At 41.4% G+C, this 72,089-nt stretch overlaps 1 protein-coding gene across 2 annotated transcripts; it reads left to right on the forward strand.

The window, feature by feature from the left end:
• The first annotated feature begins 7,275 nt into the window (after positions 1-7,275).
• SLC30A8 (solute carrier family 30 member 8) lies at positions 7,276-40,123 on the forward strand. 2 transcript variants are annotated; one of them, XM_066372495.1, is made up of 8 exons: positions 7,276-7,497; positions 12,525-12,724; positions 23,384-23,530; positions 25,975-26,128; positions 29,844-29,994; positions 32,020-32,125; positions 37,859-37,993; positions 39,330-40,123. In XM_066372495.1, exons 1-8 carry the CDS (start codon positions 7,427-7,429, stop codon positions 39,473-39,475), a joined length of 1,110 nt encoding a protein of 369 aa, XP_066228592.1. In that variant the 5' UTR covers positions 7,276-7,426; the 3' UTR covers positions 39,476-40,123. The 2 variants fall into 2 exon arrangements, with proteins under 2 accessions (XP_066228592.1, XP_066228593.1); XM_066372496.1 differs by having other exon boundaries at positions 39,333-40,123.
• Positions 40,124-72,089: the final 31,966 nt, after the last annotated feature.

A 72,089-nucleotide genomic window follows, 5' to 3' on the forward strand; every position in this document is an offset into this window, starting at 1 on the left:
GCTGCAGGAGGGGAAAGGAGAAAGAGAGAGAGAGAGAAGAGGAAGGGGTGGAGAAGCAGATGGTTGCTCTTTTGTGTGTCTTGACCAGGAATCAAACCTGTGAATTGAACCCATGGCTTCCACATGCTGGGCCAATGTTCTACTGCTGAGCCAACCAGCCAGGGCCAAGACAGTCTTAAAATTGATTTATTCCCTGAATCTTAAGTGAGATAGGAGGATTTATTATCTACCTCCTTGAATTTTAAAGATTTTATGCTGTGTATATATGCTACTTTTTAAATTAAAAATATATTGAAAATATTTATTTAGGTGGTATTTATCTTGTGGTACATTTTATTTATTTTATCCCTACATGACCTCTCAATATCTAATGTACTTAACAATATTAAACCTTGAGAAGTGTGCTGTTACCTTTGAAGGATGAAGGGTATTACTTTGACTTATGAGTCTTATGAAGTGGCTGAATACTGTCATTCAAATTTTCTGGTTAGGAAATCAGGGCAGAAAGAAGCAGACTTACTCATCGATGCACTGGAAATCAGAAAAAGGGACAGAATCAGAACTTGCAGTCCCCACCCCCCAATTTACCAAGCGGCTACATTTAGCATGACAGCATGATCACTTAAGCAGTCAAATCAGTTAAAATGATGGTTGGGTTGGATTCAAATGTCAAATAAGCTAGCCTTGAGGCGAAATACCCTCAGAGGTGAGTTTAATATAGAAGAATAGCATATTGTCTAAGCCATTGGGTAAAATTAAATAATCACATCTACCCAGCAAAGGGTTAGAATTAGTAGTAAATGACCGTGTGGATTAGAAAGGAATACTCACAGGCCTGTAATCTGTCCAGTCAACAGTGGAAAGGATCTATTTGAGCTGACAATGAATCCAATGTATTTAAACCTGAGGGATAATCAGTAAACCTCACTTTAGCTGGGGCCTGATCTTTATTTAAAAGTTAAGAAGAGATGACTACCTAGATTAAAAAGAACTATTTCTTAGTTGCTGACAGTAGCATCTTTAATAATGAGAATTCTAAGAAGTGATGGAGACCGTATTTATTGGGTCATTATAATAATCACAGAATCAATTTCCCCTTTTGTTTCCATCAATAGAAAATGGCTAAGGGGCATCTGAGTTTACAATTTATCAACCTTCTTTAAAACTAACGTGTGACTAGGAAGTGCAGGTTATGCCAAATCCTATTGTTACCAAATTCTACCCACAGCTGTTCATACAGTTTTGTCCTATGGATTTCTTTTCTTTTCTTTTCTTTTCTTTTTTCTTTTCTTCTCTTCTCTTTTCTTTCTTTTTCTTTTTCTTTTTTTGCATACACAACACTTAAAATAGGAGGACATCATCGTTGTCTGTGTCTCGGATATTATTTTTGTAGCAATTTAATCTGAACATTTATAATGTTTAAAATAAAACTTTTATTCTATGAATCATAAAGTATCACCCTTCTGGTAAAGGCACTGAAGGGTCAAGGGGAAATTATCCTTATTTTCAATAGTGTGTTATGCGTTCATCATTATAATTAAATAAGTATTTTTTCTTCTTTTTTGGAGTTAGTTGACTGGGAGGGACATGGATGCTTCCACCACATCACTGACCCATATCTGGGTGGTAAGAGTAGAAAGGTTAGGGAACCAGAAGCTAAGACCATACCCCCCTTGTTTGTGTTGGATACAAATCAAAGAACTAATTCATCCCCTGTTGGTGGGGGTGAGATTTGCTACAATTGGATTAGCAGCATTTAAAAATGCAGACTCACTGGAATCGAATTCATTAATACCAAGAGAAGGGATGAATTAGCTGCAATGCCTCGTGGCTGTGCTTCCAAGCAGAAAACCCAGCTGCCGTCCCTTGATGCATTTTGGGTTTGACATGAAAAGCGATGGCTCCGCCTTGCAGGGGAAAGCTTGTGGGCGGCTTTTGTCTTGTCTCCTGGACTGTCTCCTGAGAGGCACAGTCTTGTCAGTCTCGAATCAAATAAATCCAGGCTTCGGGATTTAGGGGAGAAGATGAGTATGCCTCGGCTCCCTTGGCGTTCATCTGGGGACCTGCTGTGAAAATCCATCTCCTAAGAGGAATTATGGGTCCCTCAAGGCCTTTCACTAAAGGAAAGTAAATTGCTTGGAGGAAAATTAAATGGTGGCATTGCAGATAATGGTGGTGGCATTGCAGACAATGACAGGAAGGCTCATTTTCTAGATCTAGGAACTCAGTGCTGTAGTTTTTGGTGATGTTCTGTACATTTGAAGATAAAGAAAATGGAATATTTGAAAGTAGGTTTTTGTCTCTTTTATTCCAGTGCCTTAAAATCAGGTTTAGGTTCTTAGAACCTTCTCTTGCTTGCCAATGTAAGTAAAATAAAGAAGAGAGACACACAGTTGTGAAAATGGGAAGCCATCAGAACACTGCTTTGGAGTTCGCCAGACGTAGGCAAACCTATCTAGCTCACAGGGTGCATTTAAGGGTTACTTAGTTTAGGTTTGCAGAGTGTGTGGAAAAGTGTGGGATGTGGGGACGAATCAGTCAAATATACACTTCATAAACATTTTAACCGCCTAGCCCTAATACTTCCCCCTACGGGAAAACTGCTAGTTTAGTTTTGTATTATTTATTTGCATCTATCAGGCTTACTAAAATATTTCTTCTATTGTTTTAGTATCAATATTTTATCAAGTATTTTTTTTTAACAAATACAAACTATTTGCACTGGGACATTTTTACTGTTTAATCTTTTTAAAAATCAAAATGGCAAAACAAAGAGTTATAGAGTACCAATTTCTCAAAAAGAAAATAAAATGCAGATGACTTGCATTCCATTTTCAAGTAACGTGTGAACTATCAGGGAACTTTAAGTTTTATACATGTTGACTTCAGATTAAAATGAAATTTCCTAACATGCTCTAAAATACAATCCAATTAAATTTCAATGTTTTGTTTTCAAGTTCCTGGATGGAACTTTGGAAAAACCTCACACTGTAGGGATAACCATAAAACCACCGTCCTAAGGAAATGCTACCCAACTTAGAAGTAATATCTCTGTAGCCTGTGTGGGAATACATAAATCCAGAATATTCAGCAGGTGATTATACTGTTTGAGTTTGCATGTCCTCTTCTGTTGTGTCAATGACGAGGGCACATTTTAAATGGCACGCTACTGCTAAGCAGTTAGCATGAAACAGGCACAAATCTACTCTTTCAGAAAGTTGAGCGCAAAGAGTTTGAGGGATCTGCCTATGTCCTACGGCCGATGGCAGGTTAACATCCCAATTCTTCTTTCCAATAACCTCTCCTTTCTTGTTGAATTCTTCCATCCACGGGTAATTCTTTTTTTTTTTTTTTTTTTTTTTTTTCTGAAGCTGGAAATGGGGAGAGACAGTCAGACAGACTCCCGCATGCGCCCGACTGGGATCCACCTGGCACGCCCACCAGGGGGCGACGCTCTGCCCACCAGGGGGCGATGCTCTGCCCCTCCGGGGCGTCGCTTTGCTGCGACCAGAGCCACTCTAGTGCCTGGGGCAGAGGCCAAGGAGCCATCCCCAGCGCCCGGGCCATCTTTGCTCCAATGGAGCCTCCGCTGCGGGAGGGAAGAGAGAGACAGAGAGGAAGGAGAGGGGGAGGGGTGGAGAAGCAGATGGCCCTTCTCCTGTGTGCCCTGGCCGAGAATCAAACCCGGGACCTCTGCACGCCAGGCCGACGCTCTACCACTGAGCCAACCGGCCAGGGCCCATCCACGGGTAATTCTTAGTCTTCTGCTAAGACTGGGGCCAGTTTCTCCGGGACAGCCAAGACATCTTACCTAGACAACGCTAAATTCGTAGCAGCTCACTTGAACATAAAAGGGATAATATGCCGGGTAACTGTGCTAAGAACTTTTATACATACTATCTTTCTTACTCTTCAAAGAACTCTCTAAGATGGAGTCTGTTAATGCTCCCATTTTATAGATGAGAAACTGAAAGCCACAGAGGTCAGGAAACCTTGATCAAGGTCACAAGTGTAAGAGAGTGGTCAAACCAGAAACTCAGACTAAGTCTAATTGGAAAGCCCATGCATTAAGCCACCTTACTGTACTGCTTGCCTTTCCACACAAACAGGAAAGAGCCAAACTGGATGAAAAATCCACATTATTTACAAACAAGCACATTTGTTTGTCCTTTTTAAAGAATAGTTAGATGCAAACAATGGCAACAGGAAGTATTTCTGAAATATGAGTTTAAATTTTGTGAATGCAAATCATGAGAACTCAGTACTTTAATGTCTAGGGAGGATCGAATGATTTTGCATAAAACACATATCCTTTCTGCAAGTGAAATATCAAACAAGGTGTAAGACACCTGTGTAAATGATTGTTGCCCAAGTCTGAGCTCCTGTTTGTAAAATCTTAGTAAGGCAGCATTGCCGACAATGGGTAGCACTGGAGAGCCCAGCTAGTTCTTGGTTGTGTCAGTGATGAGCTGTTCTTGTGGCTGACAGAATATTTATTCTCAGAGGTAACTGTTATAAATTGCATTTTGCCCCTTCAGTTGTTACAAGCTTCTGATGGAGAGTGGGCGGAGAGGACAACCTGTAATTCAGGATGGTTTTGAAGCTGGTTGCCTAGGAAACTGAGATGAGCAGTATAATGCCCACCCAAACAGACTGGCAACAAGAGAGGGGATGGATGTGCTTTTGTGATCTGTGTTGCTTTCCAAATACAAATTGTGTCACTCTTGTGGAGTCTGATTAGGGCCAATGACCCTTGATTGGCAGTGCAATGCCAAAAGTGGCCAGAGGTGAGTCAGGGAGGAGGAGAGATTTTTCATCAACCTTGTGCTGACAGTGCACTGCAGAGAGGTGGATGATGGTGCAGTTAGAATGAGTTTGTAGGAGGAGAAGATGATTAACAGATGAATATTTTACATAATGGAACACGCAGGCAGTTCTTGTTCATAAATGATCTACATCTGCATTTACTGCAGCAAAACCTCCTTTTTGTAACATAAGAGTTTCGTTTACCAGCCTCCCTATGCCCTGCTATTATACGACTCACGTCAGAAGCTCTGGTTTATGGTAAAGCAGTTATCTTGAAGGGTTGCACTTGAAAATTTACAAACCTTTGATGAAAATAGTACCTAATTCCCCAATACTTTAAAAATATGCACACTTTTCCTTTTTAAACGTATCATATATGTACACACACACGTATATATTTATAGGTGTGTAGACATGTATGCATATATATTTAAGTCCAATCATATGAGATTGCTTATGGTAGGCCTTACTGGGCCCTAAAAATGGCAATTTTATATAGTTCAACTCACAAATAAATAAGAGATGTGATAGAGTACATCTTATTGGTGCTGTATTTTCTTGTCTTTTTAGTAGGGATCCCGTTCCCTCCTCCCATCTTTGTCTTACCCGACCCCATGTCAGTCTTCCCTGACCTTTCCAATCTATGGTCCCTCCATTCTTGCTTCAATAGGCAACTCACTTTCACAACATTGTACGGATCTCCGTACTCATAGAATCACAAGCAGATAGAAATATTTCTGTGCATCCACATACACACTAGTGATACAACTCTTTCTATGGAATCTCAAACTTCCAGATTATTTGTTTCCTGTTGATATTTATAGCCAAATAGTCTCTTTCCTCCATCTGAGGCTTGTTTATCTTCTCTTCTTTGTACTTATCCTTCATGGATTTCAACCCAATTTTAAGTCGTCTCCTCACTTTTTGACATTTGTTCACTTGAATTCATTTTCTCTCAGATGTGCTAGAAATTACTCAGAAATGACTCAAGCTGTAAAATGTGGCAATGTGTCGCATGGCTGGATTAGTCATTCTTTTCTGGTTTTCTACTTTTGTAGTATAAAGAATTAGTTTATGTCTATTGTATTAGTTTATGTTTATTTATTTATTTTTTAATTTTTTATTTATTCATTTTAGAGAGGAGAGGGAGAGAGAGAGACAGAGAGAGAGAGACAGAGAGAGAGAAGGGGGAGGAGCTGGAAGCATCAACTCCCATATGTGCCTTGACCAGGCAAGCCCAGGGTTTCGAACTGGCGACCTCAGCATTTCTAGGTCGTCGCTTTATCCACTGCGCCACCACAGGTCAGGCAGTTTATGTTTATTTTATTAGGTTGTTTATTTTATTAGGTTCCCGTCTCTACTCATCAAGACGGGAAAGTCGTCAGGATGCTGGGCCACTGGGCTATACCGGAAGTACAGCACCCAGAGTTTCCTCACTAGGAAGTGAGTGTTGAAGAAGAAAGGACTCAGGTTTACACCCTCTTTACCACTTGGCACTGCCCACCCTGCAGGCATCTGTGCAGGCCTTGGACGGTCTTTGCCCATGCACAAATGCCTGCTGGTTGACCAGGTTTTTGCCCTTGGACTATCCCATCTTTTCCTGTCTGGAAAGGAAAGTGCTTTGTAATGAGATCAAAGGTAAATCCCTGGGAGTTTGTGGTGGAAGGTCTCTGGGATCAGCTCGGAAAACCCCATTGTTAAGAGTTGTGATTCATTTGCTGATAGGGCTTCCTTGGGAGAGTCTTTCATCCTCAGCAAATGGTGCCCTGGCCAGGGAGGGCACAGATCATTCTGGCTGCTATAAGGATAAGGGCTGTCATTTATTTAGAAGCTGAGTTTGCCCTCCTCCTGCCCGTCAAATGGATTTCAAAGCTGCTGCACCAGGAACTGTTTCAGACTACAGACTTCAGTGACTGATGACCCATGTCCTCTGTTCAGTAGTGAAATCCCAAAGTGGTCTTAGGAGAAGGGTAGTAAATTCTGACAGCTGCTTAGAGGTCATCTTAGAACTAAATGTCAGGAAAAATGCTTTTAGACTGAAAGAGAGAAAGAGAGAGAGAGAGAGAGAGAGAGAGAGAGAGAGAGAGAGACCTCCCCATTGCCCCTGAAACAAAGGAAAGGAAAAGAAAAAATAATGCGATTATTGTACAGAAGGTTAGCTGTTTGCAGATCACTCAGGTGTGCTCTGAAGACCAATCCTCTATATCAGCATTTAGAAGGAAAGCCCGAGCTCCTGTGCCTCTTAGAAAGCACAGTGGAATCAGGGAGCACGGGTGCATGCACACACACACACACACACTCACACACACACAGATACACACACACACACACACACACACACTTCATATGATCCTGCCTGGAGGTCTCTTTCTAGTACAGGAGTTTGTGTGGGTGAGAGAATGAGGCCAGGTGATATTTCAAGGAGGCTGTCATTTTAGCAGATCTACTAAGAACACTGATGTAGGAGGCTTGTAATATTAAGTCCCAGAAGTCTTTGGAAAGTGTGTGAATAACTGTAATGCTGCTTCGCTTCCAAAACCGGACAGTGAATTAAACAGCAGCAGCAACAATAATAACAAGACTAACTACAGCATCAGCAGAAGCCCTCGTCTTGGCCACCATGGAGTTTCTTGAAAGAACTTATCTTGTGAATGACAAAGCCACCAAGATGTATGCCTTCACGCTAGACAGGTAACAGACATTTGTTTCTGCTTCACAGTTTTCTGTCTTCAATACTCAGTAAATCCCTAGATCCCACAGCTTCAAAATTGGAAACTTGGGCCGTGCAACTTGGGGCATTTTGTAAAATTTTATAAACTGTTGTCTGACTTGGATAATTCATATGCAATGCTCTACATAGTGGATTTGATTTCTAAATATCCTAAGAGAATGAAGAACACACTTAATGAATGTATTTTCATCTATAGATTTCCTTCCAGAAAATAGACATATACAATCTAATGTGTCTACCTTTCTTTCTCTCAATTATTTCTACTTTTAAAATAGATAGTAAATTGTATTAAATTATGGTTAGAAAGAATAAGGCTTTTCAACTATGTGACAAAATTGTGGTTACATTGATCTTAAAATTATTTGCTATTTTCTTACTCATATAATACCATTATCAGACATACATACTTATAATAAAAATATCCAAGTTTAATATAATCAATTACAAAATAGCATATGTGTCATTCTGGGGTCCTTCAATGAAAATATCTCAGAAGAAACCTAGATCTTAGCTGGACTATGGCAGTCAGAGAAAGCTTTTCAGGAGCGATAAATGGAGAACTGAAAAATAAAGGGGAATTACAGCAAGGTTAGAGAAACCTTACACAGGAAGTTGGGTTAGTAAACGCTTTTCAGATGAGACAATTGTCCGATAAAGACAGACATGTAAGAACAAGAGTTGTGTGCGTCATAGAATTCAATCCAAGTGGAGAGCAAAGAGAAACACACTCAATACATAGAGATGAATGAATGAAAATCCAAAATAAATTCATTTTAGGAACAGAACTTAAGAAAATACTTATCCATTAATAATATGTGTAATTTTTTTTTCATGGAACCAAATTAATATTCCAAATAAGGGCAACATTATGTTTGTTAGAATCAAATATCTGAGTAACTGCAAAGAAAAACTTTCTCCCTTTGGATATTTATAACTTTTCTTTGAAGACATATGACAAAGAATTGAGCACATCTATTATCTCACCTTATTAGAATTATTTTTCTCAGAAAGTAATATTAGATGTGATTTATTGAGATCATAAACAATAAAGCCTCATTTAGGTCAGGCAGAAATTTTTACAACAAATTATTAACACTATGGACACTATTACTAGAGCATCTCTACATTATTGAAATAACAGCATTCCCCTTCTCATTAAAACAGATCACTAGCGCTTTGTTATGCACATAAAACTGGCCATTTATGTATAGTTATAGGGTCTCATTTGCCCCATAAGTGGGTATAGCTTGCAGGACATGCTGATGAAAACACTGCCCAACTTGTTTTTATTTTCTTTTCAAATAAAAACAATTAAACCTGGAAGAGACTATTCATCCTGGTCCCACATCTTACCAGTTAGGAAGCTGTTTCTCCCCTTTTGTGCCCTTTGATGCTATAGTAAACCTCTTCTCTCTGGTCTGTGGTGCCTGCTCTTCAGAGCCTCAACCGTACGAGACTGTGTGGGGATCTGGGGGGATTTATTCTTTGGCAACATACTTACATTTAATTTTTCTATGCAGCATAGCATTTGCTTTTTAGAACTTCCTTTTAAAAACTCATGGAGTGAATATGATCTTTCAGCTCAAGAGCCTGTACTGTATCTAGATTCTAGAGACACTCAGATCACTTTGTTCTAATGAGATGATGGGGAATGTATTTCAACTTGGGTTTTTAACTTCTTTAGAATCATAGATTCTTTTGGGGGCCCTGTGAGGACTGTGGACTCTTATCCACCCCCATAAAACACACACACACACACACACACACACACACACACACACACACACACACACACACGAACATTGTGCATCCAATGTCAATGGACCCTCTGAAGCCCACTTTTGGATGTCTGACTTAGTGCTTCAAACTCAATCTTAGCTCAAAGTACTGCCGTATTGGTCAATCTGAGTTCTACAGAAAGCAGTATTTAAAAGTCTAAATTGGCCAGGGTCCTTGCATTTATTCCCTTGTGGCACTGGCCACAGGCTGTGCCCTCGTGGGATACTGGCCTTTTAAACTGCTCCAGGATAAGCTCTCTCTCCTGGTCATTTACCACCTGGTTTCTCCCTGGCCAGGAGATTCACAAAAAAATATAAAGTAAAGCTTCACATAATCGCAGTAAACCAGTGGTCATATAAATTGTGCTGAATCAACTGGCAACTCTGTCTTCCTCCTGCTGCCTTCTCAGCACAAGGAAAGGGGGAACCACTTCCATGATTCCTTACCAGTTTTCAGGGTCCTCTGACCTGATGACCATTGGTGACCCACACTACTACATTATATGGCTGTTTATTATCAGGGTATATATTCACATTACAAAGGCAAAAATGTATAGATACAAATACTTCATGTGTCTCTTGCCAAATGGTTCTTTTTCCAAAATGAAGATTATTTGGAACTGTTCAAAATCCTGAGTGCTATTAACATCATTTAGAACAAACATTCTGAGGTCAATTTGGCAATACACATCAAGTCCTTAAAAATATAGATGTTCCTTGACCAAGTGGTTTCCTATCTAGGATTACATTTTAAGGAGATAATAATAACTTGAGCAAAGATTAACTATAAGAATATGACTCACAGTGGTGCTTATCTATCTGAACAAATAATTGAAAAAAATGAATTATCCAATAATATGAAATAAGTTCATTATTTTGTGGTATATCTATATTAAATATAATCTCTATATGTTAAAAATAATGATGTAGAATATTTAATAAATTAAAAAAAATGTTAACAGTATACAGCTAAGATTTATGTTCTAAAGCTGTATCTTTGATAGGAACCTATGGTGACACTGTCATTTCATCCACAGTCCATTCCGATTCATCCCCACGGATGTGCAGCCATGTGACTTAGGTAGCATTTACCCTGTTCTCAGCTCTAGGCATCAGCATGGCTGGGTTTAGCCGATCTTCTGACTGAAACAAAGTCTGAGCCAATCAGCCCATCCATGTTCCTCTGACTAGAAGGTTTGGTCCTCATTCAGCCCAATCAGTATGCAACTCAGGATTCTTGTAGCAGTTGGAAATGGGGACACTCTAGCATCCTGTTTAAGAGAAAGCAAGCATGTAGCCCTGATTACCCTGGGCAAACATTCCACTACCATGAGGAAAAACAGCCTGAGGTTGAAGCATAGTGAGAACTGCAAAGCAGTGGATTGGGAGCCCTGCTACATCAACCAGAAGCCTGATACCTCCAGACATTGTTAGCTGCAGAACCAATAATCCCCACTTATTAATTGACCTAGCATGAGCTTTGTTTTCTGTACTTGCAATAAAAAATATTCTAATTTATATGGTTGCCAATTATGCATTAAAGAGTATGTCTGTAGATTAAAAATCTAAACAACAATAAGCCCATAATCATTGTTTCTTGCAGGTAAGATTATCAGTGATTTTACCCTCTGCCTTGTGCTTTTCTGTAATTGCAGGTTTTCTATAATGAATATATTATTTTATTCAGAAAAAAACAAATGTAATGATAATTAGAGTCATAATCAAAATCATCATCTAAGCCAAAGCCTGCAGACCTTTAATTCCAGATGGCGATAAGACAAATTAAATAGCTCTTCAACTGGAAGCTAATTTATTTCTGTTTTTATACCTTTCAAAGCCATGAATACAAAGTTCTCAATTCTAAGAATCTTATTAATGCCTTGTAATAAGTTTGTTTTAAGAAAAATTAAATCTGATTAACTCAAGATCTGTGAACATCAACATTTGGATCAGTAAAGGTTGGTTTTAGAGGCACCAAAGTTCATGTAGGGAAGCAAAGTGGGAAAAACAGTAGTCTTAGCATCCCTGCTCTGCTGTTTCCTAACTGTTTGACCTCAGGCAGTAACTTAACCTCTCTGAACCTTAATTATTCAGCTGAGAAATTATGAGGTTGGACTAAATGTTATCTACAATCTTTCCATCTATGAAATTCTATAATTCTACAAATGGCTCTAAATAATAATTTTATGTAAGCAGAACTGATATGTGCGGCTTCCTAGAGGAAGAATAAGTAGTAAGTTCCAACTTCCATGACAACTTCCACGGATTGGTAAAGATTGTCTGCAATGCTGTGTTAAGAAGGTTATGCTTTCACTTATATGTGGGATCTAATGGACAAAATCAACTGATGAACAAAATAGAAACAGAGGCATGGATGCATGAAACAGACTGACAGCTGTCCGAGGGGAGTGGGGGGAGGTGGCTAGATGAAAGAAGGGGAAGGGAGTAGCCAACACACACACACACACACACACACACACACACACACAACAGTGTGGTGTGGCGACAGCCAAAGGGAAAGTGGGTGGGTGCTAGGTGGAGGTGGGCCAAGAGGGGGGATGGGGATGGAAGAAGACTTTGCTTTGGGGTGGAGGGTGCACAATACAGCATGGAGAATAACGTTTTATTGAGTTATACACTCAAAACCTGTGTGGTTTTGCAAACCAATGCCATCCCAATAAATTCAGTTAATAATTAAAAAAGAAAGCTTCTGTGAGTCTATATGGACGCATCAGGAAAAAGTGCTGTGGCCTATTAACAATGTTGCAGAAGAAAGTGAGAGTGAGGGCATGTAATGACGGGTGTCCCCACCACCAGGCTGGCTCATCTGCACATACCTAACACTGTTACCACTCCCTTTTCCGCTCTGTGGCACAGTGTCCAATTCTTTTCAAAGTAAAGTGTCTGGGAAGAAACTGCATCAAAGTGCCTCTGCTGCCTTTCTCCTAGTCTTCCGACATCTCTTCATCACTGGTGGTAGAGACTGAATAAGAGTTTGATTGAACAAAATAAAAACTTTTAGTGCTTGAGACTTCAGATAGAAATTCCTTGCTTGTTCCTTGCACTTGATATTTCTTGCAGAAGGAGCTATGAATTATAACTTCCTAGTTAGGTAGCAAATGCCCTGCTGGTGGCTCAAAGAACGGGTAAGGCCGTCAGTGGTGTTTGCAACCATGTTCATTTCTTGCTTCTGTCAAACTCATCCCTAGTGTGGCCTCCCAGCAGAGACCCGTGACTAAGGATCGATGTGCTGGAGAGAAGGCAGCGGAGCTGGAGTCAGGAGCCATCTATCACTGTCATGGCAATGCCAAGGCCGCAGAGAACAGGGCAGACGAGCAAGCTGCCGCCAAGTGGAAACTCCGCACTGCTTCGGGGGTATGCTTCGTGTTCATGATTGGAGAGGTGGTGGGTGAGTATTTCTCAGGAAGACTTCTCTGACTCAACAAGCAAGCATAGCCCCACATCATCACGGGAGGGTCACCGAGCTTCTTCTTTTAAAGTAAGAGTTAATATTGTCTGTAAGTATGAGAGAACCATTGGCTTATTGTAGATAAGTTGGAAAATAGAAGGAAACAAAATTAAATTCATCACTATCCTACATTTGAGTGATAACCTCCAATAAAATTAGAAAGTATCTTTGTATGATATATTTTCTGTTCATAGCTAAGTTTTTTTAAACAACTGAAAGTATTCTGAATGCTTTTGACCATGCCATCAAATACTCTTTAAAAACATTTTATGCCTGAACAATATACACTACACTGTGATTTAAATAACCATCTCACTATTGTTAGAAATTTAGGGATTTTTTCTCCCTGATATGAACAATGCTGCAATGAAAAATAACACTCTGCCTACCTTTCTGGTTAATGACTTCAAAGAGAGTCCTAGAAACGGTTGAAGGGCATGATTATTTTGATTACTTCTTGATGCATATTGCTAACCTACTATCAAGAAAGCTTAAAACAAGCCATATGTCTGCCAGGTCTACATGAGAATTTAGCTCAAAACTTTACCAGAACTTATTTTAATATTTTAAAAATCTTTGTTAATGTATAAATGAGTGTGCTTGAACATTCATGACTGCTAGGATACTTTTTGCATGCTTATTAGTGATCTGTATTTTCCTGCAAATTCATTTCCTGCTTTCCTCTTTAAAATAATTTTTAAAATTTTATTTATTGAGTTTTAGAGAGGAAAGTAGAGAGAGAGAGAGAGAGAGAGAGAGAGAGAGAGAGAGAGAGAGATTTGTTGTTCCATTTATTCATGCACTCATTGGTTGATTCTTGTATGTGTCCAGACCGGGGCTCGAACCTATAACCTTGGTGTATCGGGATGATGCTCTAACCAACTGAGCTGCCCAGCCAGGGTCTTTTGCCTCTTAGTGTTTCTTTCTTAAATACAGTAATTTGTAATTCTCTATATAGATCTCTGGGAGCTCCTTACATATTAGGATATTAAACTTTTGTTATATTTGTAAGAAGTACTTTTTCACTTTGTGGTTTACTTTTCAATTTTTGTTTAAACTTTGCTTTGACTCAGAGAAGTTTTAAGTGTCATATAAATAATTGTAACAAACATTTCATTTTTAGCTGATTTTGTTACTACTCTTTCACTATTTTAGAGCTTACTAAGCCTTTCCCAGCTACCGAGAAGATAAATCCCATTTTGTTGTTCAGGTTTTTGCATTTAGTTTTAAATCAATGTAAATTTAGATACATTTCAAGGATTGAAAATTCTTTTTCTAAAGAGCTAACACAATTTTCAGTATTGTTTATGAAATAATTATTTTCTCCATTGATTTTTCTTTTTTTGTGTGTGTGAGAGAGACAGAAAGAGGAACAATTAGGGACAGACAGGAAGGGAGAGAGATGAGAAGCATCAGTTCTTTGTTGTGGCACCTTAGTTGTCCATTGATTGCTTTCTCATAGTGCCTTGACCAGGGGGCTACAGCTGAGCCAGTGACCCCTTGCTCAACCCAGTGACCTTGGGCTCAAGCTAGATACCTTGGGCTTCAAGCTAGCCACCTTTGGGCTCAAGCCAGGGACCATGGGGTCATGTTTGTGATCTCACGCTCAAGCTGGCAACCCTGTGCTCAAGCTGGTGAGCTTGTACTCAAGCCAGCAACCTCAGGGTTTTGAACCTGGGTCCTCTGTATCCCAGGCTGATGCTTTATCCACTGCACCACTGCCTGGTCAGGCTTTTCCATTGATTTTTGATATTTCTTTTTACCATTTATCAAATTTTTTAAGCAATAGGACTTGGTTCTAAGGTATTTCATGATCCCTGTTACTGGTCTCTGTCAGTGGTAACATTTAATTAATGCCAATTTATATCTTATAATATCTCTTGTTCTTTCCTTATTATCCCATGTTTAACAAACAAACAAAGAAAGGTAAAGGTGACTTATTTCAGCTTATTGTTTTAATTAAACATGAGAATCATTTTGTTTGGTTCCCTCCAGAATCTAATTATAATTATATTGGTATATAAATTCTTTTGGGAGCACAAAATCTCTTTAAAATACTCAATTTTTTCTCCAGGAATACGATATGTTTCTCCATTCACCTCAATACTTTACATCTCTTATCAAAGTTTTGTGGTTTTTGTTTGTTTACTTATTTGTTTTAACACAGAAACAGCCTATTTCTTGCTAGACTTATTGATCGCTATTTTATGGGCATGGTTTACTCTTTCCAGAGGTGAGTAGGGTCTTCCTTTCCTCTTTTCTAGATAATTAGGTTTTTATTCTGAAAAGTTGCCATTTTGTATACTCATTTTGTACTCAACAGTGCATTTGAAATATTATTATTTTAAATGTACCTCTGTTCCTCTCTCACCCACCCCCCATCTCTGGAGACAACTCTATCTTGTGCAAAAACCATATTTCTCCTCATTTTCAATAGTTATACCTCATTTATGTTTTTCATTATTTGTATCATGTTAAATAATATCTGATGCTAAATTAAATTTTATGTTAAACTATTTAACTGTGAAATAAAATGTTTTCTGAGGGGTTAAGTATTTTTATTATCTTTTTTTTTTCTTTTTTTTTTTTTTTCTTTTTTTTCTGAAGCTGGAAACAGGGAGAGACAGTCAGACAGACTCCCGCATGCGCCCGACCGGGATCCACCCGGCACGCCCACCAGGGGCGAAGCTCTGCCCACCAGGGGGTGATGCTCTGCCCATCCTGGGCGTCGCCATGTTGCAACCAGAGCCACTCCAGCGCCTGAGGCAGAGGCCACAGAGCCATCCCCAGCGCCCGGGCCATCTTTGCTCCAATGGAGCCTTGGCTGCAGGAGGGGAAGAGAGAGACAGAGAGGAAGGAGAGGGAGAGGGGTGGAGAGGCAAATGGGTGCCTCTCCTGTGTGCCCTGGCCGGGAATCGAACCCGGGTCCTCCGCACGCTAGGCCGACGCTCTACCGCTGAGCCAACCGGCCAGGGCCAATTTTTTTTTTATTATCTTAATGAAGTATTCTCCTTGTCCTAATTGTTTAATGATTAACCAAAAGTCAAGGATGAGTGTTGACATGTAACAAATATGATTTATTTTAAATTTATTTTGTTAAAAACAATTTTACCCATTATTGATGTGTGTTATATTTGGAGATTTCCTTTTATAACATGATCTTTGTAATTCTGGCATTATGATGTTAATAACTGAATATTTATTTAATGCTTACTATGTGCCAGGAGCTGTGATGATGAATGCTTCCCATTGTATTACCTCACTTAACCCTGTTGAAATCCCTGAGAGGTAGTCCTATTGTTAACTGCACTTGACAGACGAGATATCTGAAGCACCAAGAGTCAAGTGCTGTACTTCAGTAACACACCTGCAGGGGTCAGGCAGTCTGAATTTCAGGACTCGGGATCTTAGGCTCTCACTAGGGTACTTCTCAAATGGACTGTGCTGAACCCTTCTTTTAATGCATTGCTCCAATCTAAGCCTCTCATATTTTTATTAGGCTTTTTATACATTTTTGATAATGGAAACTTAATTTTAGTTTTCTCTTTTGAAGCTATTTTTCTAAGTTTTTTGGGTGTTTTTTTTTTTTTTTTTTGTATTTTTCTGAAGTTGGAAACGAGGAGGCAGTCAGACAGACTCCCACATGCGCCCGACCGGGATCCACCCGGCATGCCCACCAGGGGGCGATGCTCTGCCCCTCTGGGGCATTACCCTGTTGCATCCAGGGCCATTCTAGCGCCTGAGGCAGAGGCCATGGAGCCATCCTCAGCGCCCGGGCCAACTTTGCTCCAATAGAGCCTTGGCTGCAGGAGGGGAAGAGAGAGACAGAGAGGAAGGAGAGGGAGAGGGGTGGAGAAGCAGATGGGCGCTTCTCCTGTGTGTCCTGGCCGGGAATCGAACCCGGGACTCCTGCACGCCAGGCCGATGCTCTACCACTGAGCTAACCAGCCAGGGCCTTTTCTAAGTTTTTGAATCAATTACACACAGAAAAATGAAACCTTAGTTGTTTTTTTTTGTACTTTTCCAAAGTTAGAGGCAATAAGGCAGTCAGACAGATTCCCGCATGTGCCCGATGGGGATTCACCTGGCATGCTCACCAGGGGGCGATGCTCTGCCCATCTGGGCCATTGCTTTGTTGCAACTGGAGCCATTCTAGCTCCTGAAGCGGAGGCCATGGAGCCATCCTCAGCTCCTGGGCCAATTTTGCTCAAATGGAGCCTTGGCTGAGGAAGGGGAAGAGAGAAAGAAAGGAGAGGGGGAAAGGTGGAGAAGCTGATAGGTGTTTCTCCTGTGTGCCTTGACCAGGAATTGAACCCAGGACTTCCACATGCCAGGCCGATGCTCTACCACTGAGCCAACAGGCCAGGGCCAAACATTTAGTTTTAATAATACCTTTTTTAAAAAACAAAAATTAAACAATATATATAACATTATAATCATCTCTTTCTTTTAAGAATTCCCTGATATGCCTGACCTGTGGTGGTGCAGTGGATAAAACATCGACCTGGAAATGCTGAGGTCGCTGGTTTGAAACCCTGGGCTTGCCTGGTCAAGGCACATATGGGAGTTGATGCTTCCAGCTCCTCCCCCCCCTTCTCTCTCTCTCTGTCTCTCTCTCTCCCTCTCTCTGTCCTCTCTAAAAATGAATAAATAAATTAAAAAAAAATAGATTAAAAAAAAAAAAAAGAATTCCCTGATAAATTGTCTAATTCTTATATATATATATTTTAGCTTCCTCATTCAGTGACATACTCAAAATTTCCACTTGGGTAAATTTTGGTCATTTATATTTTTCCAGCTTATGTTTTTTCATTCACCTCATTGAAAATTTCAAATTCATTATCATGTGGTGGAATATAATAGCCTCATATTGGTATTATTTATTCTAGCTGCTTCCCATTTTAATGTTGTTTATATAGTTTCTCTTCTTTTTCTTGATTTAGATGTCTAACTTAGTGTTATATTATTTGTCTATATTTTCTTGACTATATTATTGTTTTAATTTTTCTTCTGTTTTTTAATTCATAAAATTAAAACCTTTTTTTACTTTTTCCATCTTTTGTCAGGGTTGTATTCTCATGTATATTTTAATATCTTTTTTTTTTTACAGAGACAGAGAGAGAGTCAGAGAGAGGGATAGATTGGGACAGACAGACAGGAACGGAGAGAGATGAGAAGCAGCAATCATTAGTTTTTTGTTGCGACACCTTAGTTGTTCATTGACTGCTTTCTCATTTGTGCTTTGACTGTGGGGCTACAGCAGACCAAGTAACCCCTTGCTCAAGCCAGCGACCTTGGGTCCAAGCTGGTGAACTTTGCTCAAACCAGATGAGCCCGCACTCAAGCTGGTGACCTCGGGGTCTCGAACCTGGGTCCTCCGCATCCCAGTCCCACACTCTATCCACTGCACCACAGCCTAGTCAGGCTATTTTAATATCTTACATTATATTATTTATTTTTACCCTTTCTTTTTATTTTTTATTTGTATTTTTTTGAAGTGAGAAGGGGGGAGGAATAGAGACAGACTCCTGCATGTGCCTGATTGATGCACCCGGCATGCCCACCAGGGGTTGATGCTCTGCCTATCTGGGTCATTGCTCCATTGCAAACAGAGCCATTCTAGTGCCTGAGGTGGAGGCCATGGAGCTAGCCTCAGCACCTGGGCCAACTTTGCTCCAATGGAGCCTTGGCTGCGGGAGGGGAAGAGAGAGATAGAGAGAAAGGAGAGTGGGAAGAGTGGAGAAGCAGATGGGTGTTTCTCCTGTGTGCCCTGGCTAGGAATCGAACCCACCAGCGGGCCAATGCTCTACCACTGAGCCAGCCAACCAGGGCCTACCCTTTCTTTTTTTTTAATAAAATTATGTGCAACTATGAACTTAGTCTGAAGGTTTTGATATGCAATGTTATCTTATTTATTACTTTCCCCCCTAAAAGTTTCTTAACAAATGCACTGTAAACTCCCTGGCATATAATGTCATAAGCTACTATCAGTTTGTTACCACTGTTACCTGTTACACTCTGTTACCAATATTTTTGCTTCATTTTTTCCTGTATTTCCCAAAAGTTGGCATAAATGAATAAATAACCTGATAATGGAAGGAAATGGAATCTGCTAGGATATTTTTTTGCACCACAATAGCTAGAAATTAGAATTAATCGAGTGTTATGACCTATATACTCAGACTTTCATAGCTTTTCAAAACTGGAAAAGAACTTAGACCTATCCAGCCCAAGAAAAATCCCCTAATAACCTTCTTTCAATTGGTCTACAACGATAATTGACAACACACAATTTCTAGAGCCAGGGTAAGTCTTTTGAAGGAGCTGAGTTAATAGCATGGCGGAGTGGCAAATAATTTCCTTCTAGCAGTTCCAATCTGGAAAACGCCCTTTGGAAGCCCACTGATCTCTTCGGCAGAGGGGTATTCTTTTTTTATTACTGAAATATGTTAAGATCGTGGACACTATGGAATGACTCATGAAAGAGACTGACAAGATGGAAAATCTAAAAAAACAGCACCCATTTGAAATGTGATGTGAAAAGGCGATGTTCTGGAAATTCTCAGCCTTCCAGATCACGTGGTGGCGCTGCCCCCTATGAACACAGCCCAGGAAGAGGTAGATGCTGGCTTGTTTGCTCCACTATTTTCTCCCTCTGCTCTTCCCTGAATCTGCGCAGAGGCTGAGAATCCACGGCCTCTTCTCCCCTGCTGATGTCCAATCAATAGTCTGAAATGAGATACCTTCCATTCACGAAACTCGCTTTTCCCCTTGTACCTTTTCTTATGCTCTGCTGCTTTGCCTTTTAAATGACTCGTATTTTTAGGGGGCAGATTGGGAAGCTATTCACTTGGAGTGAGCAAATCAATCTCCTCCGTTTCTTTTCCTTCCTAATAATTAGTCTGTGAGTTCTAATCTGACTTTATTTTAGAGTCAGAGCAAAGTGATGTCAGTGAAAGAAAGAAAAGGAGTTAAGTGGATAAGTTTAGAATTTGAGCTGTATTTATTTTGAGTGGGTTTCCCCCAAAACATTGCTCTCAGCATGTTAATTCTATCTTCACACTCTCCTGTGGCTCCCCTCTGCCTGGTTCAGTCTGTCCCCTCTTGCAGATGTAGGAGATTTTACTGAGCACTGGGGATAACCTGGCAAGGCTGCTTGTGGCGCGAAGAGGCTGGCTCAGGGGCCCCCTCTGGGCAAGGTCCCCCTGGCGGCCCCAAGTGGGACAGATCACTATCCTGGAAAGCTCTGGCACCTTGGACAAAATGAAAATTTCTTACTTTGACTTTCAACTCATTCCACCATCTGGCTGCCCAACTCATGACCAGTCTCTTCCTTTTACTGCTTCCCTAGATGACTCCTCTGTTTCAGCCATTTGTTCATTGGATGCAAAAGAATCCTTGTACCTTAGCATCTCTGTAGCTTTGGCTTATGCCTTTTTATTTGCATGAAAAACCCCTCTCCTCATTCCCCACACTGATCGAAACGCTGGTTATGATTCAAGAGCCCAACCCCCAGCTCCCTTTCTTCCTCACGTCATCTTGACTACGTCAAAGAAAGCAATTATTATTCTCAGATCACTCCTGCTGGATATAGGATTTGAGCAAAGCCTCGCGGGATGGGCAGAAATTGAGGAGTGGCTAAGAGGCAGACGAGAAGGGCCTTTCAGATAGAGGGCCTGAATGAGCAGCCCTGGTTACTGCTGGGGTCCAGGAGGTAGTAAATACTAGCCTTGCCTGGGGACACCTGGAGTGGATAGGTCTGCAATAGGACAGGAACTATGGATTCTTTTGTGTGTGTGTGTGTGTGTGAGAGGAGATATAGAGGGGAGATACAGAGACAGACTCCTCATGCCCCTCTGATTGGGATTTACCTGGCAACCCCATCTTGGGCCTATGCTCTGCTGGTCTGGGGCCGGTCACAAATGAGCTATTTTTAGTGCCTGAGATGGAGGCTCTACAGAGCCATGCTCAGTGCCTGGGGCCAATGAGCTCAAACCAATCATGGCTGAGGGAGGGGAAGAAAGAGAGAGAGAGAGAGAGAGAGAGAAAGAAGAGAGAGAAAGAGAGAGAGAGAAAGAGAGAGAGGGCATGTGAGAGAGAAGGGGGAAGGTGGAGAGGGGAGAAGCAAATGTTCGCCTCTCCTGTGTGTCCTGACTGGGAATCAAACCTGGCACTTCTATATACCAGGTCAACACTCTACCGCTGAGCAAACCGGCCAGGGCTGGACTATGGATTCTTAGGCAGCAATTCAAGCAAGTCTAATATGTAGCTACATTCGGTGCCACTAATGTGGAGGGAGAGGAAGCTAGCAGTTAACACACACAGTCTTAGCCAAAGGAAACGGTGACAAAGGCAGGGAGTGAGGCGGCAGCTTTCGCATTTCTGGATTACATGGGAAGGCGTACAGAGCAGTGCGTGTACAGCAAGGCAGGAGAGGCACTGAGGGCGACATTCTCGAAACAGACCCTACTCAGGGCCTGTGGGGTGAAGATGACAGTAGAAAATCAGGGGAGCCACTGGGCCGGGGTCCCACAGTCACCCCAGATTCAGGGAGTTGGTGTTCAGTACACATGATGTGTCCTGTGGCGAACAGAGACATGCTGACAGGACCGAAGGAAGTAAATGTTTCGCTGACAACATTAACCTTGTTTCCCATTACTGGACTACATACACCACTGTATTCTATTAATCCATATCTTTGAAATAAAAGGGTTTGTTTTATGAGTAGTGGTATTATACTATGGAGCTTGATACGTCAAAAATTCACGGAGCTGTTATGTTACAAGTATTTACAACAGACCAAAGTTTGCATAGGCATGTTTTGACGTTTCTTAAATGTCTACAGAAAGCATCGTGTGAAAAGTGAGAGTGGTTTTCTAGCCTTCAAGCCCTTTGTGTATGTCTTTGGCACAGTGAGTGTTGGTGCAATCATTGAAGGGAGGGATGGTGACATTTTTACCTTTTTTTTTTATATCCCATCCCTGTACTGTGCACAGTAAGTGCTCAATAAATACTGGCTGGATGATTGAGTTAATTGTCAGTAGGACTCCATGCATTCAGATGCAAATGCAAGTTCAGTTGCAAACCACCTCTTGCAAACATTTTGCTCCATAGCCACTCAGCGTGATTGCCCACAATTTCCTGGATGGTTCTTAAAGGTAGTTCTGATGGTTGTAAAATGGTGTTTGGTTCCTGGACCTCCATGTTAACACACTTCTTCCAAAACATGGCCCTTTTCCTTTCTCGGTCACCTCCTGACTCAGCGGAGCCCACTGAAGAAACCCCAGAAGACTTCATTTCCTACGACTTCAGCTCAGCACGCAGAAGTGCCACCATCATTCATCGCCGAGATGGTGGCACGCTGCTTATCTGCGTGTAGTCATTTCCCGGGCAAGAAATAATACATTATTAACACAGCTTTATTATCAGGCTCCAGCCCGGCAGATAGAGCAACACTAGAGGATAATTGGAAGGACAGCTGATTTGTTAGCAAAATGTTACTTTTTGGCTAATGAATCATTGCGATTTTTGCACTGACAGCTCGGTAACAAGCTTGAAGACTCCTTTGCTTCAGACCATTAAACTTTGACAAACCAGTTATTAACTGAAGCTAGGGCCAGCGGTCTGTGGGAATTACTGCAATTAGAAGCCACATACGTAATTTTTTAAAAATCATTAGCCGACAAGGTGAGTTAGATGATGGAGGGGCTGATGACTGACGGTCTCCGTCACTTTTTAGTTTAGTACCGAAGGAAGGCAATAAACAGCTGCTAGGAGGACCATCCGGCAGCAAAAGCTCCTGGCTGGGAAGAGACAGTGAGAACAATGAAGGTTATTGCTCTCAAACAACAAGCCTTGTTCTGCAAGGAAGGCTGGAGGTCTTTTCTCAAAAGAGAAAGGAGGCGGGGGGCGTGGCGGAAGCAGAGGGAGCCCAGGAAATGGAGAGAAAAGCCAGGCAGGACTCCACGCCTTGGGTCCTCTTCCTCCGCGGGGCCGGACTGTTGCACTGAGGAACCCCCCTGGAAGGCGCCCGCCCTCCCTCCTCGCTCTCCCCCACAGTTTATAGCAGGGGTCTTGAACTCAGGTGGATAACACAGATTAGTAGAAAAGAACAAAGTGGAAAGGCTATAGTAAAATTACAAGTTAAAAAAATAAAATAAAAGCACATCAGGGAGTCATTGTGTCCTCTGGTTTGCAGACAAAAGTTCAGGCCGTCAGTGTGGAGTGTGAGACCCTCGGAATCCGCCCGATAGCTCTCTGGCGTCATCGTTTTGTATTGCCCTTTCTGAATCCTTATCCCCCCGTCTAAGAGGGATGGTCTCCATCCAAGAAGGCCCACACTTTCCAATCTGTGTACCTTTACTCCCCTCAAAATGGCCTTGTCCTCGAAATTCACTTCTATGTGTGCAAATCCTACCCACTCTCTGAGTCTCCGTCTCTTTACTTGTCCAATTGGGTGGAAGAGGTGGATTGAATCAATGTTAAATTCTCTTCTAAAGCTCTGTGAGTCTGTGGCATTTCCACCAACTCTGGGTAGTATGCGTGTGAATCCAGGTGTACTCTGGGGCCCTAGCCTGTGTGCTGTTCTGCGCCCCCTAGGTGGCCACATGGCTGGGAGTCTTGCCGTCGTCACAGACGCTGCCCACCTCTTCATCGACCTGACCAGTTTCCTGCTCAGCCTCTTCTCCCTGTGGTTGTCCTCGAAGCCTCCCTCCAAGCGGCTGACATTTGGATGGCACCGAGCAGGTACAGTTCACGGCAGTGCAGTGACTCAGAGTCAGACCAAGGGTAAAAACAAAAGGGACAGAGCAAAGCCTCGTTGGAAACTCCTCAGAGGCACACCTGAGGTGCACAGGATTCAACAGACACGTACATGGCACACTGTGTGTGCTCCAGGTGAACTCGGCTGAAAGCCAGTTTAGCCACGCTACCTCTGCTCCAATGGGACAACAGGAACACCTCTACCACTTTGGCACCCACCCCAGCCCCAGGATCTTAGTGTGTGGTGACAGCCACGATATCATTCATTAAATCACTCTGCATCTGGGAGAGAGGATAGGGTCAAGCTCCTACCATTTTGCAAAGTAAAAACACAGACAGCACAAAAAAAGTGTCAGAGGTGGCAAAACTCCTCACAGGGGTGTCGGGAACAGAAGGTGAAGGAGGACGCAGGGCAGAGCGGGGGTGGCCAACATGCCAACACAGCCGTGCTTCGCCGAGAGGTGCCGCCACACGCAGACCGCAGCTGGTAGCCTGGCAGCTGTGGACGGCGGTTTTTCAAGGTTAGAATGCAAGGAAGTTCTAGTTTTAATACCAAACGCTTTATCATCACAGGTGTTTTGAATTTCCTTTAACATTTAGTGAGAGCAATAAAGAAATAAACATTGATAAAAATAATTTGTAAAAAAAAAAAAAAGAGAGAGTTTGTGACAATGTGATCTGAAGATGCTTCCTCATTCCCTAACAGAACTCTGCTCGGATAATACCTGTCATTTGTCTGCATAAATCATTGCTTGTACTTTAACCCTTTCTGATACCATTGGCCAGAAATGTTTTGTAAACACAGCTGGTTTTGTAAACAGAGGGAGGACTCAGAATTTCAAATATAGCTTGTACTGTCTCGCCCTGGCCATGGAAGTTCATGAGCACTGACGTGCTGGAAGACCAGTGCTGTTCAACAGAACTCTGATGTAAGGAGATGTCTTATAACATAGAATACCATGTGGCCATAGAACACTTTAACCTGTGACTGGTGCTACTGAAGAGCCAGATTTTTTTTTTTTTTTTTTTTTGTATTTTTCTGAAGTTGGAAACGGGGTGGCAGTCAGACAGACTCCTGCATGTGCCCGACTGGGATCCACCCAGCATGCCCACCAGGGGGCGATGCTCTGCCCATCTGGGGCGTTGCTCTTTTGCGACCAGAGCCATTCTAGTGCCTGAGGCAGAGGCCATGGAGCCATCCTCAGCGCCTGGGCCAACTTTGCTCCAATGGAGCCTCAGCTGCGGGAGGGTAAGAGAGAGACAGAGAGGAAGGAGAGGGGGAGGGGTGGAGAAGCAGATGGGTGCTACTCTTGTGTGCCCTGGCCGGGAATCGAACCCAGGACTCCTGCATCCCAGGCCGATGAAGAGCCAGATTTTTAATTTTACTTAATTTCAGTGTTAACAGCCACAGCTGATTGATGGCTCCTGTTTCAGGCAGTACCATTACAGACATAGAGGTGGAAATCAACCGGAACGTCAAACGTGGAATTTCATGGGTAACTTGTTTAGGAAGAAGCTCAGTATAAAAAGTGAATTTACTTAAAGAGAATGTTAAGTGTCTGATGAGGCAGGTGGCTTGTGGGTTTGCCAAAAACTCATGGCAATTGCATGCAAGGGACTCGAGTTGGGGAAATACTAGTCCCACAATGGGAAACAGACACAGTGCTCTGCTTTAAACGGGAGAGGTCCAAGTTGTGGAATGTGCTCATAGAATGTTTCTAGACCCTTGTCAGCTTTTAGGATCCATCTACAATGTTGAGTTACAGGTCAGGGTGAGGTGTTCAGGAACTCTTACGGGAGAAAACGTACTTGACTCAGTGGGCAGATTGAACACTATTTGTCTTTAAATATTAATGTAAATGTCTGCATGCTGATGTTTCTTTTCCTTACTGTCGCTTTTAAAATGCAGTTAGAGTGTTGCTGTACCTCTGAGCTTACCTTCGTGTTTACGGTATGTTGGGGTTGGCAAATGAAACTCATTTTTCAACTACCCCCTGAAGCCCTCCCATAGAAGATACTGGCACTGACACGTTGTAAACGTTTTATGGCAAAATTAAGAGTTTCTAAATACCATTTACCTTTTGCGTCTCATTATTTCATCTCCTAATAAGTTTCAATCATTTTAGCACCTGCTTAAATGAAAATCCCCAAGGAAAAGAGCAAGGGTAGGCAGCAATTAATATGCTTTCAAAATTTGCTGAAAATTACTAAGTAACATGGAGCATAATGAACTCAGATGCTGGTGTTTTATCAATGTGACATAAACACACCTTGTCTCAGTGCTAAAATGCTTGCAAACTTTTTGCTTTGTGAATCATGGTGAACTCGTTTGAAGCCTCTTTTTCTTGGCGGGGGGGGGGGGGAGAGGAAGGAACATTCATGTCTTATCAATTCTTTCTGTATGGATGTCTGTGTGCTTACATCCTCAGAGATCCTGGGTGGCTTGCTGTCCGTCCTCTGCGTCTGGGCAGTGACTGGTGTGTTGGTGTACCTGGCATGTGAGCGCCTGCTGTACCAGGATTACCAGATCCAGGCAACCATAATGATCATCGTTTCGGGCTGCGCGGTGATAGCCAACATTCTGTAAGTCCCCACGGCTGCCCATGAAGTCAGTCCTTAACCCTGTCTGGACATAGATGTGTGTTTGTTTGTTTGTTGTTGTTATTTTTTGTTTTTGTTTCATTCTTCCACTTGTGAGGATGGTAGAGACCTGACAGTGTGTTCAAAAGGCTCTGTGATCAAAAATAAGGTAAGTTGTGCTAGTTTAAGTGTTTTTATATTGGCTTCTAATAACTACTATTTTGAATGTCTTTAATGTGTCAAGAACTGTGCTAAGATCTTTTGATCTACATTATCAAGCTTACTGCTCACAACATTAGAAAACTGAATCTCAGCGAGGTTAAATAAATTGCCAGTGAGGTGTTGTAGAGCCAGGATTTGAATCTAGACCCACCATACTCAGAATCGAGTCCTGGCTGTTCGTCGCGCTCCTGTGTACTGATGGTTCCATATGAAGTGTCACTTACCCCTAGTCAGCTTTCATTACAGGGACACATTGTGGGTTCCCAGAGACCTAGGTTGGAAGGAATCTTACATTTTATTTACTTCAGTCCCCTTTCTACTTTTGAATTCTCTTTTGTAACATCTTCATAAACCGTTCATTAGTTTCATATATTTTAATAGAATAACAGAATTTATTTTTTATATAAGCCCTCTGTCTTATCTTTGCCTTGTTTTGGCTACACAAAAATTCTTCCTTAAGCTGTGTTAGCTAAATTCTCTTTTTATTTTCTACTGGTCCACTCTCTTAACCAGGTAGTCTTAAATCATTCTCAGGGGACACGTGATCATGTCCTACCGAACGTGTGATCATTGCCATATTGGCCTGCTCTTCCTCCAATGAATGACTTGGTTGCTTATGACAAGGGGGTTTTGAGACAATGGCTTTGATCCTTCTGGTCCATTTTCACCTTCCTGTTTGACAATCTGATTCTGGCCAACCCTATTTAAAACAGTATCTATCTGTCTGCCTATCATCTATAGTAGAGAGAATAATAGCTCCTCAAAAATTTTCACATTTTAATGCTTGGTACTTCTAACTGTGTTAACTTACATGGTAAAAGGAATTTTTTAAATGTGATTAAGTTAAGGATGGATTATGACATGGGGAGATTATCCTGGATTATCCAGTAACTACAAAGGTCCTTATAAAAGGGAAGTGTAAGGTCAGAGAGGAGAGAAGATGGAGGAAGGGACCTAGAGTGAAGGGGTGTAAGTGACAGATAGAAGCTAGAAAAGGTCAGAAAATGTGTTCTGGGAATGCAGTCTTGCACACTCACTTGAGGTTTCTGACCTCCAGAACTATAGATACCTTAACAAATTTATATTGGTTTAAGCTAGAAAGGTTTGTGCTCATTTGTTACAGCAGCAACAGAAAACTCACACACTGTCCGTGCATCATCTATTTGTCTATCTTGCAATGCCATGGGATACACACTTTGCTGTGGGTTTATTCATGAAAGCGAAGAAGACAGTGATTGCAGAGTGGCATCATACACAGTGTTCTTAAGGAGAGGGCACGGTGGCATCTCTGGAATTAGAGGGAAACCCGAGCATGCGCCCTCTGGAAAAGCTCCTCGGGCCGTTCTCACACCCTTCCGTTGTGCCTGCCTCTCTTCCTCACCTCTCTGTTTGCAAACCATTGCTCAGAATCTCTGAGCTAAACAATTAGAAGAGTGGTATTTCATTTGCTGTCACTGACTAGATCCCTATTTCCACCCAGTTATATTGAAAATGTGTTTCACGTGGGACTGGGAAGATCAGTGTGAATCTGTCGCCACTGGGAGACAAATAAGCCAGAGCCCATGTCCTGCCGAGTGTGGGTCAATAGCATCATCTTTGCGTAGGAGAACAGTATGTCCACAAGGCAGCAGGAAGAAGAAAAATATTAATAATTTCCAGTCATATGTCTCATAGGTTGTGTCGATGCTACATGAAAAAGAAGGATTCTCCTAGCTAACTACCCCATAAATCTGGACACTTGATGATTGAGGTTGACTTTCCAAACAGATACCATCCACATTTTTTTTTTTACTACAATTGCTTCTGAACTTAGACCTTAATTTAAAGGTGCTCAGAAAGACAAGGGAATTGGAAAGCATTGACTTCCTTGTGCAAGCGGGTAGTTATTCGTGGATAAGGATATTGAGTGGCTATAATGTTTTCTCCCAGAACTGGGCTTACAGGATTCAAGTGCAGCTAGAGGCTGTGTTGTCTGAATAGAGATATCAGAACCATAATTTGAGAATAAGTCTATTCCTTGGGGACTCAAAATCAGGACAGGAAGTTGTAATAGAGATTGCAAAGGGATTGCAGGATGAAAATTATTGACAGAGCCTTAGGGCTAGTGCATGTTTAATTTTCTCTGCTTGAAACATTTCCTTCCCTCCTGGCTTATTTAATGCTAACCTTTCAAATCCAGCTCAACTGCTTTGTCTTGCATACTAAATCAGGCTCCCTTGTTTGACAAGCACCAGTTCTTAGTAGATTTTTAGTTAGAATTTCCCATGTATATGTGTGTGTCTTTTTAAATTCTCTGAATCTCCCCCCCCCCCCAATGGGGAGGGACCATGTCTGTGTTCACTCACCTTTATGCTCCAACATTTAACAGTACCTGACATCCATGGGTCCTTAGATAAGGTTTGTTTGTTTGCTTTGTAATAAAATGAGGGAGAGAATGAATGACAATGTGATCACCACACAGGGCAGTCTTAGAAAGAGAGTTTATTAACTGCCAGCATAGGCTGTCTGAAGAACCTTAAAAGTTAACTCCTGAGGGTGAATTTCTGCCCAAATGCTGACATTCTAAAAAGTATACATTATGTAAGAATCAGATCTTGGTGGAGAGCTATCAGTTCACTTTATGATGACGGCTTGAGATTTAACAGACACTTTACTGAAAATGGGGGTACATGACACTAAGCCATAATTTTTTAAACCTTTGTTACAAAACGTACAGAAAACGTTTCTTGGCAAAATACTCCTTATTAGCCGTTGGTAAAAATGTTCTCATTTTACCTTTGGTCTAATACCTTTTGAAGTTGTAGATAAATAGAATCAGGTACATAATGTATAACAGCTACTACTTAACTCTTTAATTTGGATAGGAAATGTTAAGTTTTATAATTATATATATATTTGTAATGTTTTAATATAATTCTATCTCTGGATTAATAGCTACATATACATAAGCCCAGATTGCTTATCATTGGCCATTGGTAAATTATTCAAATTTCAAATTCTCATGTAAGTAAAGAAAATTCAGTAAAATGAAAGATATTAAAAATCTAACCCTGATGAATTCCACTACTTATTTTGTTTTTTCCCTTTTTGTATTTGAAACCAGTACATTTAATTAGGCTCCCACCGAAGCTTAACTCTAAGCCCAGATGGGTGCCAGACATTCAGTAGGCTCTCAATAAATGGTATTTCCCCTCCTCCTGGTCAGATACTCGGCTTTCATCTAAGAGGTGAGGCTCTCTGGTCTTAATGTGAAGCAGTAGCATTAGGTAGATGGAAGGGAAACTGAAGCAACTCCTCATTGTCCTTGTGCAAAAAATTTAGGATGCTATTGGATCCACTTGTGTTCCAAATTAGTCCAAAATCGTATATCTTAAAAACTAATATCTCAATTAGCTGCCAATTTGGATAATTATGTTACTGTCAATTCTTTCACTGTGCTGCATGGGTTTTTAAGGGTTAATTGCATGTGTGCTGAGAACACTGTGCTCTCTTTCAGACTAAGTGTGATTTTGCACCAGCCACACCCTGGCCACAATCACAAAGCGGTGCAAGTTAATGCCAGCGTCAGAGCGGCTTTCGTGCACGCCCTCGGGGACCTGTTTCAGAGCCTCAGTGTGTTAACCAGCGCACTTATTATCTACTTCAGGGTGAGTGTGTTTGATTTCTCTCGCTGCTGTAGTGATTTTATAGATCAAGTAGTATAAAAATGCATCCTCCAATATAAATTTAAATGAGGGTAACAGGCTATGTTTGCCTAAACAAACTATTGTGCAAGTGTTAACCAAACAAACATTCAAAGCCTGAAACCTTAGATTTCCAAATTCCTAAGAATTCTTTCATTTTTTTTTCTAATTGAGAGGCAGGGAGGCAGACAGACAGACTCTCACATGCACCTTGACCGGGATCCACCCAGCAAGCCCCTACAGGGTGATGCTCTGCCCATCTGGTGCCACTGCTCCATTGCTCAGCAAACAGGCTATTTTTAGTGCCTGAGGTAAGGCCATGGAGCCATCCTCCGCACTCAAGGCCAACTTGCTCAATCTTTTGAGCCATGGCTATGGGAGAAGAAGAGAGGGGGGAGAGAGAGAGAGAAAGAAGAGGGGTGCAGAAGCAGATGTCACTTCTCTTGTGTATGCTGACTGGGAATTGAACCCAGGACTTCCACGTGCTGGGCTGATACTCTACTGCTGGGCCAACTGGCCAGGGCCCCTGAAAACTATTTCTTTAAGTGAAGTGCTTCTAGTCTTCCAAAAAAGTAGTTATTTTTTTTCCATGGGGTCATTATGGACCATAATGGAACTATAAATACCTTAGGGACTTTGGGTTATAAGCACCAGAAAAAATCTCTTGCTCACTTAAGAAAAAAAAAAAGTATCGACTGAAATTTATTAGCTGTATTCTCAAATGGAAATCAAGATACAAATAAGGGCAACTTTCAGTCTGTAGATTTCTCAAACTATCCAACTTCTGTCCCAGACACTGAAATGGATGTGATTCAACCAATTTTTTTTCATGTCATTTCGCTGAAGATTCTTATTTCTGAAAAAGGGAGTCTAAGTGACCTAGCTTGGGTTCTGTACCTGCTGCTTGGCTGGGGGAGGATAGATCACCTGAATGACTGTCCTACCAATATCACCCATGGTGGGGGAGAGGGAACTTCTGTCCAAAAAGTCAGGGTGTTAATGAGAAGTGGGAATGGATCTGGGTGGGCCTGAGACCCTCAGGAAATAGGCACTGCAGATCTCTATTCAGTAATACAGAGAACTAATAGGGGTGAGTTAGAATGGAGGTAGGGGATAATGGAAGAGAAGATCATTTATCTCTGTTCATATCATGATGGCCAATTAGCAGGGATGCCACATGGTTTTTACTAAAAAAAAAAAAGTGAAAACAAATTACAAAGACATATCTGAATTCAGTTGAACAAATGTTCACTGAAAACTTTAAGGCAAAATAATTCAAAACTGGGTTAGTGGAATTTTAGAGTATGCTTATAAAGGTTAGGTTTCTGCCACGTTTCTTAGAGATAATGAGGCAGAGACTTTTCTGTGACACGGAACTGCATCAGAGGCAGAACAGCAGGTGCTTCACCCTGAGGCTAAGGGCCCTGGTGATGAGAGAGGCCAGAACGAGGCCTCCGCCTGTACTCTGAGGACCGCGTCAAAGATGCCTGCTTCCAGTATGTATGTGTTACACTTGTGTGGGAAAAAAAAAGCAGACTAACCCCAGTCTGCCAAGCAACCTCCAGTTGTCCTTTGGTCACATGCAACCTCTGAGCAGATGACATGCTTTCTTCTCATCGTGATTAAGGCTGAAAAGTCATTGAGAATTGTGCAAATCAGTTTGTCACATACTCTATACCTCTGTTAATTTCTGAGATGTTAAATCAGGTGTTTTGAGAAAACTCTCAAGGACATCTTTCCCTTTGCTTCTTAAAATATGGGAGAGCATGTCTTGTAGTCTCTCTTCTTCTGCCACTCAGGAGTTTAAAGCTTAAAAGAAGGATTGAGTGTTCAGAAAGTGTCGCCTCTGAGTTGGATGTCAAGTGTCGTGGTGGTGAAAGGGGGATGGAGAGAGAAGGAAGCAGGGTGCTTCCTCACTTTGCTAACCAGACTCAGACTTTCTGCAGAGGAGGCACAAATCCAGTTAACCCAAGTCCCTGTGTTTTCTAGCCAGACTATAAAGTGGCCGACCCAGTCTGCACGTTCGTCTTTTCCGTCCTGGTTTTGGCCAGCACCGTCACTATCTTAAAGGACTTCTCCACCTTACTCATGCAAGGTAGGAGTGATTTGATTATTATTTCTGGGATCCTTGTGTCTTCTTCCCTGTGACCACAAAGGGTCATGGCCTCCAGGCACGCCCACTGTTAATACGCATCATACAGAACATTTAAACATGAGAAGGGATTTTGGGGAAAACAAATATGATTTTCTTTCATATGGTAAGAAATAAAAAATATTGCCTTCTATTTTTCCTCTGTCAATGGTCAAATGATATGGCTCAGTGTAAAAATAAGATACAAGCACTAAAGGTCGACGTGGGGGAAGTTATTGCAAAGATATTAGTTTATTCCTAAGTGTATGGAAAAGACCCTAGAAAGATTGCAAAAATCTGTCCTGCAGGCAGCATGGTAACTGTTCTGAAGAATTTGCCTAGAACCCTGTTAAAGGGAGCTGGCAGTTCTCCAACTTTAGTGGCATCAGAATCACTTGGAGAGTTTGTTAAAACACAGACTGCTGGGCCCAGCTCCCTCGTGCATGAGGCAGTAGGTCTGGGGCGGGGCCCAAGAATTTGAATTTCTAACCTGATCCTCATGCTGCTGGTCTGGGGACCACACTTTGGAAACCACTGGGCCAGGCTTTACATACCACTCAGGAGATTCCTACAGGAGGTTACTGGGAAGAGCATTTGGAAAATTCAGTTGGGACCAGAAGTTTGCATTGTATCAAACATTCGAATGATGGAAAATACCCGGATAATGGCTGATGGCTTCCTTTTTGTCCAGCGCATTTTGGTATACAGTGGACAAAGTCTCCGAGGGCAGTTGCCTTCAAAAAGCTCACACTTCTTAGTGTCCACTGCTAAGGCCACATTTAAGGGACCTGTTCTCAGTGGGCACAACACTTGTCAGCAGATGACAGTGTTGACAATAGTGAAACAAAATGGAGTCAAAAGTCACTAAGTAACAAGCAGACTTCCTCTCCCTGGAGGCGACAGTATTTGGTTTGTCAAGCCCCGAGGGTGTCCAATGCCTTTCCTGAGGGCCAAGTGTTGAGCTGTTGTTGCCCTTCTGGAACGTACTGACTTAAAGGGGGATGAAGGACACACTGACCCACAATCTGAGCTGACTGCATGCCGCTCTCCCTCCCTCTCGGTACAGATCGTCTCTGGTGATTATCTTTCTTATGTTATTTAAAGACAGGGCAGCTAATTATTGAAAATGTCAGATAACTCCTATCTGATAGATGCTTAATATTTAAAGTAGGTTTTCAAATTAGGTGAGCATAAAAGGATACTTATCTTTGGTAAAATTTTTAAATAATATGGAAAGGTAGAAAATGAATTTTAAAAGTTTTCTCATTGTTCTACCTTTGAATTCTCAGTCCCATTCACCAAGGGTAAGGCCTACTAAGCTGACATATATCTTTCAAATTATAACTATGCATTCATGTGCATATAAACTTGGAGGGTTTGTTAACATGTGTGTATGTATAGTGTGTGCACATATGTATTTTTTTAAGCAAATAGGATTCTGGATTGACTGTTGTTCTCACTTGGAGACCTTTTCATAGTGGTGCATACATAGAAACACCCCCCATTCTTTCACATAGCTACAAAATAGTCCACTGTATGCCTGTGCTTGCTTATTGATGGACATTACAATGGTATAATTACCAGTCTTTGTACATATATAGTTTTAGCACTTGCATATCTGTGCCATGGTTCCTAGAAATATTATTTGTGTTTCAAAAGTTCTGTGCATTTTAAAACTTGACAGATACTGCCATTTCTACCAGAGATACTGTATCCACTTCTTTTTGGCCAACAGAATAGGATAGTGCCCATTTTTTCCCCACATATTTGCTATCATTGGGTGTTATCCAATGACTGATTCCTTTCTAATCTCACAGGTGAAATATTTTATCTTATTGACTTGATATGCAATTCTTTAATTGAGTGATTTTTCTCCATATATTTATTAATCTGGGAAATTATTTTTTAGACACCAATTTAAATGTTTTCCTGGATGCATCAACATTTTTGGAGGCTCTCCCTCAGGGAAAAAGGAAGGTTTTCTTTAATGTGATGGTGCATTGAGGTCAGGGCAAGAAGGGTAGAACTGTTTGGTGGGTTGTTGGTTTCACAGAGATAGGTAGATAAAGAAACCACTATTGGGTGGGGATAGACCTGTTCACCAGGACTTACTGGACTGAATGGTCTATGCATGATTATTAATATAATGTTCTATTATCATGTCATTAATATGTACTTGCTTATTATTTATGGTGCATGTAACACATCCTTGTGCCCATCAACATTATTTCACAGTGTAAAATAGGTCACAGAGGACTTGTGGTCTCTATGAATGCAATGAGATAAATGAGGCAAGAGAGACACAGGGTAATGGGATCATGACTTCATCACAAGGGTCCTAGATGAATGATAGCAGGTCTTCCAAGAGTCAAATGAAACTCCAGAGATGACCTCCTAGGTAGGCATAATAGTCAACATTGGGTGGCATACCCAGAGTCCAGCATTTGCATAACAGTTCACTTTTGGAGCATTAACGTCAGACTCTGACATCCCACTTATCTCTGTGGCCTCAGTAATGGTGTTTGACCTCTCTGTCTCCCGATTTCCTCTCCTCCTGTTACCTAGGAATTGCAACACTGATAGCTACCTCTCAAAGTTCCCGTAAATATTAAAATAAGATCATCACTATAAATGAAGTGCTTAACACAAACCTTGACCTCTGGTAGGTTCTCAATAAAGGTATGCTAAAATTGTTATTACTACAATATAACAACTTCACTTATGACTCCATACGCATTCGATGGCTAATCTGAGCGAGAAGCTCCTTTAATTTGTTTCTTGAGTCCTGAGCTTTGTGAAGCTCATTCAGTAAAAGTATATAATGACCAGCTTTTTGTTACCTCTGAGAAACCATATGAAGTAGACTAAACTGAACTCAAACTGTAGAGAATTTTAAAATAGCTCTAAGGAGAAAATCCCCATAAGCAAGGTTCTTAAATCCTGATAAAGAAGGGTTTAAGGGTGCCCTATTTTTTTTTTTAATGTGAATGCTTCTTCACTAACTTCTCATGACCATCTGGGAAGCTTTTTTTGTGTGTTACAGAGACAGAGAGAGGGACAGATAGGGACAGGCAGACAGGAAGGGAGAGAGATGAGAAGCATCAATTCTTTGTTCTGGCACCTTAGGTATTCATTAATTGCTTTCTCATGTGTGCCTTGACCAGGGAGCTACAGCAGACCCCTTGCTCAAGCCAGTGAGTCTACGCTCAAGCCAGTGACCTCAGGGTTTTGAACCTGGATCCTCTGCATCCCAGTCTGACACTCTATCCACTGTGCCACCATCTGGTCAGGCTGGGAAGCTTTTTAAGAATACTTATGCCCAGGCCCCACACCCAGAGATTCTGCTCTAAATGGCTGGGGTGGGGACTGGCTTTGGTGTTTTATAACATGTAGCCAAGACTGAGAACTACTGCAAAGTAGAAACACTTTCCTGTGGCTTATAAATATTCATACAACGGTTCTCAACCTTGACTGTGTGTCAGAGTTATCAAATGAGCTATGAAAATTCTGACGCTGGTTCTTAACCCCAGAGACTCTGATTTCATTGTTCTTGGGTGGGTGTAACGCGGTCATCAGGATTTTTTAAATCTCTGCCGGTGATACTAATGTGCCTCTGAGCTTGGGAGCCACTCTAGAAGTGTGTAGATTTCAGAGCCTCATCCATAGAATTTTTCTTTAAAGAGGATAAGAAAGCAACCAAAACACAGGTAACCCACGCACCAGGTTTTAGTGTGGTGTGTATATGATGGAAGGACAGGCTACAAGGTGGTCAGCCATAGAAACCTTTTCGACAGCATTCTCTTTGGATCATCTTCAGTTAACAGGCATTTACCTAGTTCCTCTAATGGCCTTTCCCATTGTTGTGCTGGTTGAGTTTATTTATTTTAAAAAACTCTTATATTGGGCCCTGGCCGGTTGGCTCAGCGGTAGAGCGTCGGCCTGGCGTGCGGGGGACCTGGGTTCAATTCCCGGCCAGGGCACATAGGAGAAGCGCCCATTTGCTTCTCCACCCCCCCCCCCTTCCTCTCTGTCTCTCTCTTCCCCTCCCGCAACCAAGGCTCCATTGGAGCAAAGATGGCCCGGGCGCTGGGGATGGCTCCTTGGCCTCTGCCCCAGGCGCTAGAGTGGCTCTGGTCGGGGCAGAGCGACGCCCCGGAGGGGCAGAGCATCGCCCCCTGGTGGGCAGAGCGTCGCCCCTGGTGGGCGTGCCGGGTGGATCCCGGTCGGGCGCATGCGGGAGTCTGTCTGACTGTCTCTCCCCGTTCCCAGCTTCAGAAAATTAAAAAAAAACAAAACTCTTATATTGAACTAACATCTTTTACAATTCTAACCAACCATTGGCTCCTCTGGGAGCTAGCCGAAGCAAGCCACCTCACACTTTCACACCCTCCAGTCTTCTATGTGACAATCTTTGCATTGTTTGCAGAAAAGCGATTCTCCTTCTGTTAGCCTGCCCTTCTCCGGGACAGGGACACCCAGTTCCTTCAGCCCCAGAGAAGAGCTGATGGACTGCCCGCCAGACCCCCACCTGCCTGTGTGCTCCACGCTGTCCCTTTAGAGGCAAGGATGACCGTCAAGCTGTTCCATTCTGTGACCTGAACATTAAACACTAACTATTGTGCCAAAATTAATCATGTTTTGTAATTATTTTAATTGAATTTATTAGGGTGCCATTTGTTAATAAAATTATATAGGCTTCAGGTGGACAGTTCTATAATACATTGTCTGTACATTGTGTTCTGTGTTTATCACTCCAAGTCGTCTCCTTCCATCTCCCTTTATCCCCTCTTTCTCCTCTCCTACCTCCCTCACCCCCTTTCCCTGTGGTAACCACCATTCTTTTGTCTGTGTCTATGAGTTTTGTGTCTTTTTTGCTGAATGCCTTAATTCCTTTACCATTGTTCACTGAGAGCCCCACACCCCTCCCCCCGACAGCTGTCAGTCTGTTCTCTGTCTCTATGAGTCTGATTCTATTTTGTTTGTTAGTTTATTATAAGTTTACAAACTGAATAATAAAAAGCTATTATACCATTAGGATCACCTACTAACACAGCTCACTGAAGTGACCTGTTGGGTAACGACATCTGTATAGCAATACAGTTTACAAAGGGCAGTTGTCCTGGCTGGATGGCTCACTTGGCTGGAGCATTGTCTTGCAATGCAGAGGTGACTGGTTCAGTCCTTGGCTGGGACACATACAGAAACAGATTAACAAAGGGCAGTTATTTTCTGATATGCTCCTCACAGAACCCTGTGAACTACCTATGGTTCTCATCACCCTTATTTTATTACAACTGATGCTAAAAATCAGAGAAGCTCCAAGATTTGGGTAAATTCAAAATAGCTGTAGCCAGAATGCTAACACAGGGTCATCCGATACCAAATCCCACATTATTTCATCTTGCTTCCAGAGTGTATCCAAAGCACAATTGGTTTAATAAGACATCTTGCAAATGAATGATGTTCACTGCTGTTGATTATTGCACAGTAAAATCTGTAAATATATATTTTGGGAACCTTTGAGTGATGGTAAACCCTTGCAGTTGGTGAATCTGGTTTGGAGGCATTTGAGATAAGAAACCATAAATGGAGAGGGCACAAGTGGATCTTCAGGTGAGAACTCCGCAGTGCCAATTAGCCATCTCCATGAGCTATAATCAGGTGAATAACAATAGCCCCCCCCTTTCCTTCCGTCAGGTGTGCCAAAGACCCTGACCTACAACGGAGTGAAAGAGCTCATCTTAGCGGTGGACGGGGTGGTGTCTGTGCACAGCCTGCACATCTGGTCTCTAACAACGAACCAGGTGATTCTCTCCGCGCACGTGGCTGCAGGTCAGTAAGTTTTATAGACACCCAGGACAAAACTCAATCCTTGTTTTATAAAGTCAGTAATCTCCCTCCTCTTCGTAGAGCTGCCCTTAGTGTCTGTTGCCTGTCAAACAACTGTGAAGTGGTTTGTATGACCAAGGGCTTTTGAAAACTATCTCCCTTGTCAATGTTGTCACGGCAACAATGATCTGATACCATCATCCCTTCAGGCTGACCAAGAAGGGTAGAAAGTAGAATAAAGGGGTAAAATGCCATCCAAACTTCAAGACCTTAGACTATGAAAATTAGACTTCACCTGTTTGACTTGATACCCAGTTAGTTAAACAATAGGAATTATTTCAACAATAAACCTTCATTGAGTATTTCCTGAGCATAAGATGCTTTGCCTATCACTGAACATAGAAACATGAAAAACACACAGGTTCCATCCTTAAGGTTCTAACAATCTAAAAAACATGCTAGTAAAAGTTAATGATTTTTTTTTACTAGATTGTTAGAAACTCTGTAACCATGTGAGATGATTCTTAGGATGTTAGGTTTATTCTAAAAACTACTTTCTCAAGTAGAAGCTGATTTTGTCCATGATATGTCCCGGGGCTGAGAAACTGGGCAGTGGGAGGCGTCTCACTGCCTCGGGAGACAGCTCAGGCCAAGTATGATACATTAGGCTGCTAAAAAATAACTCAAAAGTTACTTAGAGGCAAGGTACAAGGACACCGGTGACAGTCATTTGAGGACTTTGCTTTCTCAGACATCTTCATCTTTGCTGAGAGGCTCAGATATGGCTACTGGGAATTTACAGCATCCACTACACCAACATTTTATTGCAAATGGAAGACTCTAGTAATCAGGTTACTGTGGAGGGAACTTTACAGCCTCCTGTTACCTTTGGGGACAAAGGAAAGATGGAGTGAGGGCTGCTGTTCTAAGAAAGGTCTGTGGGGAGCTCTAAATGCTTCCTGCCTCCTGTCACTAGCCTTGATGTCGATTCTGATTAGATAGAAGGGCTGCAACCCAGAGGTCCCTGGGGACCGGTGAGCAAGGCTGTATGAGAAGTACCAGTTCTGTGTTGGCTTATTTGCCCTTCTATACTCGGCTCCTAGGAGTGCTAGACCCCAGAGAGAACTGGCAGAGAGCTCCCAGGGTGATGGAGTACTTTGCTGTGCTAGGATTCCTCCCCTGCCTGGTCTGTGTGGATGTAGCTGATTGTTGGAGCCAACCGGGCTCCTTCTGCGTGCTTGGCCTGTGCCCTACCCCACAAAGCACTTGAAGCTGAAGATTGAACAGTCGCCTGTGTGTGTGCAATCAATGGCAGTCTTACTGTGGTTTCTTCTAACAGCAGCCAGCCGAGACAGCCAGGGCGTTCGGAGGCAGATCGCTGAAGCCCTCAGCAGCAGCTTTCCTGTGCATTCACTCACCATTCAGATGGAATCTCCAGGCGACCAGGACCCCGACTGCCTTTTCTGTGAAGACCCCCGGGACTAGTTTAGTTACACCCTCAGCTTCCCGAGTTTGATAGGTCACTACATTGAGGCCCTGCAGTTTCTGGAACATAAGAAAAAAGGAACCAGAGGAAGAAGTTTGAGAAATTGAGGATACAGTACACTGCACAATTTATACTTCTTTATTTAGCTCCATCCACTGTGAATGAGACACAGTTAGAGTCACCGATCAATTGGATTATCAACCCATCGGTGGCTGTGTTCAATTTCAGCAATGTATGTGTAGGTCATTCCTGACAGGGGCTGAAATAACAGCTGTTTGGAACTATAAGCAATACAAAGTTTGTTGCCCTGCAGTAGCACAGCCCAGGGGTGAGTGGGTAAAGATGACCTCAAAAAAGTCTAGTCAGGAATCTGTGGCAAGGAAAAGAGTCACATAAACGTCCCCACACCTGAGAAGCGAAACTAAGAAGAGCCAAGTCAGAGGTAAAAGAGAGTCGGGAGGCCAGACACCCCATAAGAACTTGACTTTCCCACCAAGTCGTAATGTGATTTAGGGTAATTCTTTTGAATCCCCGTCAATCAACATCACTATTCACTGAATGGGATAAAAATGTCCTCTCTCCTTCTTGCTTACAAGTTATGTTGTAAGTTGTCTGAAACTATTGAATTATATTTTACTTGTCTGTATAAAAACCTTGGACAAATTAAAAAATCATGAAATTACTGCTTTCTGAGTGTTTATGGTATGACCTATCAATAAAAGAGGATGAGGTGACAGAGAGAGAGGCAGAGTATTTACCCCAAGTCCCATGGAAAAGAATTTAGCCAAAGAACTAAGTTAAAAACTCCCAGGACTTTGATAATATTGTTGGAGCACTGACTACCGTCCAAGTGCTACTGTAGTGAACTATTTTATCACATCACTTCATTCTAATAATAACTTTGAGAAGTTGTGGCTCATACCATCATTGTACAGATAAGGACATAAGGCTCAGGCAGGTGAAGTAACTTAAGCATGTCATTTATTCATTCATTCAAAAATCTTTTTTTGAGGCAGACGATGGACTGAACATTGGTGAACCCAGCTGATATGGCCTCTGCCTTCATTAAGTTCTTTCCCTTTTGTAGGGGAAACAGGCATTACACTAATAAACACCACCAGGAGTGTAATGCAAATAGTGACAAGGGAGAGGTAATGGGAGAAGAGAGGCTGCTTTCGTTTGGGGAGGTCAGTAGAGAGCCCCTCCGAGGAAAGAGCTTCTAAGCAGAGAGCTGAACAGAAAAGCAGGCAACAAGCAAATGAACCGTAGGAGGAAGCTAGCTCCTGAAGAAGCAAGGTCATGACCGGAAACCCTGGAGAAGGAGCTTGGTGAGTCTGTGCAGCTGAGGGAGGACCTTGTGGCTGGAGGGCACTAAGTGAGGGGGTGAATTAAAGGGCCTGAAACAGGAGAGATAAACAAGGCCAAGTTGGAAAGTCGCTGATGCCCAGATCTGTTTTATCCAAAATCTTACCTGTGCTTTATCTTTGAACACTTTCATTTATTTGGCTGTTTCTTTTTTCCTTTTTCAATTATAGTCTACATTCACTATTCCACTGTCTTAGTTTCAGATGGACAGTATTGTGGTTAGACAATCATGTACATTACAGAGTGGTTCCCCCCCCCCAATATTTTAAGTACCCACCTGGCCCCATACAGAGTTATTACAATCTTTTTCAGTAATCTGTACCGACAATGAGCAATTATTTCAGAATTGCATGTACAAGACAAGTCTATGCCCTTCCATGTTCTTTAAAAAGAATGGAATGAGAAATTTGCTGAGTGAAGCAATGACTGTGCCTTCTGAATGGACCCCATCCTAGGGACCTAAACATGCACTATCTCTACGCGATCTGGCAAAGGCAAGAGGAGCCCTAGACCCACCGAGATGGTTGTGGGTGGACCTGCCAGAAGACCTGGCCCCCAGAGAGCCAGTGCCAGTGGGGATATGAAAGGCAGGCGTGGGTGATGTGGTAGGAATGGCGACTCCGTGTCAGAGAAGAGAACGTGATTGAGAGGGAAGGAGAAACCATGGCTTCTATCCCTTTCTGCTTCCTCCTAGAACTAGGACCTGGAGCTGGTACTCAATTTCTCCGAGCTTCAAATTCCCCATGGAAAAATGGGGATGATATTTCCCCCCAGGGCTTTGTTAGACTAGCATGAGATAATACATGGACAAGGACAGTTTCTGTGTGGGATAAAAACGAGGGCTCAATTAATGTTCATTTCAGTCCAGGGTCTCTCAGCCTCAGCACTGTTGATATTTTGTTCCGGGTCACTTTGTGGTGGAGGGCTGGGGTGTGAAGACTTGGGGCTTGAGTTGGCTGTCTCTCAATAAGAAGCCAGCGGGGTGGGAAGGAAATTAAGGCTGCACCCTTCTTTGCAGGTTCACCTTTGCTCACTTTCCAAGGGGGCAGGGGCGTTTAATAAGACTTGTCGGAAACTAGGACATTGTTTGGGTTGTATTTTCCCCTGAGACAGTGTTACTGTGCCTTACAGCGGGGCATGTGCTCTCAGTACCTTCTTGCCCCTGTGATAAGTGGACCAATGTGGAGTGCGTCTCCTTGCTCCGGGCCCAGCACACTCTCTTCTTTCCTCTTCCAGCTCCTCTGAGCACAGAGCAGAGTGGGTCAGTTGACCACCGCCTTCTCCACAGAGCCGACCGACCACCCATCCCCCATCTCTTCCTCTGACTCCCTCCTGCACAGGGAGGACTGAACGTCCTGCTCTCAAGATTTAGATTTACACTTGATCTTAGCCAAAAGGCCGAGAAGCGATAAGATTTAGATTTAAATAGTGGAAGAGGAATGGATGGCTCACTTCAGCCTCTACCCCAAGCAATATGGTCTAAACCACCAAGCGTTTCCTGGGTCACTGGATCTTGACTCAGGTATTAGTGATGCGATACTTCAGCTCGTATTCTGCTACATATTTTTCTTTTTATGGTGACTTCTCTTCTCTGTGGACAGGCAGCAAGGCCAGATTCTCTCATTCTGAACGCCTGATCATTTCATACTATCTTATTATCATCTAAACTTCAGTCCTTACCTCCAACAAGGAGGAGTAGCTGTTAGGACATCATAAGTTTCATTTTGCGTATGTTATCTACTGTGTAAATGTCCATGGGGCCATTGGAAATTTGCTCCTAGACCTTGGAATAGATAACTTCTCGGGATTTTTTTTTTCTAGTCTGAATTTGGACATGAGTATGAATGTACAGAGAGTCCTTTTACAACCGACTAATCTTTATTTCCTGGTGACATTTTGGCGATGAATCCCTTCTACCTTTAATTTCTTACTTGTTTATTGCAAAACTTCATACAATTACTGTTCAAGAGAACACATTTCCATCTCAGATAACTGCCTTCAAGATCTTCAGAGATCTTTAAGATAGGCCTGCAAAAGCATCTGAGTTGACCTGGCAAGCTGGTGCCACTTGTAATTTAAATATTCCCCTCCAAAGAGACATAAGGCACATGTGAGTGATTCATTCAGCCCTCGTGCATGATGTGAGCACCTGCTGTGTGCTGGCCATTGCCCCTGGTGTTGGAGCTATAAAAAGAAATCAGGCCCACTGAGTGCTTCTATGTCCTGACTGTAAGTCAACGTCACCTGTAGAGAGGAAAATAAAATAAAGATGTGCAGGTCTATACCCTGGAAATCCTGAGCCAATGGGTCTGGTTTGGAACGTGAACTTCTGTTGTTTTTTTTTTAAAAAAAAACATCCTGAGAGATGATTCTAAAAAACAGCCAGAATCTAAAAGAACCTTAAACAAAGGAGGTCATGGCCCTGGCCGGTTGGCTTAGTGGTAGAGTGTCGGCCTGGCGTGCAGAAGTCCTGGGTTCGATTCCCGGCAAGGGCACACAGGAGAAGTGCCCATCTGCTTCTCCACCCTCTCCCTCTCCTTCCTCTCTGTCTCTCTCTTCCCCTCCCGCAGCCAAGGCTCCATTGGAGCAAAGATGGCCCGGGCGCTGGGGATGGCTCCTTGGCCTCTGCCCCAGGCGCTAGAGTGGCTCTGGTTGTGACAGAGCGATGCCCCGGAGGGGCAGAGCATCGCTCCCTGGTGGGCAGAGCGTCGCCCCCTGGTGGGCGTGCCAGGCGGATCCCGGTTGGGCGCATGCGGGAGTCTGACTGTCTCTCCCGTTTCCAGCTTCAGAGAAATACAAAAAAAAAACAAACAAAAAAAACAAAGGAGGTCATAGACAAAGGATTCAGACACACAGCCAGAGGCTTACAATCACATCTTAGGTTGCAATGGTGTGGATGGGGGCATAAAGGGAGCACAGGACTGCACAGGACTGCAGTGTGGGCATGGCCATTGAGAGGCTCCGTGTCATCAGGTGACAGCCTCGCTCGACTCTGTACTGTATATGGAGGTTCTCCAGGTGGATAACGAAAAGGGCATGATAGGTAAAAAGATTATGTGCAAGGCACGCTTATGTCTGTTAGATTTTAATTTAAAAAGCAGAATATAAGTGGCAAAAGAAATTTTAAGCTCTGTGATCTTTAAATCTACATAACTTTTGCTACTTTATCGTCATTAATATGGAAGAGAAGAAGAGTCATGTCTTCGATGGTTTTCATGTCATTGTCAGCACCTCGCAGCATGCTAGAAGCCCAGCAAGCATTAGTAATTGTTGAGGCAGTGACTCTGGGACGATACGTGGGCCTTGTCATTATTTTTCATTTGCATTTGTATTTTTCTGGAATTCTGAGGACCAAGAAAACATTGACTTTGACTGAGGAGGTCACATCTGTGCCATCTCTGCGAATCAATCAGCGCCGCTGCAATCGCTGCTCGGCATCTGCTGCCAGCTCGCCCAGCTCCGTGGAGACAAATAGACTCGTCCACCACCTCCGTAAACACTGAGAACTAGGCGACCAGAATTAGAGCCTCTCACATTGCCAATGTCTCCTGCTTCAGATGGCGCTCAAAACCGAAAGGACAGTTCACACCAAACATTTCTCCTGTCTCAAGGGCCACTGAGTGGTTTTGCTTTTTCATATTTTGTGCAGGACAGAGAGCCCTAAAGGCCAGATGACCTTGCCAACACACCTGTTCTTGTGTAATTCTTTGCTGCTGTCTTTTTGAAATCATCTCTATCTTTGATTTCACGTCAGAAAGGCACGGCATGCCAGGTGCCCATAGGAAGGGGGATTTGTACGTCAACCAAAGGAACTGGTCCGAGCTCTGTTCCTGCTGTTTCCCTGAGATTTTACTTCTGTAGCTGGCTGGACTGAAAACGCCGGACAGTAGTTGTTTTTGTGACAGAACACGAGGCGATCGGCAATGGGGATGTTAAAACGGATATAAGATGGAAGAACAGGTGCCCTCAGGGGATTTTTGGTGCCGGACTTCAGTTTTGAAGGTTGTCCTTCCTTGGCAGGGTCAGAAGTGCAGGCCACTGAAGTCACCGGAGGAGCGTAGTAGGATTCTTTACCTCACGGCATTGTATGCTCTCCGGCCAACAAAATATAATGCTTTTTCATGTCTTTCAAAGCAACACGCTTTGTTCTTCAGAGTACTGAAATCAACCAACGTCACCGCCACCCTCCTCCTCAGTACGCTTCTCTGTCATCCAGCACCCAATCAACATTTATCTCGGGCTCGGCGGTGATGTGAGGGCCCATAAAAGAAATTGATGCGTTCCATATGTTTGGTTACAGATGGGAATGGCAACATTGAAGGACGTGAGGGAGAGAAGGCTTGTACTTTGCACATCAGTTCAGCGGTTGCATCGCCTGAGTTTGAATCTCAGCTCTGCAACCTTGAGCTAGTTCCTCAAACGCTCTGTCCTTCTGTCAGCGGAACCTCTCTCTTCGGAGGCATGAGAATTCAATACGTTAGGGATACTTAGAGAGGTTGGACTCGCGCACTACAAGTAGTTAGCACTTGGTAAATGTTAACTATTATTTGTTATTATTATAAACCAGGTGAGTGTGCATGTCTGTGGGGCACAAACACAGAGACTTACAGAATCCAAACTTCTAAAAGGTTTTGAGTCATCAACCTAACTCTCATAAAAATAGTGGGAAAATTACCGGTGAGCATTAAATAGCCCTTTCTGGCCCGTGCAGCCGCTGAGGCTTGCTGAGATAGGGGCAGGCATCCCTGAGAGGATTCCCTAGGGAGGGAGTCACGGCTTCATTAAAATAGCCGGGTCCCTCTCTGACACGCTCCGGCCAATTCTACTTTTATCTCTGAAATAAAAGCCGAATTAGTTCCTCAAAGCGCGTTAACCAAGGGTGACTGTCCAGTTCAATGAAGGCAGAGCCATCGAGCTTCCGGAATTCTGCCCCCGTGTCTGTGAAACATCACTTCCTCGTTCCCTCTCCTTCAGAGTCTAAATTGTCATCACGTATTTGTATCACTTACTGATATCTGTTAAACAGTGTTGCACAGCCAGCAAAGCCCTTTAGCTCTCGGGGGTCAAACAAATAAATAAGTAAAAGGGTCCCTGAGTATCTGCGTTTGATAGCTGGTCAGAGAGTGTGGCTCAGCCCATTCCCACCCATAGAAGGAAGAGCCCGGGAAAAGCTGCAAAGACACAGGCCTCGTTTTCTGCAATTAGCTTTAAAGCATCCCCAGGAAATGACTTTCTCGGCGCATCCCCCCCGCATTCCCGGTTTTGGATCACGGGCAATCTGTTTAAGTGACTAATTACAAAGATCATGAAAGGCAGCGAGCAAATGTGGCGTTCGAAGGCCCACCTCCCAGGTTTTACAAGTCCTGTTTGGCATGTCAGTGATCAAACCACTCTGCAGTCCAGTGCAGGCGGATGTTAAAAAAAAAAAAAAAAGGTAACCATATGTCATTCGTTCCCCAACTTTCAGATTTCACACTTAACGTTTGTCATTCTGTTACTGGACACCTGTTTGAAATTATTTTAAAATGTTAAAGTGTGTTGTTGAAAACGAAATCAGGAAACAGGGTTTTGGGTTGAGTTGTCTTTTTTTTACCACTAAGATGATGACAGAAAGTGTTTCTTATGACACCAATTAAGACTTTAATGAGACTACTCTAATCTGCTCTCAAGGTTTTCCTGGAGGGAAGAACTCATTGGGGGAGCAGATTGGTTCAAGAGAGATCAAAGGTGATTGAAGGATCAGGGGCACTTTTGAAGTCATCCTGGTTATAGGTATGAAACCCCACTGGGGACAGAAGATGGTGGTCAGAGACAGTGGAAGCCCTTGCCAGTTGTAAAAGACAGACAAACAAGTGCGTCTTCAGCCGTAAAGGCCAACAGCGATGAGAAATGTCAAACTGAACTGCACCCCTTTCAGGTGGGTCCGCCAAGCCCTGGGAGCCATGCAGCAATGTAATTGCCCTATATTTCCTTTCTTCAAAGCGGTGCCCATTTGCACAACACATAAGAGTCCCATTTGCAGCCGTGAAAACCATGTGCAGAACCCAATGCTACTGTCAAATGTTGTTTCCCAGGTCTGCAGGGTTTAAGTGTTTCGGGCTGTCACAGAAGAGGAGACAGCGCCAGTTGTCCTGAAGACATTGGTAGCCACGCTGAGTTAGTTTGTACGATAGACTCAGAGTCAGATCTGACTTCGGAGTCTTGTTTAAAGTCCAGCCGCATTCTCCAAATGAGAATCAGTAGAACTTCATAAAGTAATACCCTGTTTGTTTTCCATCTGCTCCACTATGTTTCTCAGAGATGAGTAGGGCATTTTATGTGGCATATATATGGGTTTTATTAACAAGAATTTCTGTTACTGTCCCATTTTTCACTTCAAAATTTTTCTGATATAGCAGAAGTCCACAATCAGAAGAGTGTGAGTACTCAGTATTGACATTTCCTTAGAGCAGTACTTTCTATGAATAATTAATGGCCCAGAAAGATGAAGCCTCTCTTTCTGGTTTCCCCTTTTTTGTACAGTTCAGCACCTTGTATGAATTTGGGCAGAGGAAGCACAGTTCAGATTTTCTTGGCTCAGTAAGCTCTGAATTAAGAAACCCAAAGTAGATCTTTTTTTCCCTTCAGTCTCCTATCATTTATAAACATAAAACCATGGAGAAGATTTTTTAGGGTCTTCGATTACATCATATTTAATGCTAATAAAAAAGGAAAAAAAATCAAGTAACACAATTAAAAAATGAGCAAAGGAGCTGAATAGACATTTCTCAAAAGAAGACATGCAAATATCCAATAGGTATATGAAAGAATATTCAATTTCTCTAATCATCAAGGAAATGCAAACCAAAACCAAATGAGAACCACCTCACACCTTGTAAAATGATTATTATCAAAAGACAAAAGATGGCAAATGTTGGTAAAGATGTGGAGAAAAGGGAATCCTTATATACTATTGGTGGGAATGTAAAGTGGTAGAGTCATTTTAAAAAGCAATATGAAGGAGGTTCCTCAAAGAACTAAAAATAGAACCACTATATTGTCCAACTTTCCCACTTCTAAATATATGTCCAAAGGAAATGAAGATAGGTTCTCAAAGAGACATCCGCACTCCCATATTCACAGAAGCATTACTCACAGTATCCAAGACATGACAGCAAACTTAATGTCCACCAACAAATAAATGGATAGAGAAAATGTGGTATAGATATACAATGGAATGTTATTCAACCATGAGAAAAATAAATGCCCCTTCTTATTTACCTTTGAACAATAACACCTAGCATGTGGACTAGCACAGAATAGTATTCAATAAATTACCTTATCTGGAGTAATATATACTTGTCTAGCAGACCTTAATAGCTCTTAGTAAGATAGTGAGGCATTTTAAGTCTTCTGTATGTTTCATTGTAAACACTCAATACTTCTTTTTAATTCTAGTTCAGATTTACTCAGACCCTGGTTCTAATCCAAGACATATTTCTAGCTGCACTACAAAGCAGACTGAAGTTTCTCACAATAAAATGGGGATGATTATGTCTACATCACAAAGACATTATAATGATTAAATAACTAATGTGATACTGTCAGCCCCGTGGCTTGCATATACCATGGACTAAGAAGATAAAAGGTTTCATTGTCTCTGAAATAGCTTTTAAAACATGAACTTGTGTACCACACTGGCGGTACCACAGAAGGCACGAATCTTTGATTTAGAAAGAAAGACGAATGAACTTATTTGAAGACTTAAAGGATCAAAATATGCCAAGAAAAATTAGATCCATTCTATCGACTATACAGCTATTTAAAGAAATTGATAGAAATAAATAGAAAGTGGAAAAGATAGAAGGGAAAAAGTAGTTTAAAAATGGAGCGGGCAGTTGTGATGCAAACTGGTGGAGCCTGACAACATCTGGAGAGTGTTTGTAGCAAACTCCATTGAGACAGTGCATCTAAAACGCTCAGCATAGTGTCTGGTGTACAGGGCATTATCCCAGGTAATGGGATAAGTGTAAGTTCCTTTCCCGTTGTGTACAGAAATAGAATCAACTGGGAAAGTAATGGCATGGGATGGAGAATGAGCTAGGGTAGAGAGAAGGCTAGGAGGTTGGGGATAAGAGGGTAAAACACTCACATGTGTCACATACCCTGGATGAAGGATAGTGACGTACCATGACAGAAGTGTAATAACAAATGACATCTTAGCAAAGTCAAATAGAAATTGGGATATTTTAAATACTGATGGACATGTCAGTCAGAATTTAAGTGATACTGAAACTGCCTTTGCTTTTTCATTTACCTGTTTATTAAATGAGCATTTACTGGTACCCTAACATGTGCCAGGTCTTGTGGTAGACATGGGGATTCAGGGGTGATGACAACACTCACCTTCTCGTGACAGTAAGGTCCTGGAAGGTAAACACATAGAGACCTAAAGAAGACATCTTCAGAGAGTGGCAAGTGGTAAAAAAAAAAAAATGAAACCAGATGATACAGTAATGACAGGTGTGGGAGTCAGGGAGGCAGTTATGAGCAGATGACATTTGGACTGAGCCCGAATGCCAGGAAGAAGCCAGCGGTGCAAAGTGGTGGAGGAAACGGGGCCGGCATGTGCCTGGGCCCGAGGTAAGAAGAACTTGGCACGTTTAAGGGAAAGAAGAGAAGTCGGTGTCCTTGAGCTTAGTAAGCAAGGCTGAGGAAGATGGACACGCTGGGCTGCAGTGGGTGTAGCCCTGTCAGCCATGGGAAGGGCGCGGGCTTTGAGTAAATGCATGATCTCCGTGGATAGATGCTTAGCAAGCTGCAATTGTGTAGGCTTTATTATTTTGGCAAAACACATTTTCAAATGAGTTTGTCAAAGGTTTATCGAGTCCCTTAAAATCCTTTGAAAAGAAATGCTTATTTTTTCAATACACACACACACACACACACACACACACACACACACATGCACACATACACACGGACACACGGACACACACACAAAGCAAAGCATGACACCTGGAGAAATATTCCCCACCTTCCGTGTCGGGAGAATCGTCGTGCGGGGGTGGGACATTGAAAGGACTAGTCATCCCATCTCCCCGCTCCTGAGAGGCAGCTCTCCTCTGGAGCCTTTCAGCTCACATCTCCAACATTTAAATATGATTATAATAAAATAATATAATAAACCATGCTTGGTTCTCATTCTATTCCCTCCCTCCCTCCCTTCATCACTCATTCCCTTCATTTCTCCCTCCCTCCTTTCCTCCCTGCCTTCCTTTTTTCCTTTCCTTCCTTCCCTCCTTTCCCATTCTTCTTCTTCTTCTTCTTCTTCTTCTTCTTCTTCTTCTTCTTCTTCTTCTTCTTCTTCTTCTTCTTCTTCTTCTTCTTCTTCTTCTTCTTCTTCTTCTTCTTCTTCTTCTTCTTCTTCTTCTGCTTCTTCTGCTTCTTCTTCTGCTTCTTCTTCTGCTTCTTCTTCTTCTGCTTTTGGCTTTTAAGGCATGGCTTCCTCCTCTGGGTCTGCAGGGGTTGCCCTTTCTTTCATGTGGACCCCAAGGAAAAGCCATGGTACCCAGACAATCCCTACCACTGACTTCAAGGCTCATATCCTGTCCACACCTGATCTGGAACATTCTTGTCCCAGAGATGAAATTTTAGTTTATTAATCAAGTGCTTAGTTACAATGCTTATTTGCAATACTTGTTGCCTTCTTAAAAATTAAATTCTGAAAATATGCATAACACACAGGGAAAAAACTAGACTTCTCAGTTGGGTCATCTGATTTGATTTTGTTTTCCAGGTTTATCTATTATCACTTCCCTAAGTCTCCTATACTTATAACACACCAAGTGTCTCATCTGTTTACAAGTAGGTCGTACTGATCCATAGCTGATTTCTACCTGAAATACCCTCTCTTCCTCATTAAAAGCTCACATTCTACAAACTTCCCAGGGATGTAATGTACAGCATAGTGACTATAGTTGAAAATAGTGTATTGTATTTTTAAAAGCTGCCAAGATAGTATATCTATTTTTTTTTTTTTTTTTTTTTTTTTTTTTTTTTTTTTTTTTTTTTTTTTTTTTTTTTTAGTGACTGAGAGAGAGAGAGAGAGGGACAGACAGGAACAGACAGGAAGGAAGGAAGGGAAATGAGAAGCATCAACTCATAGCTGCTGCAACTCATAGTTGTTTATTGATTGCTTTCTCATATGTGCCTTGACTGGGAAGCTCCAGTTGAGCCAGTGACCCCTTGCTCAAGCCAGTGACCTTTGGTTCAAGCTGGTGATCTTGGACCTCAAGCCAGTGACCATGGTGTCATGCCTATGATCCCATGCTCAAGCCAGTGATCCACACTCAAGCTGGTGAACCCATGCTCAAGCCAGTGACCTTGGGATTTCGAACCTGGGTCCTCAGTATCCCAGGCCGACACTCTATTCACTATGCCACCACCTGGGCAGGCCAAGAGAGTATCTCTTAAAAGTTCTCATCACAAGAAAAGAAATTTGTAATTATGTGAGATGATGGATCTTAACTAAACTTATCAAATGACTATGCTATTTATATACCATAAACTTATGCACTATGACAATTATATCTCAAGAAAACTGAAAGAAAACAAACACAAACTCCTAGTCATCTCCAGGGCCCTTCCAATGACTCTTTAAGCTTCTCTAACTTTCCTCCCTCAGAAGAGTTAGTGTCTCCATCTCCTTTGCTTTGTAGGTACTTGTCACATTCCACAAAAAGTTATTTATATTTTTCCAATTTGACTCTGAGTCCTTAGAAAGCAGTAGTCTTTATCTTATTGAGCTTTTTACCCTCTCTCGGAACCCGTCCTTGTATGTAGCATCTAAGTCATCACGGGATGGTTTGTTGACTGAATAATTATGGAATACATCAACTTTGAAGATATTGATGTGATAGATCCCTGGTTGAGCCCTTGAGGAAGCGGAGCCACTGGGATTAGCTGGGAGGAAATGTAGCAGGACTGGCAGCAACAGGACCAATTCTATCACCGTAAACGAGTCCCAGCCGATGCTGGAGATCGGTCTCCCCACAAGTAAGACGCGACTAAGAAGCTTGACCCTCCACCATTGCATTGTTATGAAGATGAAATGGGACAGCAGAGTCAAAAGTGCTTTGGGCCTGACCAGGCGGTGGCGCAGTGGATAGAGCGTCGAACTGGGATGCGGAGGACTTAGGTTTGAGATCCCGATGTCTCCAGCTTGAGCATGGGCTCATCTGGTTTGAGCAAAGCTCACCAGCTTGGACCCAAGGTTGCTGGCTCGAGCAAGGGGTTACTCAGTCTGCTGAAGGCCCATGGTCAAGGCACATATGAGAAAGCAATCAATGAACAACTAAGGTGTTGCAATGAAAAACTGATGATTGATGCTTCTCGTCTCTCTCCGTTCCTGTCTGTCTGTCCCCATCTATCCCTCTCTCTGACTCTCTCTCTGTCCCAGTAAAAAAAAAAAAAAAAGAATGCTCTGGAAACTTTAAACCATTATATAATTGGCCATTATATAAATCATTATATAATTATATTGATTATAACATCATTATATATTATTATTACTAACTGCACATATTACTGCTTGGCACTATATTGTAGAAATTGTACAATATAGATTTATCTCTTTCCATAGGAAAATAGCTGCCCCTCCTCTCCAACCTCCAACATATCTAAGACACACACACTCATATACACTGTGCTCATCTGACTTGTGGAGAATCACTTATTGAAGTCTTGTAGGATTACTTGACTGTGACGTCGCAAATACAAATCCATGGAAGCCGAGAAAGAATTCTTCTGCTAGTAACTGTTAAATTTAGGTTAGCAAACATGGACTGAGCAGTTTTTATATGCCTGGCACTTTCTGGGAAACTCAAGGTCATTCAATGAAAAAGGGAGGCAAAGGGTCTGATCTCATGTTTCCCCCAGCCCTGTAAGCCAACTTTCTAATACGGGGTTTTAATAGAAAGGGCTGTTTAACTTGTTGTGTGAATGTGGACACAGTTAGACTTCCCTGAGTACCTTTCACCTGACTGAGGCCTAATGAAGTCAAGAAAGCAGGACACACTTTGTGACTTAGTATAGCGTCCTGTCACTGACATGTCGGAGGAGACAGCTTCGGAACTAATGTTAAGTTGGAATTCCGGACACGCTTGGCCTTCAGACAACTTTAGGAGGGTTGAAAGTTAAAGAATGGGTGTTCTAGAAAATACAAGTGGGTCAAAAAAACTTGCCCACTCCTTTGACAAGAAAGAGAACCTGGCATCTAGTCCAGAAGTACTATTGCGGCGGCAGAGGCTCTTAAGGGTTTGGCAGTGATGTTTATTCAAATTTGGGTTTTGCTGTATTATAGGGGCAAGTCTCTGTTTTCTAGTGGATTGATCCAGTTGACAAGAATGAGACAAGGCAGAAGAAAAGTCAGCAGCCTGATAAAGGTGGTCTCTTATACATCACAAGCTTCTTTAGGAGGAATTAGCATCTTATGCAGAATGCTTGGAGAATTTTAATGTTCAGTTGATTAGAAGCCAAATATCTTGGTTGAGTTGGAGGCCCACAGGTTTCCTGAGAGCCCGGATTGCACTGGTCCAGATGGTCTTTGTTGGCTGTTCTCAGCCATATAGCCTGCCAGCTCCGTGCTCCCAGCTCAGGAGAGGCTGCCCCCACCTCCTTCTGTGCCTCACAAATCCTTCCCCGTCCCCACGCTCAGTGAATATTAAATAATTAAAATCACCATAACAGCCTGAACTTGGCATCTCCCTTCCAAAGTCTTGGACAGGAGACAGGAGATACTGAACTGACTGCTGGAGGGAAAGAACAGGGTCCAACCTTTCCCTCATTACAAATGGTAATCACAATAGTGATGTATTATTGATATAATATCAATGATGATAGTGCCTGGCACGGTGGCAGGTACTGGATGAGAAATTAAATACTTCTCCTTATTTAACCCTCAGTGAAACTTCTTGATGTATAGATGATAACCTCCACCCTACAGATGGGGAACAGCTCAGAGTTTAACGGACTTGCCCAAAGCTAACGTATGATAGCACTAAGATGCAAAACCGAGTTGGAGTCATTCTGAAGCACAGGCTCTAACACTCTCTATGCCTCCCCTGGCTCAATTCTCATCACGGCTATTTGAATAACATAAAAGATGACTTGAGGGTCAAAAGGGGGCCTTCTGGTCCCTTATCTGGCACCAAGGGGGCAACGTTGCTCAGTTGTTGCAGAAGACGAAGTGATGAAATGGGCCTGGAGTGGGCAGCCTAGAAGCCAAGAAAGTAAATTGATGCTGTTCTTTTTCAATCTGTCTCCTGAACCCACTACCCTGAGGAGCAGTGAGAATTTTGCCTCATGTGGGAAAGCTAATGATAATAATGGTGAGGATGATGGCAACAGGGCATCAGAGAAAATTTCCCCAGCTGTTAAATAACAGTCAAAATATTATTAAGGTTCATTAGCTTTCGACTTGTAAATGCACCCACACACGCTATGTCCTGAAAACACTGAGTGTCCTGAGAAATTTGTTAGCGTTGAATATGCCTCAATTTATTCTACTTAAAGAATGGGGAAGTTGAATTTTATGTACATATGTCTATACACATATGTATGTGTATAAATATGTATAAAAATTATAGTGGGATGGCTAGAAAATTGTGTTTGTATTGTGACTATATTACTTAAAAAGTAAACTTTCTAGAGCAATCACTTTCAACAGCTTAAAATGCTTAATTAAAATACACCTACATAACTATAGAGTTCTACATCTATAGTCTGAATTTCCCATATACGAGCCTACACAAAGTGAAATTTAATAATTAGCTTTTGTACCACATTCCCCTTGATTCAGGAACTGGGTGGGACGGAGTTTTATCTGGAATTTCAGAAAAGACATATTTGCATTGGAGCATGACTATCACCGCTCTATTGCACAGACCCTTTGGGGGAAAGAAAAGCTGAACTCTTTCCATACTTTCTGGCTATCATTAAAGGTTGGCTGTAGTTGCTAAATGATTCACAACCACCCAAGGGCCCAAGGTCTGGGTCTGACCTTATGCATCTCACATGAAAATCATTAGACTGTGATACCAGGGGCAGAATGCGGGATGGGTGGGCAGGTGAGAGGGGGAAACTCTAAGTGAAGATCTTATGATTAACTCAAGCCTTGCTGTAAGGCAGGAGATACAGGAAAGGTGCATGACTGCTTAATGGAAGTGGCTGAACTATGGGCCACCCCCCATTTTTGGAGCGCTTCTTAAAAGCACGATGTCTTAGAGGTACAGAAAGTACTTCTGCCAGCAATGTCCACATTTGTCAAAAGGCCCCCTCTGGCTGCATGTGACCAAGGCAGATAGATGACCAGTGATTTCTTCTTGAAAGCTTAGCCCACCCTTAGTCACTCACACGAACAGTATGTTAGAACATGAACGGACGTGACTGGTGTATGGGACACATTCACCCATTTGCTCTCCTCTGAGTCACAAAGCTCATCATGAGAGGCCACATGACCTCTGGCTTCTGGGGCCAGCTCAGCCTTCTTCTGGTTGTCTGGCATCAGTGATTGACATTTTCTAAGGCTGAGCTTCCTCAATTATGCAGCCGGTAGGGTAGACAAGTTAACATAGCTCGAGTGCTTAGAATTCCTGACTGGTCATCATTATGCCACACTCCAGCTTCAAATCTTTCATGCGACTTCTCCATGTCCTTAGAATAAAGTCTGAAATACAAACTCTGCCTGACAGTGTCTTAAGTGACATATCTCCCCAGCCTCCTCTGCCAGCGCTCTCTTTCCCTCCGTTCTCCCTACCACCACATTTCCGTTCATCAGAAGTGCCAGCTTTCTTCCTCAGAGATTTTGCAAATTCTATTCCTCTGCCTGGAAGCTTTCTACCTTCTTTCTTATAGAATAAGGGCCGCGTTCTCATTCAAGTCTTGATTTAAATGATACACAATGGGGCCTGCTTTAGGCCTCCTATATTGGACTCCCACAGCATTCTGAACTTCTTTGTAGCACGAACCACATTTATAATTAAACATAGATTTCTGTAGTTTAAAATGTTTGTTCCTACCACTTTATATTGACCATAACTATATGCCAGTGATTGACAGGGTATCTGACATTTAGTAGAGGCATTGAGAAACACTGGCTGAATAAATGAATAAATGTAAGTCTACCATGGACTGTGGTTGGTACCTTGTGCTCCAAAATAATAAATATATTTATAGTTCTCAATCAATAGGGGCCTGATATTACAAGTCTTTGGAAAAGTTTTGAAGGTTCTAAATAGGTTTTTGGCTAGATTTTGGTGACGGTTAGTTACATGGCTGTGCAGCTATTTGTATGTTCATCAAAACCCAATAAAGTATTGTTTCTTAAGTCCACTATAATACTTCTAATATTCTTCTAATTAAAGAAGTAAAAACATGTTTTTAAGTAGATTTCAATGACTATTTACGTACCTATCTCCCCACTCAATTCTATAGTCTCCAAAGTCAGAAGCTAGTGGCTAAAACACCTTGGATCTAACATAAAGCATGCAGAAATTATTTAATTAAAATAATTTTAAAAGATTGGCTATTCTGTGTTCTACACAGCCACCTGTCCTGTGAACAACAAATATGCACTATGGCAAATGCATGTAAAATAAGTATGAAATCAGCCAGAAGATGACACTTCAGGGTGTTATTACTACAACTATCTGCTTGCTGATAATGCCATGAATGTAGCACCTGACCTCTCTTTGCCACATTCTTGCTAACCAGCTACACCCACTGTTCCCTGTTACTTTGTTCTGCTCCTTTGCCCTAGTAGTTGTCCAGTACTTTCCGCTCTGAGTCAGCCCATGTCAAGTTGTCACAGACTCCACTCAAAGTGTCTTTCTGCCAAGCGGGATCTAAGCTGCTTCAAGTTCTCTGCGACCAGTGTGCTGTTGGTTCCCTACGAGCCACGGCTCGAACATCTGTAGGTAAAACCACCAATAATCTTGGGCCAGTGGTTTCAGCTTAGCAACTAAACAACATGATTTTAGTCTCTCTAGCAACAACATAGAGAAGTAGTTAGGAACATGAACTTTGGAGTCAGATGGACTTGGTTCAATTCTGCCTCTGCCATATGTTAGCTGTATGGTTTAGAAAAATATGAAGCAGGGCCTGACCTGAGGTGGTTCAGTGGATAAAGCATCGACCTGGAACACGAGGTCACCAGTCCAAAACCCTGGGCTTGCTTGGTCAAGGCACAAATGGGAGTTGATGCTTCTTGCTCCTCCCCCACCTCTCTCTCTCTCCTATCCAAAATGGATAAATAAAATCTAAAATATATATATTTAGAGCCGTTTCTTCATCTTTTTTAAAGAACTATCTTATAGGCTGTCAAATGGATGCAGTAAAACAATGTATATAAATTAACCAACACACAAAGCAGAGAGGGTTAGACGTGGCATAAAGAATTTGCTGGAAATGAAGATGATTAAATACTAGCACAGACAGCCACAAGGAATAGTGAATTGTCCTCCCTGGAGATCTTTTAAAATAGGACAGTTAGCCATCTGTCTGAGATAGTTTAAGTACAGTCCTGCCTTGGAGGTAGGAAAGTCATGAGATGATCCCCTCACCGATCACATTGGAGGTTCTGAAATCACACCTGGAGTTATCTTACAGAGTGGAATGACGAGTTTTTGTGTGCCTGACACAGTACCCAGCACAGAGCGGGCCTTGCAAATGACTTGGTGGATGACAAGTAAATGACTGATAACTGGAAAAATAAAAGAATTCAGGTGTTGACAAGTGAGAAATGAAGTCAAAATATGTGAAGTTAAAAAATTAACAATAGGAGACCTGAAGATGGCAGTGGAGTAGGCAGACGCACAGACTCCCAGCTCACACCACCGAACTGGATTATAAACTAATTTGTGAACAATCAGCGTGAAAAACCAAATCTGGACTACAAGAACAGCTTTCAAAAATCAAGGAGCAAAGAAGAAGCCACAACAAACCTGGTAGAGAGCGCCTGAATCTCCCCTGCTTACAGGAACGGGTGGGGGTGAGGCTGGGCTCTCAATTCCAAGAAAAAGAGCAGTAAATACTGCTCACAGCCACTTACCTGGTGACCAGGGAATGAGGTGTGTTGAAAGGGCCCGCTTGTCTTCCAAAAAGAGAAAGAGAGAGACGGATGGTGAGTGGGAGAGGAATATAGGTGATGACATAAAAAGCTGACTCATTCAGTGCTGGAGGCAGCCATAACTGGGGAAGGGGCTGATCCTTCCACAAAGCAAAATACACAAGTACTTCCAGGTCACAGAGATACAGACATCTCTCCAGCTCCAATCAGCGCAACAAGACACATCTGAAAACAAGAAGTGGGGAGAAGGGGCAGTAAATCAGGTCTCCATGGAGATCTGAGATACACCTCCCCCTACTGAAACTGAGAAAGCAACCCGCCCCCAGAGAGATTAACTGGCAGAAGAGGAATTCAGAGCCTCAGGTCACATCCACCTCATTCCTGGATACAGTTTCAAATAAGCCCCCTGCTGAGATCAGCAAACAAGACAATCACCTGTTAAGAAAACAAACAAATCAAGACTTCAAAGCGGCCCAAATCCTAAAGTGGATTACAAATAATAGCTGATGCCAACCCAAGAAGACTTAGAAACAACACAAGTAAAAACTAGAGGCAGACAACACCAAGCCTAGACTCAACCAGCTCTACAAAGAAAACACCCTGGGTAGGCACAATCAGAAGACAAAGAAGCGCAATCCAAATGAAACCACAAGAGAAACCTTCAGGAGATGAACTGAGTGATATGGAAATAATCAAACTTCCGGATGCGGAGTTTAAAATAATGATTGTAAGGATGCTTAGGGATCTTAGAACAACAATGGATGGTCATCACAAACACTTAAATAAAGAAATAGCAAGTATAAAAAAGGATATTGAAATATTAAAAAAGAATCAGTCGGAGATGACAAATACAATATCAGAAATGAAGACCACAGTGGAAGGAATTAAAAACAGGATGGATACAGCTGAGGATCGAATCAGTGAGTTGGAGGACAACTGGAATGAGGGCATGAAAGCAGAGAAGAAAAAAGAAAAGAGACTCAAAAAGTCTGAGGAAACTCTTAAAGAGCTCTGTGACAACATAAAGAGAAATAACATCTGCATCATAGGGGTTCCTGAAGAAGAAGAGAAAGAACAAGGGATAGAGGCTTTGTTCAACCATATCATAGCTGAAAATTTCCCTAAATTAATGCAGGAGAAACTCTCACAAATTCAAGAAGCACAGAGAACTCCACTAAAAAGAAACCCAAAGAAACCTACACCAAGACACATCATAATTAAAATACCAAAGCTAAGTGATAAAGAGAAAATATTAAAAGCTGTGAGAGAAAAAAAGGCTATTACCTACAAAGGAGCTCCCATAAGGATGACATCAGACTTCTCAACAGAAACACTTGAAGCCATAAAGGAATGGCAAGAAATATTAAAAGTAATGCAGAACAAGAACCTACAACCAAGACTACTTTATCCAGCAAGGCTATCATTTAAAATTGAAGGAGAAATAAAAAGTTTCCCAGACAAAAAAAAACTCAAGGAATTCATTACAACCAAACCAATGCTGCAGGAAATGTTAAGGGGTATGGTGTAAACAGATCAAAGTGGGAAAAGAATATAGCAAAAGAGGAAAACAGCTTTAAAGAATAAAATGGCAATAAACAACTACATGTCAATAATAACCCTAAATGTAAATGGATTAAATGATCCAATCAAAAGACATAGGGTAGCTGCATGGATAAGAAAACAGGACCTGTACATATGCTGTCTATAAGAGACACACCTTAGAACAAAAGATGCACATAGGTTGAAGGTAAAAGGATGGAAAAAAACATTTCATGGAAATGGAAATGAAAATAAAGCTGGGGTAGCAATACTTATATTAGACAAAATGGACTTTAAAACAAAGAATATAGTAAGAGATAAAGAAGGCCACTACATAATGATAAAGGGAGCAATCCAACAGGAAGATATAACTATTATAAATATCTACACACCTAATATAGGAGCACCTAAATATATAAAGCAGACTTTGATGGATATAAAAAGCTAGATTAACAGCAACACTATAATAGTAGGGGATTTTAATACCCCACTAACATCACTAGATAGATCCTCAAGAAAGAAAATTAACAAAGAAACAGCAGACTTAAAGGACACACTAGATCAACTGGATTTAATAGATATCTACAGAACCTTTCACCCTAAAACAGCAGAATATACATTCTTTTCAAGTGCTCATGGTACATTCTCTAGGATAGACCACATGTTAGGGCACAAAAGTGGTCTCAACAAATTTAAGAAGATTGAAATCATATCAAACACTTTCTCTGATCACAATGGCATGAAACTAGAAATCAACCACAACAGAAAAGCTCAAAAATTCTCAAACACATGGAAACTAAATAGCAGGTTGTTAAATAACGAATGGATTAAGAATGAGATCAAAGAAGAAATAAAAAAATTCCTAGAAATGAATGACAATGAGCATACAACAACTCAAAATTTATGGGACACAGCAAAAGCAGTACTGAGAGGGAAGTTCATAGCACTATAGGCACACTGTAAGAAGCCAGAAAAAGCTCAAATAAACAACTTAACCCTGCATCTAAAAGAACTAGAAAAAGAACAGCAAGTAAAGCCTAAATGTAGTAGAAGGAAAGAAATAATAAAGATCAGAGCAGAAATAAATGACATAGAGACTAAAGAAACAATACAGAGAATCAATGAAACTAGGAGCTGGTTTTTTGAAAAGGTAAACAAGATTGATGAACCTTTAACTAGACTCACCAAGAAAAAGAGAGAGAGGACTCAAATAAATAAAATTAGAAATGAGAGGGGAGAAATAACAACTGACACAACAGAAATACAAAGGATTGTAAGAAAATACTATGAAGAACTGTATGCCAAAAAACTAGACAACCTAGATGAAATGGACAAATTCCTTGAAACATACAATCTTCCAAAAATCAGTCTGGAAGAATCAGAAAACCTAAACAGACCAATTACACCGAATGAGATCAAAACAGTTATCAAAAAACTCCCAACAAAGAAAAGTCCTAGGCCAGATGGCTTCACAAGTGAATTCTACCAAATATTCAAAGAAGAACTGATTCCTATCCTTCTCAAGCTATTTCAAAAAATTCAAGAGGAAGGAAGACTTCCAAGCTCCTTTTATGAGGTGAGCATAATTCTGATTCCAAAACCAGGCAAAGACAACACAAAGAAAGAAAATTATAGGCCAATATCACTGATGAATATAGATGCTAAAATCCTCAACAAAATATTAGCAAACCGGATCCAACAATATATGGGAAAAATCATACAAGGCTAGGTACAATATTTGCAAATCAATCAAATGTGATTCATCACATAAACAAAAAGGAAGGAGAAAAACCACATGATAATTTCAATAGATGGCAGAAAAAAGCATTTGATAAATCCAGTCACCCATTCATGATCAAAACTCTCAGCAAAGTTGGAATACAGGGAACATACCTCAACATGATAAAAGGCCATCTATGAAAACCCACAGCCAACATCATACTCAATGGGCAAAAATTAAAAGCAATCCCCTTAAGATCAGGAACAAGGCAGGGTGCCCCCTTTCACCACTCTTATTCACATAGTTCTGGAAGTTCTTAGCCACAGCAATCAGACAAAAAAAGAAATAAAAGGCATCAATTGGAAAAGAAGAAGTAAAACTATCATTATTTGCAGATGATATGATATTGTATATAGAAAACCCTAAAGTCCTCAGTCAAAAAACTACTGGACCTGATAATGAATTCAGCAAGTGCAGGATATAAAATCAATACTCAAAATCAGCCTGATATCAAGCTATACTACAAGGCCATTGTACTCAAAACAGCCTGGTACTGGCATAAGAACAGGCACATTGATCAATGGAACAAAACAGAGAACCCAGAAATAAACCCACAGCTCTATGGACAACTGATATTTGACAAAGGAGGTAAGGAAATACAGTGGAGTAAAGACAGCCTCTTCAACAAATGGTGTTGGGAAAATTGGACAGCAACCTGCAAAAAAATGAAACTAGGCCACCAACTTACACCATTTACAAAAATAAACTCAAAATGGATAAAAGACTTAAATGTAAGGCGAGAAACCATAAACATCTTAGAAGAAAACATAGGCAGTAAGCTCTCCAACATCTCTCGCAGCGATATATTTGCTGATTTATCTCCACGGGCAAGGGAAATAAAAGACAGGATAAACAAATGGGACTATATCAAACTAAAAAGCTTTTGCACAGCTAAAGACAATAAGAGCAGAATAAAAAGACAAACTACACAATGGGAGAACATATTTGACAGTATGTCTGATAAGGGGTTAATAACCAAAATTTATAAAGAACTTGTAAATCTCAACACCAGAAAGACAAACAATCCAATCAAAAAATGGGCAAAAGAAATGAATAGACACTTCTCCAAAGAGGATATACAGATGGCCAATAGGCATATGAAAAAATGCTCAACATCACTAATCATTAGAGAAATGCACATTAAAACCACAATGAGATATCACCTCACATCAATCAGAATGGCGCTCATCAACAAAACAACACAGAATAAGTGCTGGCGAGGATGTGGAGAAAAGGGAACCCTCTTGCATTGCTGGTGGGAATGCAGACTGGTGCAGCCTCTGTGGAAAACAGTATGGAGATTCCTCAAAAAATTGAAAATCGAACTGCCTTTTGACCCAGCTATCCCACTTTTAGGAATATACCCCAAGGACACCATAGAATGGTTCCAGAAGGAGAAATGCACCCCCATGTTTATAGCAGCATTGTTCACAATAGCAAAGATCTGGAAACAGCCCAAGTGTCCATCAGAGGACGAGTGGATTAAAAAGCTTTGGTACATATATACTATGGAATACTACTCAGCCATAAGAAATGATGACATCAGATCATTTACAATAACATGGATGGACCTTGATAACATTATACGAAGTGAAATAAATAAATCAGAAAAAAAACTAAGAACTATATGAACCAATGCATAGATGGGACATAAAAATGAGACTCAGAGACATGGACAAGAATGTAATGGTAACAGGGAGTGGGGTGGAGGGGTGGGGAATGGGCGAGGAAGGAGAGGGAGGGAGTAGGGGGAGGGTATAGGCACAAAGAAAACCAGATAGAAGGTGATGGAGGACGATTTGACTTTGAGTGAGGGGTATGCAGCATAATCAAAGGTCAAAATAATCTGGAGATGTTTTCTCGGAACATATGCACCCTGATTTACCAATGTCACTTGTTGGCCAGATAAAATGTATTATGCTCACTTTGTTAAAGATGGTGCTGCCCACATGGAGGCTGTTGCCCAGGTGATATTGATGTGTGTCTCCATGGGCAGGCAGAATCTTTGTAGCCTGGGCCTTGTTTTTAGGACTAAGCCTTTCCCACCCTTTTTGATGTGGGATGGTACAATCCAATCATGCCTCAGAGAAGTGACTTTGTATTAGAGACTTCCCTATTTTGTATATTGGATTAAGGGTTATGAATCTACACTATAAAATAGGGGCAGAACGGGAGCTTGCTCTTGGTTCCTGAGATTATCATTAGAGGAGAGAGCAGAGCAGAGAGCAGAAGGAGGCCACGTGGAGTAGGCCAGGAGAAGCAGCCAAGATGGCAGAGTGTTGAGTGAGAGGCCGGGTTGTGCAGTTTGTGCAGGGAGAAGGAAGGAGATGGGGAACAGAGGTGAGTAAGTCTAGTGAGCTGGAAACCTTTGATTCTAGGAATCTCGGATAAGTCAGTAGCTTTGTGAGCACTGAATGTGAGTGGGTTTTGGAGCCCAGTGTGTGTTTTTACTTGCTCGCTGGGTGCAAGCTAGGATTAAAGATGTTGGCCCATCAGCTTTTGGCTCTGCTGTTTCATTGCCAACTGTCCGAATCCAATGCGAACCTGCATGGGCCAGGCTGCTGTGATAGTGGCCTTGGCTGCTGGCCATACATCACTGCATTAAAATTAATAAAAATAAGATTAAAAAAATTAACCAACACAGTAGCTAGTATTCTTACTACTGCTATTACTACCAGCATTATAGTTACTGTTACTGCTGTTATTATCATTATTATTATCTCAGAGAGTAATACTGAGCTGATTGAATTTCACTAATTCATATGACATATGGCAGGTACCCAGAGACCACTGTCCTATGATTAAGAGTCCCTTAAAATATCTAAATAGATGGTTCAGTACTCCTTAGGGAAGCTTCAAGCAATCTTCGGAATCTTCATGTTAATGGAAATGCTGTGTGTGGTTCAAATAATGTTGAAGGGAAGAAGGCGGAGGAAAAGTAAGGACAGATGAAAGACTTGTAAATTGAAAGTTAAACTTGAGAATCACATGCAAGCCCTTGCTTTCTATTTTGCAAATTATTTTGCTCTTTAAATTTGCAAAAAGCTCAGCTTTACCAACAAGCAAGTCAGCAGAAAATAAGATTTTGGTCTTTCTTATATATACTGCATGTTCATAATAAATCATTTCATAATGTATAGAAACACATAGAATATATCCTTGTATACAAATATAATTATATAGCTGCCTGTTTACAAATTTACTTTTTGTTTTCACTGGACAACTGTGCCCCAGGCTATTAGAGACAGTGGGGAACAAAGACAGGAGCACGGGCTTCTTTAGAGGTGGTTGTTATTCATGCCCTCCTGTGAACTCCTCCACTTGCAGCTTTCAGATGGAGGCCCTTCATCCTGGTGACGAGGTAGGTCCAAGCAGCCCTTCAGGCTGATAGACGAGTCGAGAATAAGGGTGTTCCTACAGAATTTCAAGGTGCAGGGGCACATACATGTTATTCATCTTGATGGTTTATTTGATTTTTTAACCCACTCAATTGGGAATGGGTGCGATGATAAAGTGATTAGCCTAAGACCTGAATACCTATACCACGTGTTAGACTTAGGTTAGGGCCAGATTTGCCTTATTTACCTAGGGGGCTTTCCTGATCACCTTGTCTGGTCTTGGAGTACACATTCATGCTGACTTACTTAATCTTACGAATATCTTTGACATCATAATTTTCAGAGATGAATTTATGATACATGCAAATACATGTTATATACACATATACATATATACATATGCAAATATAAATATAACACACATGTAAACATACATATATGTGTATATTTATAAATAAGATGTCTAATATAAACATTTACATAGTTTTTATAAATTTTACAACTCACAAACAATATTTCTACAGTTGGTCTCAACCAGATCAGAAATGGGAGGAAGTCTCCCACAAACACTCTATACCCATTTATACTATAGCCAACCCTTCAGATTTATATATATATAAATATATATATATTTATATATATAACATACTTATTATAAATATATATGTCATATAGAAGATTGAAAGAGAAGACCAAGAACACAGAAAGGTCCAAGTTAGCTTGTCCCATTTATGTCAATCACTGTGAGCACTCTTGCTCAGATGCGGGAGTTGAAGGCCGGAAGCTGTCGCTTTGGTTTAGAAGTCCTCTCTCTCATGGCCCCAGCAGTCTGATTGATTGTGCATAATCTGTATCTTGCATCAGGATGCCTCACTCTGGGGTCTAACAAACAGAGCTCTGGGGATTTGTAAGTTCCCTTCTTGAAAGTCACCATCAAAGTCAAGTTGAGTAATGAAAAATAATTTCAATATCTAAATAAAAGACAATTGTAAAGGTGTCCAGAACACAAAAGAATAACTTGAGCAATTTTAGCACAGATCAGTGGTTTATAGTAACGTTGCCTTTTACAATAAATCTGTTCACATCTTCTAAGAAATGAAGTCTTTTTCCAGGGTCCTTGAAAGTGGCTGTCAGTGACTTGCTTTAGTCAATAAGAGTAATGGAAGCGAAAGAATTGTAGTTCCAAGTTCAACCCCTAGAAGGCCTTGTGGACTTCTGCCCTCTTTCTTCCTCTCGTCAGGCTAGTGTTCTAGAGGATGAGCCAGATGAATCAGAACAGTCAACCTCATTGTCTCAGATGAAGCACTAGTCATGGGAGAGAGGGGGTCTCCATTCAACCCAACAGCAGACTCAAAGGTGAGGCCTACCAACATCAGCCAAGATCGAAGAGAACTTCCCTGATGACCCATAAACTTTTGAGAGACAGCAATGGTAATTGTTTTGGAATGGTTTTTTACATAGCATTATGTGTCAATATTAATTAATGCAGCCAAGTGTATAGAACTGTGGAGACAAAGCTATAGACAAGATAAACTCAGTGGGATAGCTGATCATCAAAGCCCTGTTCTTTCCCTCTCCACTGAATATAGTACAAGAAAAGAGTGTGGGTACCAGTAGCTAAAATTCATTACCCTAATGAATTTTAAAAATGAATACTTGGCAAAGCAGTGTCTAATGTGTCCCCCATCCTGTGATTCTATGACCTATGATTTGGTATATATTTCTATCCAGTATACAAAACTCAGATGCTCAAAAATGTTAGTGCTGGCTCATAGGTCATGAGAGTCTCATGGGGAAGGCCACTGCTCAGAAGGATACATAATTCTGATGACTCAGAAGTTAAGTTCTTGGAAGTCAGAGATTTCTGGTGCAGTGGGACACTCTGAGCTTATAAAATAAACATGGGAAGAAGTTTTTTACTTATTACATTCAAGACAAAATGCTTAAAACTATTTCAACAACTCAAGACAGGAAACTAGAAGCTTTGATACATTGGACTAAGGCCACTGGGGCCTGGTCGTGTCATGGAGTTGTCTCAAAGCAAGTTCTAGGGTCCTTGCATCATAACTACAGAGATGCAGGTCTCTGCTTAGCCCCCGGTCTCACAGATCCCGTTTAGGGGCTGTCTGTGCCCAGGGGAAAAGGAGCAATGCAGCCTTTCCACTTCTTACTTATGAAGAATTGATGTGTCCTGAGACTGTAAGCTCTGTTCTCTATTTTTCCATTCTGCTCACTGGCCAATTTGAGGACTCTCAGCTATTTGTGACTATTAGGATTCTACTTTTTCAACTTCTGTGGACTGATACTTAGAAGTTTCCAGAACAATAAATATGGCTTCTGCTGTCTTTGTTCTTTTGACATTAGCTGACAACAACGTGCTTCTGTCCAGATGTCAGTTTAATCATTGACACCTAATGTACCATGATACACTAGTGTTGACCCAGTGTACATTATGGGTAATTTTATGAGATTTTGCTTTGGAAAGAAGAATAGAGAACATTTGGGAGAAAAAAATATTTGTAGTAGCATGGAAATCTGACCTAAGATTTATATTTCTAAACTGGCTTAACAATGTATGTATATTATCAATTTAATAATAGTATTAGACTTTTCATTAAAAACCTAAATGTGCTATTGAATATAAATGATTATTTTATTGCTTTTTAATTTTTAAAATTTTATTATTATGAAAATCTGATCTAAGATTTATATTTCTAAACTGGCATAAAAATATACATATGTTATCAATTTAATAATAGTATTAGCCTTTTATTAAAAACCTAAAATATACTATGAAATATAAATGGTTGTTTTATTTCTTTTAAATTTTTAAAATTTTATTATTTTCTTCTGTTTAGCTTTATTGATGTATACTTAATACTAAAAAATTGCATTTTGATGAGTTTAGACATATGCATACCCTCATGATAGCATCACTACAGTCAAGGTAATAAACCTACCCATTATCTCCAACTGATTTCTTCTTCTTCCTTTTTTGTTATTGTTAACAAGAATACTTAACATGAAATCTATCCTCTTAATGAGGTTTAAGTGCACAACTCTGTATTGTTAATTATAGGCACTGTGTTGTACAGCAGATATATACGTAGAGTTCATTCATCTTGTACAACTGTTACTTTATATCCATTGGACAACAACTTCCCCTTTCCCCTCAGGGGAAAAGGGCAAGCCCATTCTATTATCTGCTTCAATAAGTTTGAGTATTTTAGATACGTAATATAAATGGGATCATGCAATAGTTATCTTTGTTTGGCTAAGTTCACTTAGCATAATGTTTTCCAGGTCCATCCATGTTGTCATAAATTATAGAATTTTTCTTTTTTAGGCTGAATAATATTCTCCTGGTTGTATATACTATGTTCTTTACCTATTCATCTTGATGGACACTTAAGTTGTTTCCATAGCTTGGCTATTGTGAACAATGATGCAATGAACATGAGAATGCAGATACCTCTTTCAGATCCTGATTTCAATTCTTTTGGATATATACCCAGGTGTGGGATTGCTGGATCATATGGTAGTTCTATTTTTAATTATTTGAGGACCTCTAGACTATTTTCCAAAGTGGTAGTACCAATTTACATTCCCACCAATACAGTAAAAGGGTTCCTTATTCTTCACAGCCTTGCCAACAGTTGTTATCTTTTATTATTTTGATAATAGCCATTGGAACAGATGAGTGATGATATTGTGGTTTTGATTTGTACTTCTCTGATAATTAATGATGTTGATCACACTTTTTCATGTACCTGTTGGCCATCTGTATAACTCTTCTCCTGGGAAATATCTATTCAAGTTCTTTGCCCGTTTTTTTCATCGAGTTATTTGGTGGTTGGTTTTTTTTTTTTTTTTTAGTTGTAGTTTTTATATATTTTAAAAATTAACTCCATATCAGATATATGATCTGCAGATATTTCTTCCCATTCCATAAGTTGCCTTTTCACTTTTTGATTGTTTTCCTTTGCTTTTTTAGCTTGATGTAGTTCACTTGTCTACTTTTCCTTTTGTTGTCTGTGGTTTTGGTGTCCTATCCTTGAAATCATTGCCAAGACCTGTGTCATAAAGCTTTTTTCCTATGTTTTTTATTGTAGTTTTAGTTTCAGATTTTACATTTAAGTCTTTAATCCATTTTGAGTTTATTTTTGTATGATGAAAAATAGGGGGCCAATTTTTGTATGATGAAAATATTGGCCCCTATTTTCACCACTTGTTGAAGAAACTCTCTTTCCCCATTTTATGTTCTTGGCATCTTTGTCAAAGATCGGTTACCCATGTATGTGTGGATCTGTCCCTGGCCTCTCTCTTATGTTCCTGTGGTCTATATGTCTGCTTTTGTGTGCGTACCATGCTGTTTTGATTACTGTAGCTTTGTAATATAGTTTGAAGTCAGGGATGTAATGCCTTCAGCTTTGTTTTTCTTTTCTGAGATCACTTTGGCTGTTCTAGATATTTTATTGTTTTACATAAATTTTAGTATTATTTTTCTTCTATTTCTGAAAAAAAAAAAACACACCAATAGAATTTTGATGGAAATGACATTAAATCTTTAGATCCAGTTTGGATAGTGTGTACATTCTTCCAATCAATGAATATGAGATATCTTTCCATTTACTTGAGTTTAATTTTTTTATTAATATATTTTAGTTTTCAGTATATAAAATTGTCAGCCCTTTGATTGCTTTTATTCCAAAGTATTTTATTCTTTTTAATGCTATTTAATTTCCTTTTTGAGAGCTTGTTCTCGCAGAGGAGGGCAGCTACTTGTATACCCTTGATCGAAGAATTGTCCTTTCCTCTATTGGGGAAGGTTGTCCTCTTTGACTGAGTGCACAGCTTTGGGAAAGGCATACATGGGGTGGTGAGAGGGAAAGGAGACACCCACCTAGCCCGCCAGACCAGCCAAATCAATCCTGGCTATCAGTGGGATGACAGATGCCACAGCCAGGTCACCCACACATCCTTTCATTTCCTTTTATGATAGTTCAATTTTAGTGTATAAAATGCAACTAATTTTTCTATTTTTTAAAATAATTTTATTTAGAAAATTAAATTTGATAGGGTGACATTGATCTATCAGCGTACATAGGCTTCAGGTAAACATTTCTATAGCATTTGAACTGTTGATTGTGTTGTGTACCCATCACCCCAAATCAAATGATTTTTGTATGTTAATTTTGTATTCTGGATCTTTACTGAATTATTTATTAGTTCTAACAGTTTTGTGTGTGTCTTTTTTGCATATAAAATAATTTCTTACAGTTATAGAACTACTGATTATGTCAGAGGCAGAATTCAAGCCCATGTCTGCCTGGCTCAAACCCCGTTTCTTTTTGCAGAAACACTGCTTCTTATAGACGGAGGCTCATGTGGCAAGTCTCAGAACACTCCATTCCAGGCACAGAGGTCACGGTCTCCGCACCAAGCTAATTAATTGATTTGTTTGCCACATTTACAGTGGGGGTGAGATACTGACATTAGCACTCCCTTAAAAAGGCAGCATTTTCACTCGATTCTCTCAAGAAGGCCAGGAGTCAGTGTTTGCCATTCTCCTTGAGTGGCCTCCTCTTCAGTGATGTTAAATGAACTTTATTCTGCTGACCAGTAAATGTGACACTTCTGTCCTTAAGATATTTATTACCAGTGTATTTATTTCACAGATAGGGGAGTTATTCTGCTCAGAAACAGGACCCCCTAGACTCAGATTAGTCATTTCGAGGCATGATTTCTAAATTGCATTCAAAATCTGTTAGTGTGTATACACCTTATTTCATGAGACTCTCTCCTGAGACAACGTCTATCAGAAAAGCTACTGAGCAGAGCTCCCATAATGAAAGATGGGACATTAGAAATGGGTTAGTGGCCTGGCTCATGGCCTTGGCAGTTCAGACCTTCTGCCTCTTGCGCCCCACATATTCTCATTCTGAGGGCTCCGAACGTGTTCCCACTCCTCCTCGGGAAGCTGCACTACGCAGCCAGACATGTGGCTGTTGTTTGTTAACTTGTTCATTTATTTTTCTGTCAGCTGTGCTCTCAGTTTCTGCCTGGATTCCCACCAGAAGCTTCCACCTCTTGCCCTTTCTCTGTGTTAAGTTAATAGGGGTTGTGGTTGAGTCATCTCTGTAATAAATGCTGTTGGCTTTCTCCCCCAGTTTTTAATCCTGGATGCTCAAAGAAAGAGCGCCCCGCTCCACCGGAAGTGTTCGTGCTTGCCCTTCCTTGTCATGCCCTCCCAGTCTGGGTCAGGCGCCCCTTACAGGGTTTCACTGGGCTCTTTCCTCTGTCTAGTCTTCATCAGATTAAATGCAGCCCACGTCACAACTGATCCTAATTAGAAACTGCTCTTTCTCCCGCTTCCTATCTCGATCATGTGGGTAAATATTAGTAAAAATAAGAAAGAAATAAACGGATTGCCAATATACTTGTCTTAGCCCATAGAAAACTGGAAAAAGCACTTGACACAGAAACAGCATTCAATAATAAGTATTTGATGAATAAGTCATCACTAGATCGCTTGTTTTGAATCATCTCTTGTGAATAAACCCTGTTTGGCTGGTTGGTTTTTTTGCTGCTGTCTACCCAGTAAATTTGCCTGTAGCCTGTACTTTTATAGCAGTGCTGACATAAAGCTCGGTGACATTGCCTGAAGGCCACTGGGGAAGGAAGACCAGTGAAGGAGAAGATAACTTCTGTTTTCCTAGGTGTGTGTGGATTGGGAGAAATTTGACTCTAAAGACAACTACAATAGGATAAAATGAAAAAGAGTAGAACATGGTGGGCTAGTTTATTAGGTTTCCAGGGACTGACGGGATCTCTTTGTTCCACTCAGCGCTGGGAGCACCCCACACCGGCTGGAGGCGAGGATTGGTAATGGCTCCCCACTGTGGCTAACCTGGGGTACTACACTCTCCCTCACTACCTCTCTTATCAATACCCTCGACTTTGTCAAAACTCCCAAGATCAGACATTGCCCAGTGACTCGGTCTGAATGTGCTACCTGTCTACCTCTCTAAGAGCCTGATTTAATCTTCAAACCAAAACTGTGGGGTAGGAATTACAATCACTGCTTTAAGCTTGAAAAATGTTCATTTCTGAAATATTAATTAACTTAGAAAGTGGCAGGGGAGCTGATAGCCTGATACCCCATTTTGAGTTCTTTGTCTTACCTCCCTTTGCTTCGAACTATAAAAACATGACAGGCATATTTTTCTTTTTTTCCTTTGTTCCAGTGTTCAAGGTCTGTTCATTATTTTTTCTTTCAGCGCCCCCCTCCGCCTTTGTAATACACCCTACATATGTGCATTTGAGGAACTTCCCTGTCAACTTTTTAATGAATAGTCTGTGAAAATGAAAGTACCGAGAAGACCATTTTTTATCCACCACAGGTACTTACGAGCAGTAAAGAAAATAAAGTTCAATTCTTGCGAGTGACAACCACAGATAATAGATACTACCAAACTGGAAAT

This window comes from Saccopteryx leptura, chromosome 3 (genome assembly GCF_036850995.1).
Source record: "Saccopteryx leptura isolate mSacLep1 chromosome 3, mSacLep1_pri_phased_curated, whole genome shotgun sequence".
Lineage (NCBI taxonomy): Eukaryota > Metazoa > Chordata > Mammalia > Chiroptera > Emballonuridae > Saccopteryx > Saccopteryx leptura.

What these genes read in the sequence shown, in the direction of transcription:
- SLC30A8 (XM_066372495.1), top strand. Translation starts at nt 7,427, where the DNA reads ATGGAGTTTCTTGAAAGAACTTATCTTGTGAATGACAAAGCCACCAAG. An exon ending in ATTTGGATGGCACCGAGCAG is followed by an intron (nt 23,531 to 25,974) that starts GTACAGTTCACG and finishes TTACATCCTCAG; the next exon opens with AGATCCTGGGTGGCTTGCTG. An exon ending in CTCCACCTTACTCATGCAAG is followed by an intron (nt 32,126 to 37,858) that starts GTAGGAGTGATT and finishes TCCTTCCGTCAG; the next exon opens with GTGTGCCAAAGACCCTGACC.